The following is a 72,089-nucleotide window of genomic DNA, read 5'->3' on the forward strand; positions in this document are numbered from 1 at the left end:
CTTACAAGGTGTGCAACCAACCCAATGGCTCATCAGACTAGCGGATCAGAGCAGAATCAAGCCTTTGGGCATTCTCCCATATGTGAAGACTACGGTGGCTAGAAAAGATTATTGGTTAACCTATCTGGTGGTGAAGCCAAACTCTTGTGGTACATCCTATCCTCTGTTATTGGGCAAACCATGGCTTTTTGAAGCCCGAGCAAGGACGGATTGGTTCAAAGGAACCTTGACCTTGGGTAGAGGACCCAAGAAAGTGGTGCTGAAAATGTATGGTTCTCAAAAAGGACATGGATCCACCTCCTTGGAATTATCTTCTGACTCCCCTAATGAGGCTACAGATGGAACATCAGTAGACGAAGATGCTGTCAAACAGATCCTTCCCAAGAAAACAGTGGCACGTTCCTTAACAGTGGATACTGTAAGCCGACTTCGAAAAGATGCAAAGCCATTATCAATGGGTGAATACTTCCTACCTGAACTAGAAATGACTTCTGAAATCACTTCTGACAGTGAGATAGAAGCATGGATGTACTGCTCTCCCTATTACATGGCCATAGCAGAGACAGAGACAGAGACAGAAGAGGAAACAGAGAATCTGTTCTTATGTTACGGAGCTCCTACAGAGATAGAAGCAGAGACAAAAGCAGAAGCAGAAGTAGAGACTGAGACAGAAGAGGATGAATATGATATGGACGAAGAAGGTTATGAAAGTGAGCCAGAAGAATCTATCCCACCTGCAGAGGATACATTTGAAGAAGAAGTTCTAGAAGCATCAGAAGCAGACAAGCTCATGCTATGGGACAGAATGACGATGGTACCATTTGGTCTGGTAAATGGATCTTCTTATATGCAAAATCCTTATAAGACATGGGTTAAGAAGAACAAGCCATCTTTCAGCAGTGGCTCATGCCATCCTCACCCATCCTTGCCAAAGAAAGATGATGATGATGCATCGTGCCAATAAGCACCAGTCCCACAAACCCAACAGAAATCAGAGGGTCCTTGTTATGTGACGTTCCTAGATGTGTCATCAGAAGATGATTCTTCCAACCAAGAGGTAACTAATCTTGAAACCAAACCCGAAACGGCTCTAATCCCATTCCAACATCTCAAGGAGAAAATTAAGTCTCCACCAAAAGAAGAAGTTGGTTCTAGTGGGCCATCAGAAGAGGGCACCACTCCCTTGAAGGAGTCGGATCTGTACCTAGAAGTAGTCCACGGGACCTTCATCCGTGAAGTAGAAGGTGAAAGGCAGTTGACCTTTGTGGATGCAGAAGGCACTAAACGCCACTTGAAGGTGGATAGCAGTCTCCTAGAAGAGGAGTTGTCAACCTTGTACAACTTGTTGAAAGAAAATTTGGACGTGTTTACATGGTCTTACAAAGACCTAAAGGGGATTGATCCCACAATATGTCAGCATCACATTGACTTGGAGCCTGATGCCAAGACAATACGGCAACGATAGAGGCGAATGAACCCGAATTATTCCACATTGGTGAAAGCAGAGCTGTTGAAGCTTCTGGAAGCGGAGTTCATCTATCCAGTGGCAAATAGTGAATGGGTTTCACCCATCGTGGTTGTACCCAAGAAGAATGGAAAATTGCGAATATGTGTGGACTTCCACAAGCTCAATTCCAAGACGAAGAAGGATCACTTTCCTATCCCTTTCATAGACCAACTGTTGGACACAGTGGAAGAACATGAGCTTTATTCCCTTCTGGATGGATTCAGCGGATACAACCAAGTCCAAATCGCAGAAGAAGACCAGTCCAAAACAACCTTCACCACAGAATGGGGGACCTACGCTTACCGAGTGATGCCGTTTGGGCTCTACAATGCCCCTGCTACTTTCCAGCGAGTCATGATGACCACATTTCAAAATCATTTGCACGACTTCATTGAGGTATATTTGGATGACTTTTGTGTCTATAGTTTGATCCGTGAACACTTGGGACACCTGGAACAATGCTTTGACCGATGCCGGGAGTATGGGATTTTCCTCAACCCCGACAAATGCATCTTTGGGGTCTCTTCTAGAGTCTTGTTGGGCCACATTGTCTCTGCATAAGGGATATCAACAGACCATGCAAAGATCAAAAAGATCGCAGCTCTGATAGCACCCACCAACCTCAAACAGTTGAGGAGATTCCTAGGCCATGTGGGTTACTACAGAAGGTTCATAGCCCATTTTGCAGCAAAGGCAACCTCCTTGCACAAGCTTCTGAGGAAATATGCAGAGTTTACTTGGACAGAAGAATGTGACAAAGCCTTCCATACTCTGAAGCAGTGTCTAATTGAAGCACCCATTCTGCAACCTCCCGATTGGACGAAGGAGTTCCATGTACACACTGATGCATCAATTGAAGGATTAGGCTCAGTTTCTGCCAGAAGGGTTCTTCGAAGCTAGATCAACCGATCTATTATGCAAGCCAAAAAGTCACTGATAGGGAACCGAACTATACAGTGATAGAGCTGGAGTGCTTGGCAATGGTGTTTGCCCTAGAGAAGTTCCGCCATTACCTCCTATCTACCCACTTTAAATTTTATGTGGATCATGAGGCCCTGTCCTTCCTAATGAACAAAGCAGATGTGAAAGGACGAATGATGAGATGGCTCCTTCTATTTCAGGAATTCGACTTTGAGGTGATTACTAATCTTGGTCGTTCCCATGTTTTGGCTGATCATCTGTCGCGTATCCCACAGACTGCAGACGAGGAGCAAGATGATCCAGACCTCCTTGATGCTTCCCTATTCTTGGTAGAAACTGTAACTCCCTGGTATGCAGACATTGCCAATCTGCTGGCAACCCAGCAGTACCCTCCTAGCATTTCTAGTCGGGAAAGGAAGAAGCTTATGCTAGAATCAGCCCCCTACACCCTGCTAGGTGGTGCACTGTACAAGAAAGGCAAAGATAAAGTGCTCCAAAGATGTGTTGCAGGAGATGAGATTGGGATTGTTTTGAAGGCTTGCCATGACGAGCCATGTGGAGGTCACTTTGCAAGAGAAGCTACAACTAGGAAGGCTCTGCTAGCAGGTTACTGGTGGCCTACCATTCATAAGGATGCCTATGATTACTGTAAAAGATGTGATACTTGTCAGAGAATGGGGAAACCTACCAAGACAAGTGCCATGCCACTGCAACCTATCCTTCCCTTAAAGCCGTTTGAGAAGTGGGGCATTGACTTCGTAGGTCCAATCGATCCTCCTACCAAAAGGAAACAGAACCGATACATCCTCGTATGTACGGATTATGTTACAAAGTGGTGTGAAGCTAAAGCTCTAAAGCGAGATGATGGTAACAACGTGGCCCTGTTCATGTACGAGAATATCATCACCCATTTTGGCAGTCCCTTAGAGCTGGTAAGTGACAGAGGCACTCATTTCCTTAACAAAGTTATGGAAGAGTTGACAGAGTTGTATAAGATCTGCCATCGCAAATCCACTCCTTATTACCCCAGAGCCAACGGCCAAGTCGAAGTCACCAATCGCATCCTCTGCTCGATTTTGGCAAGAACAATTGCGGCACATCGTCGTGATTGGGATGATCAACTTACAGAGGCCCTCTGGGCGTACAAAACCTCTCATAAAGCCGCAACAGGACAGACACCATTCCAGCTGGTGTATGGTACAGAAGCTGTTTTTCCTGTTGAATCGGAACTACCCTCTTTGAGAGTGGCTATCAAAGAGCGTTTGGGGGACGATGATTCACTACAACACCGTCTCCTGCACTTGGAATGTTTGGATGAAACTCGTAGGATGGCTCTACAGTGCATGGAAGCCACGCAAGCTCGACGTAAGGCTTACCATGATAGCTTCATCAAGCACAAGGAGTTCAAAGAAGGTGATTTGGTCCTAGCCTATGATTCACGATTTGGCAAGTTTCCTGGCAAGCTCCAACAGCGATGGATGGACCCCTATAAGGTACTTGTCGTCAACCCTAATGGCTCTGTCCAAGTGCAGACCGTTGATGCCTCTGATGATCCCTTCCTGATTAATGGATATCGCCTGAAGAAGTACTTCCCTCCTTGGGGATCTTGACAATTACGGTCACTTGATCCTTTTCCTCGTTGGCACGGCACTGTACTTCTTATGCTGCTACTTCTGATAGCCGTTCTTCAATCACTCCTGATGAGATGGACGCAACCCTCTGTCCCCTCAACCCTACCTTCCAGCCTTGATCTCTTATCCTCTATTTTCCACCAGCGATAGTGGCGAGGTTGGTTCTGACAAATGGTCTTTCTACCATTCCCTTGCTTATTTCAAAAAAATAAAAATAAAAAATTATATCGGTCATGGGAGAAAAGGACTTAGGTCCCTGTCATGCTGACCTATTCTTCGAGAAAAGGTGGAAACACCCTCGGGAATAGGGGAAAACAAGAAAAAAAAAACAAGAAAAAAAAACAAGAAAAATCTGCTATGGGAGAAAAGGAAGCAATTTCCTGTCATAGCAGGCCTTGTTCCAAGAAACAGTGGCACACATCCTTGGGCGAGAAGCTGGCTGTGGAAAAGGTGGTAACACCCAGCAATCCAGAAAGTGGATTCATCACTTGAAATTTCCAGGATCCAGTTCCGAAGCTGCCTCCCTTGGTACACTGTGTCCTGGGTCTTTCTGCAGAGTGTTTAACTGTCCTCTAGCAGACGACATGTCCTATCTAACACAACGTACGCCTCTTCAACAACTGATGACGCGATCTTCATCGACAAAGAATCAAGTGACGTGAGCTTTCATCCTAACCGGATGGGGACGTGAGTATGGGTTGCCCTCTGTAACTATCCACAGAGAGTGAGACAGAGGGTTGGCCGAGTTACCAGTCTTTTCCGTTCAAATCAAATGAGAGGTGAGTAGTGTGAATGAAGTGTTGCACGCACGGGATGGGCCTCTCAATGCACAAAGCACAATTCGTTTCTGTGCATTGCACCATAAGGCTCTCTGGCCTTTCTTCTCGCACCGTATGCCAGCACAGGGCGGGATGCACAGTTGCACCATCAACTGCGCACAAGGCATACAACCTTTGCACAAGTGACTGTGAGGATTATATCAATCGGTTTCAGGAATAGACTACCCTCCTGTATCTATCAACAGAGCGTGAGACAGAGGGTGGGTTGAGTGTGACTGGAGTTTCTTCAATCAATTACCGAGAGGTGAGATTGAGGGACGTTACGACACTTGGAGTTAAATATATTCCCGTTTCCCTATGCACCCATGGGATGGGTCTCTATTGTCATCACAGGACACATCACCCTGTTCTATACACTGCACTGTAAGGCTCCCTTGCCTTCCTTTTCGCACTTATGCCAGACGGGTTGGACGCACTAATGCACCATCAACTGTGCACCTTGGCATACTCATTCTATACTATTCCCCTATTGATTTCTAAACCGGGTATGAGATATGGGTTTCAATCATTCTTCCTCGAGTGATATTAGTCATGGGGTGAGTGACAGTTCTTTCATTCCATTTGAGTGATTGTGAGTTTAGTGCAATATCCCTCATCATCGATAAATTTCCTGCGATTCCTTCAGCCAGCTACCTCCCTAGCTGCTTCCGCGTGGTCCCTGCCATGAAGGACGTGTGCTGTGAAGATGCCTTGGTACCTCCAACAGCCGACAACAACACAAGACGTGCCATTGACAATCAACCTTGATCCTCAACAACATGGGCCAAGTTTTTCTAACCCTGCAACTTCTGTTTCTCAGTGATGTTAATGTTTTAAGTGTGGGGACGTTAGTGGGTGGTCTGTGGCGTGGTCCTAGGTCCCTGTTGCTTGGTTAACCCTATCCATTAAGGTCTTAAGTGTGGGGACGCATCCCTACGCGTCTACATTGCATACCCTTCTGCATATGCCTCAACCTGTTTATGCATGTATGCCATGACTTGCTCTTACCCTAATGGGGTCCCTTCCCACCCAACCGTTCATGTTCCACCCACCCTTGGGGCTGTTCCCTTGCAGTTTTCCTTCATTCCCTGCTTTTGAGGTCCTGCCATGTGAATGCGCCCTACGTTCACCGAAGTCCAAATCCAACCTTATAATCCTGTTCCTCCCTTTGAACTGACTATTTTTCCTTTTTACCTACCCCTTTTCCGGTACAGGTTTTCGAGTTATTAATTTTTGAAGCATTTTGTGTAAATTAACCGGTTTTCCATGTGAACGCGCTTTTCATGCTTCAGAACCATGATCTGACATCATAGCCCTGCCAACCACTTTTTCCTTGATATTTTTTATCTTTACTCCATGTCATTTTGATGCACGGTTTGTCCAATATTAATTTTCTAGTTTTTTAAGACTTTTTCGTGCGTCTTTTTGACATTTTTCCATGTGAACCTGCCCTGTTTGCATCGACAGCCGTGTCCCGTGTGTCTTCCCCTACCTTTTTCCTTTTTCCTCCACCCTCTTTTGACTTCTGGATTTTTAATTATTAATTCTTCAATGAGTTTTCGGGTGTATTTTTTGTGTTTTTCGCATATGAACCCCTTCTACTTCAACCGGAACTGCAGTTTTACACGACAACCCTGTGCCGTTCCTTAGGGCGGACATTTTTCCTTCTTACTGCATGTCATTCCGGCGCACGGTTCGTCCGATATTAATTTCCGATCCCATTTTCAAGTTTGTTTTTTGGGTTTTTCCCACGTGAATGCGTCTTATCTCAGTCGGAACTATGTTCTGATGTGATAGGATTGTCGGGCACGTCTTTTTGCACATTTTTCCTTTTTGTTGCACCTCGTTCCGATACACGGATCTTTTGATATTAATTTTTAATTGCGCTTTTTGACCCATTTTTTGTGTTTTTTGCACGTGACCGCCCTTTACCCCTCTCGGAACCTCTGTCGCATATTTTTCCTGTCTTGCTCCTATCGTCTTGCCCACTTTTTGTTTTTACATCATTTTGTTTTGACGTCTGGATTGGGAGTTATTAATTTTTCTTTATTTTTATGTGTTTTTACGCGCTCCATCCCGCACGTGAACGCGCTCTTTTTCAATTTTACACGTCTTAACGCGCCCCGGTCGCGTCCGCGTGGCCCATATCACCCTCTCAGTGCTTTTTTGATCCCGTCACGGTAAAATTTTTTTACCCCGCCCCGCGCACGCGCACGGGACGGGGGGTACACCTCTCTTACCTGGCCCCCCCGTCCATTTTCTCCCCTGGGCACCCCGCCCATTCCCAACCCCTGGGCACCCCCCTCTGGACCCCGCCCATATCCCTTTCCACACCCCCCCCCCCCCCCCCCCGGTCCTTCTCTATCGCCCCCGACCCCTCCCCATCCCAACTGCCTCCCCTCACCTCTCTCCCTCTCCCACTCCCTGCGTTGCTGCCCCCCCCCCCCCCCCCCCCCTCCATCTCCATCTCCTTCCCCTCCATTTCCTCTTCTTCACCCTCCCTTCCTCCTCCTCTTCCTTCCCTTCTTCATCCTCTTCATCCTCTTCTCCTCCCTCATTCCTCTCCTCCACCACATCCGCCCCCTCCGCCTCCTGCGTCCTCTTCCACCAGTAGTCGCCGTCGACGCCTCTAGCAGCCGCCGTTGAAGCCTCCCGCAGCTGCCGTTGAAGCCGCCCGTGCCGCCGTCGTAGACGCTGACGTCTCCAGCTCTTCGCCACGCCAGCAGATGCCTCCAGCCCCTTGTCTTCAGCCCGCAGTCCCCGCCCTTTTCCGCCCCAGCCGCCACTCGTCGTCTTGCAACAGCCGCCGCCGCCGAAGCCGACGTCACTGCCGCCGTCCTTTCATCCACCACCTCCTCCTCCTCCTCCCCCTCCTTCTCCTCCCTAACTGCAATCAGAGGTTAGTTCAACTAACCTTACATTAGTTCAACTAACTTTCCATTAGTTAATCTAACCTTAACTTGGTTAATCTAACTTTAATTTGGTTAACCTAACTGGACTTAGGTTAACCCTAACCCTAACCTAACAGGACTTAGGTTAACCCTAACCCTAACCTAACTAGACTTAGGTTAACCCTAACCCTAAACTAACTAGACTTGGGTCTCCTAACCTAACTCTAGTTAGTTCACTAACCTACCTCAGGTTAGTCTCCACCCTCCTAACTAACCCTAAGTTAGTAAGCCTACCCTAGGTTAGTTAAATTTGCCTTAGCCTAACCTAACTAACCTAGACTAGCCCAGACTAACCTAACTTGAACTTACTTAGCCTAACTTAACTAACAGAGACAAACCTAGTTCCATTTGCTTAACTTGACTTGACTTAATCTGACTTACATGATTTACACAGACTACCAAGACTTTGCTGACTTACTTTGACCTCACTTACCAAACTAAGCTGATTTTTCTGATTTAACTGATTTAATTAATTTATAAATTAATTTCCACCCCCTAACATTTCGAAAAAATTTCTAAAAATTCCCTTCGCTTTTTGCAAATTTTTGGAAATTTGTCAACTGGAAATTTTCACCCCCAAAATTTTTTTAATTTAAATATTTCCCAATTTATCCCAAAATTACCAACAAATGTCAAAAATTCATTTAAAATTAGTAAAAAATACCCAAAAATTTTCTAAAACATTCTAAAAAATTCCACTCACCCCCCTTGACCTTTTTCCCTTCCTTTTTCCCTTTAAAATATTTTCATACATGGAACCCCTATTAACAAAAAAAACAAAGAAGAAGAAGAAGAAGAAAAAAAAAAACCAACTAACAAAAATTAACCATCAAAATCCCCATCTTATTTTCATACCCTAAATTGTGGATATTTCCTCCATGGCTGAATTTTCATTTTTTTCGCTTCATTACATATTCATGTGCTATATATCTTCATTTCATTATTATTATTATTATTAAAAAAAAACAAAAACAAACCCCAAAACAAAAACAAACCATAAATAATAACAAATTCAAATTAAAAAAAAAAACAAATAAACGAAACCACACTATAAAACCAAAACAAACACACCTAAAATATAACCCCACTCCCATCCAAAATAACAAATTAAAAATACATTCAAAATCAACACACCCACTAAGGTGTTGTCTTTGTTGTTTCGTCAGTGGTCTTTACTTTTCTTTTACTGGATTCACTCCTTTTGGGGAACTCTTCCGTGCGCATTTAGGCATTACATACACACCCCTTCCAGGTATTTATTTTATGTGCTTTATTTTTTTTATTTCCCCCTTAATCACAAATTAATTGTTAAAATGACCTATTTATTCACCCACAATTTCCACGCGCATTCGCGCTACACACACATATTTATTAAAAATGAACCCACCGTTCACTTAGCACGGGCTACGTTCGCTAAAGAGGCACTTTAATTTTTAATTAAAATGAACCAGCCGTCACAAGAGCACGCGTTGGTAAAAAAGCGCTCCACATCACCTTAATTTGTAATCAATGAACTTGCATTTAGAAACCCCGTCTGGGTATCGCAGTCCCGGATTCACATTAACGCACCGTTTTCACCTAATAATTGGTAATTAAATTTTTAAAAAAGAACCGTCATTTTCTTGCTAAGGTTTATCACTTAATAAAAATTCACCCATTCTTAATAATTTATTAAAATGAACCTTTCATTAAATTAATCCTCCCTCACTGCACTTAAATTCTCCTTTTTAACGAACCGTTTCGTAGGATGGGTATACGTAGTCATTAGAGTTATTTCCATGGTCTCCAAGATGTAGACTTGATATGTGTCGGATGTGGTGATGTTTTGGTTTACTGTCTTTGTTACGGTTAAGGGTACGGTGTGTAGTTTTTTCTTTTATTGCCTGATACGGGGTTTTGGGTGTTTGTCTGATGCATAGCATGAAACTTTCGGTTGCATATGTCTCAAGGTCATGTCGAATTTTTTCTAGGTTATGGTTTGCTTGGGGATAGTTGGTCGTGTCACGTTTTATTGTTTTGGTTGTTCTCTTATCCTTGGTTTTTTGTATGTTGCTTTATAGGCATTCTCCTTGATTGTCTGTGTTTGTGGTGTGTGTAACCATCTGAATGGCGCCTTCTCACGCTCCTCCCCCTATCCAGTATGTCCTATTAGTTAGTAGGGATTACTCTTCCCTACTCACTTTTGAGCCTCTCACGAAGGCGGGACTCGCTGCTTTTGTGGCTACTTCCTTTCCATTGCTTCCCGAGGATCCGTCGTTATGTGATGAGTTTCTGGCCTCCTACAGCAAGAAGACAAGACTAGTCCAGGGAATTTCTATGACTTTGACACCTCGAGGCTTAGGGAAGGCTCTATCTCTACCCTCCAAAGGTGAACCTTTTGTTACCACTCGTTAGCTTTTCTCTAATGAAGAGATTCTGAAGCTGTTGCAAAAGCAGACAAGGGAAATGCTGGATGTTAAGAAGGTGATCAACTCTTCGGGAGTTTCCTTTTCCATGATCACTAATCACGTATGGAAGATGGTCTGTCAGTTTCTCTAGGATAGGTTTATGCCTGCCAAAACGCCACCGAATATTTGTCCAAAGAGCTTTTCACAGCTTCCAGGATGGTGTTGAAAGGAGTTGCTATTGATTGGAGCACTTACCTCCTCACTAAAATGGATCAACATTTCATCAAAGTCACCAGGGGTAATATTACCAATGTCACATATGGATCATATTTGTCTGCCTTCTTAACCTATTCAGATTTACAGCAGAGTGTGCCTCCACCTCCTCCATCAGATCCAGTACCTCCTCCTCCACCTTCAGATGAGTCAGAACCTATTGTCATAGAGGATGATGATTCTCCACCTCCCCTGGTCATACAGCGCAAACGTTTGAAGCGGGTAGCGGATAAAGCTTCTTCAGTACTTCCTTCAGTGTCCATTCCTACTACCTCTGGTAGTGAACTCCCTGGGTATCTCAGTTGTAATAACCTATTCAGAGCACATCGAGAAGGATCATTGGACATATCAGTTCTCTCACTGAACAGTCTCGTCTCAGGAGATGCAATTCCTTTCCTCTGTAAAGACATTTAAAGTTCCATTGAGTTGTCAGTGACAGCCTTTGTTCAATAGCTGTACGCGTCTTTTTATGAAGAACTCATGCAGTCTAAGGACCAGTTGCATCAGGCAACATCCGAGTTAGCTTCTGCTAAGGATACCCTAGCAGATTTGTTTAAGCAGATGGAACAACAAACCCAATTGGTTGCCACCCAAAGTGATGATATCTCTTCTTTGAAGCTCTAATTACTAGAGGCTCAATCCCAGGTTACTAGCCTTTCAGAGGAGAAGGAGAGGATGTCCCGAGAAGCGCAGGAGTTCCAAACTCTATTAGACGACAAACTTTCAGCTTTACAGACTGCTAATGACACAGTGGCATCCCAAGTCTCCCAAATCAAGCAGTTGCAAGATCAACTAGCAAAGTCACGGTCTGTTCCTCCAAGCCCTAATGTTCCATTGATTCCTTCTCTTTCACAGCAAGACTTGGCTGCTCTTCACAGACAGGCTACCTTGTGTCCTCTATTCCAAGATAAAGTGGAAAGATTGCAGTCCCCAATGGACTTGTTATGGTCTACGTTTGAGCAGTTTCAGGAATATGTTCCACCAAACCATTCTTTCTTTGTCCACTACCACTTATAGAAGTTGGTCTTCTACATGAAGCTTTCCACGATGGATTTACCTCTTCTAGAGGATGGATGGAGTGGGGCTTGGTCTACTGAGTTGTTGACGGAGGTAGTAAGGATGGTGTTTGAAGATTCTGTCACGCCAGATACCATGTTGATGTCATACATGTATCTACGAGGAGACTTGTTAATTCCAGATGAGGTGGATATGGCATGGTATATGGGGGATGTGGTTCTACAAGCTGTTTTGTATGTCAACCATTTGGAGTTGCGCATAGCTGACATGTTCCAGCGTTACTCCTCCAAAGTGGCTGATTGTCATGATAATTCCTAGCATCCCATGATTGATTCTGTGGTTCTGAATCAACGACAAAACACAGCTCCTACCTCTGCCCAGAGTACTAATCAACTGAGGATGGATCTCTTAGCCTATCTTTCAAAACATAATCCGTTTGATTCTACCTTCTTTGATGCCTATCATAGACGATCTCTCTTAGGACCTTTTGTTCCTACCCTCCTATATTACCAACAAATGGCTCACCGATATGCTCTATATCTTTCCCTTTGTCAATCTAATTCCACCACTATTTTACCCCTTCTTTTCCAACCTTCATCCTTCCCTCAAATTCCCATTTTTACATACTGTTCCTTTATTGAGGATAGGGTATTTTCCCCTTCTCCACCTTGTCCTTCTCCATCCATTCATGTACCCTCCACATTTCCTATTTATCAGTTAACACCCTTCCTTAGTGATTTACTACAAATTTTTGTCACTCCTTCTTTAAACTTTTCTTCCTTTTATGATTTTGCATATCCCTCACTTCATCCACTTTTCCTTATTCCACTTCCTTCACCTAACACTTCTATATCTCAACCACCTCAGTTGGTTAGTGACTATGACGGGTTTGATACTCAGATTTCTAGAAGAAGGGGATGGAGTTCGAATGATTCCCTTACAGGACCTCAGATCAATTGGTCAGTAATTCCAGGAGAATGGACAGCTGCCAGTCAAGCTTATCAAAACTATGTTCATTTTGCTCAGCAGTATTCATAGTCTGCATATCCTTCAGTGCGATTAACTGCTCACTTTGCTTGGTACTTGGCGTATATGCATAGGCACTCTCATAATGATTCCAAGCCTATTCCAAAGTTGTGCATGAATGTCAATGTGAGCATGGATTCCTAGCCGCTGGATATATTGTATTTTCATGCCTTTTGTTTGCCTAGTAGATACCTGGTCCTGTTGGAAAGGATGTGCTATCTTCAATTTTTTCAAAATCCTCCCAAAACCTTTGTAGATGAATCCTTGTCTATGGATCGTTTCCGAAAGCATCAATCTTTCAAGAGGGATCATCTTCATTGATACCTTTCCAATGTAGGGTGGATGATTTTTAATGAAAATCTTTTTTTTTTTGGAGGAGTCATTCAGATGGTTGTGTTGTATTAGTGTTTGTGTTGTGAGTTCATTTATGTAAAACAAACGTGGTGGTTTCCTATTGGATTGGATTTTGTGTGCGAGCTACATTTTGGAGAATTGTAGTGTTGAGGTCGTGGTTGCAGAGTTGAAGCTGATGCTGATGAAGAATAAGAAAACTCTTATATCCTTTACAAATTTGTTGTGATTTTCTAGTTTGATAAGCGGTATTAATGTAAAACGGGTTTTCCTTTCTTTGTATTTTTATAGCAGATACAGGTTATAAGTTGGGGTCGTGGTGGATGGATTCTTTTTGAAGAGATATTGAAGATTAAAGTTGAGCTTTTTCCCTGAACTTCTATTCCTTTTTTTTCTGGGTCGCGAGGACGCTTCCTTATTAAGTGTGGGGATATGTTGAGTGTTGAAGTGACTTGTTTTTTGGCTGATTTTTGTTGTTTTTGAGACCTGAAAGGTTGATTTTATGAGATGATTGATTGGTTTGGAAGTGGTTTGAGAGTGTTTTGGATGATATTGATTGTGTTTTGGAAGTTCATGATGTTTATCAGTGGAGATATGTGGTTCTGTGATGTTCTGATAGGTTCTGATTGGTTCTGTATACCTTCTGTTTTGTTCTGTTTTGTTCTGATTGTCTTTTGTAAGGAGGGATGGAGTATGGATTGATGAAGATTGAGATATTCTAAAAGCTTATTGAATGGTTTGTGAGAGTTTGGAATGGTTTGAGTATGAGTTATGTGGTTTTGATGACCTTCTATAACCTTCTGTAGGTCTTCTGTAGAGCCTCTGTCTCTGTTCTGTTCTGTTCTGTACTGTAGTTGTTCTGGTACTATTCTGTGACTGTTCTGTATGCTTCTGTATGTGTTCTGATGGATGAGAGTATAGCTTGGGAAAGTTTTCTAGCCTTGGAAAGAGGTGAATACAAGTGCAAAAGAGCTGAAAGAAGAGGAAGAAGTAGCTGCTGAAGACTCAAGTAAAGACTAGAGTGAAGTGACAGTAGTGAGCTATGAAAGAACAGTGTAGTGGCTCTGGTGACTCTTCATATCAGACATACCTCTTGGGAGGGGTATCCACGACCTAAGAGGGATTATTGAGAGTGATTTTTGTGAGATTGTAGTGAGGATATGATGTATTATTGATAGAGAGAGAGAGAGAGAGAGTCAGAGATAGCCAATTCTACTCAACCAGAGTGATTGTATATGAGAGATTGAGAGAGAAGACTATGAAGATATTGAAGATGAATACTATGTGATGTATTTCCATTCAAAGATGGTGTATTCCTTTGCTTTCTTTGTTCTATTGATGGATTTTGTGAAGATGTTGAAGAATATGGTTGATTCTATCAAATCCGTGGGAGATCTACATGATGTTGTATGAAGATTTGTTGTGCCTGGTGTTCTTTTCTTCATTGTGATCATATGAAACATAATAAACAAGCTTGTTGATGTTACAAGATAGATTTTCTTGCAAGAGAATTCCCTTTTCCTTGGTGTTCCTCTTGGGGCTCCACACTGCATTGATCGAATGATTGTATGGACATGGCGGCTCTGTAAGTCACTCATCTTTGTTGTCCGTAGTTATCATGTTTAATTAGAAATGCATTATTGTATGGTGGATTGATGTGTAGTTGTTTCTTTTTTTGCTGAGTCTATTCAATGCTTCTTTGTGGAGGGACAAGCTTTCAGATGGTGATGATCTATAGCTCGCCCTTGGATCCCTAGAGCTCACACACCCTTCTTTTGTGGAGTCCATTGATTAGGGTTTGATTAGTTAACACAACTTGGCCATTGGCTTGTGGATACTAATGAGCCGACTTGCAATGCATAATGAAGAATGCAAAAGAGTAGGTGCTCCAAGACTTCATTAATGAAGTGCATTCCTCTATGGCAAATTCAGTGGGACAATCAAGTAGGGAAACATGAGAGAGAGAGAGAGAGAGAGAGAGAGAGAGAGAGTTTTATACTGATTCATTTTAGCATACAAAGTTTGGGGCTATTTATATGCAGTCCAAAGAGACTATGAATGATTTATTTCAACTGATAGGGTTGGGTACTCCCCATTTGCAGCAAAAGTTGGGTTTACAAGAGAAAAATGAGTGAATCCAAGGTTCAAACCAAGTACAAAACAGTTGACAAGAAAGTGAAAACAGTTGCAGGGTCGTTGCCTCCTAACAATGATGAGCAAATGGAGAGGGTTGCTAAAAGCAATCGAATTTGAGGAATCCAAAAAATATTTTTCAGCAAAGACATTAGCAAAATTGAAGATCGGGAATGGGGAGTTCACGCTTCTTTCAAAGAGACAATGCTTTGAGGAGAATATGCTGAGTACTGATGGAATGTTTAGAAAGATCAAAGCTATATAACACCATATTGGGGAATATGGGAATTTCCCATAAGTTTAGGACACGTGGTCAAATCTTTGGATTTGTCATAACTTGAATACTATTACTCCAAATCGAGTGCTCTATAGCTCAATAGATTCCATTTTCTAAGCGCTTTCCAATGATAGGTCACATCATATGGTTTTGAGAAACTTATAGGCATGTTGTTCGGGTGCCACCTTTTTAATATTCAAAAAATGGGAATTGGGAGATTCCCAAACTCACTAATATTGTGTTATATTGACAATGAATGCAAAAGAGACGCTCAAAGAGCATACTAATGATACCTTTACCAAGATAATTAATACTAAAATACTTGATAATGTAGATGAAATGGATAAAGTGCATGTAGATGGTATAGACTCAGGATGATACAGAAGAACTGGACATTTTGATTCAGGGTGTTAATATGCAAGATGTAGAAGTTAGAGAGGAGAGCAAAGAGACATTGTGACAATTTTGCTTGTACAAGACAGAGATACTTTCATAGGTGTTTTTCCCAAATTAATCACATAGAGATGCAATGGATTGCAAAGCTAGAGGGGGTGACGATACTCAACCTATGTTTCAGACATGGATGCTAAAACAAGGAGATGTATACATACTTATCTATGAATTTCAAGAGTTTCACCAACTTGAAAAAGGAATGATAGAATATTCAAGTGATAATGATGAATAAAGTTTTCAATCCTAGCGGACTCCATGTGTTGCTAAGTATGTATGATATATAGGTTTTTTAGACCAAAAGAAAATGTATGGGATGTATGCATGCCTTATTGGTCGATTATCCAACGACCATTTGATCTAGGAAGAGGGATATTGCTGTAGGTTACTGTAGTATTCATGTTGGAGAAAAATTGAAGATCTTAAAAATTTTTCTATGTCAGCAAGGATTTATGGTGGCCAAAACTTCTAGGATGGGCTTCTATACCTACGGAAGAGGCCTACCAAGTTTGGTTGTCATCCTACTTGGTATGCAAAAGTTACAGGGACAAGAAGGTCGATGTTTGGCCAAGATTGTGTACAATAAAAGACAGTTGCAAGCTGCGAAAAAGAATTTAGGGTCTGAATTCTGTGAAATTCAGTTATGAGCTCTTCACAAGAGTTGTAGATTAAAATCAAGGCTACAACTTTGCAGAAGAAAGCTTAGCAATCCAATTTACGTATCAAAAGATGTGGATAGTTTTCTACAAGGTGGTCCTGTAAGATAGTTTTTCAGGCACAAAGAGATTGAATCTAAATGATGTAAAGTATTGTATGCGACATATACTTTAACAGAGGTGGATAGGACTGACTTGAGGATACTCAGAGCAGGGAAAAGGTTCAAATTGTTTAAGACAAGAGATACAGAAGAGTATGCAGTGGAGGACTTGACAAAAGAAAGACAAAGATGACAGGGTAGATGAAGATGCACCCTTTTCCTTACCAGGTAGCCTCAAGGCCTGGTGCTATTTATCCTGGCCACAATAGTATGTTTTCATCCCTTTGATGCTTGGTGGTGCTCATTAAGCCCCATATACCTTCCTTACTACTCAATGAAGCACCTAGGGCTGTTGCTTGACAAAGGGGAAGCCTATTCCTTCCTATTTCTTACTACTAACAGTTGTGGTGCTGCCTGAGATTAGAGTACCATTGGGTGGCCTAGAGGCATGCATCATCCTCTCTCTTATCTAAGCCATGATTCTCTTCCTACAGGTGCACTACTAGAGAAAACTCCTATTTTGTAGGATTAGAGATGATGTCTATACAATTGAAACAAAAGGGTTCTATGGAAATAACCTATGTAAAGATACAGCCCAAAGTTCTTTGAAGAGGACAAACATAACCATTATTAAATCAGAAAAAGGTCTAGAATTGGCCACACTAAGAGTTCAAGGTCTGATACATGTACACAGCCTTAAAAAAATTAACAAATGTACAAGTTTGTCTAGCAACCAAAAAAATTCAGAAAATTCATAACACTGATTGATATGTAAACTCCTTCACTTGTTGTTGGCGCCAAAATCTGCAAGACTTGCCTAATGTTATTAGATAGAATTTGATGGGTACTGTAGGGAAAGAAGTTGTTAATGAAAACAACATATGTTAAGGTTACTAAAGGGGCTGATTGTGGATTACAACACAAAAAGGGACTGCAATTTGATGAGGCCAATAAATCAGTAGGCTATAGCTAAGGCAAACCACCCTCCTTCTACACCCTCTTTGCCCAACTAGCAAGTTCTCCAAAACCTAATAGGCCTAGATTAAGGATGTGTAGCGTCCAATGAACCAACCTCCTTTGGAAGACAGGGGTGTATTGAAGCAAACTTCAATCCATATTTGTATGTCTAATGTGATTGACCATAGTTTAATAATGTGGATCTTTGAACTTGGCATATTTCATGTGATATACAAGTGATTTAAAGTCAAAGGGGATGTCTTGCATGTATGTGTGTCTTCTTGGTCAACTATCCAATGGATGTTTGACTAAGTAGGAGACTATAATTGACATGCAGGGATGAACTGAAGATGTCTAAATTTTTTTTGATTAGGGGAAGATTAATGGTGACCGACACATCCAAAATAAGCTTTTATACCTTGGAAAGGGTCCTACAAAGTTTGGTTAACATCCGAGTTTGTATGTAAGAGATACAGAGTCGTGAAGGTCGATGTCTAGATAGGACTACATGTTGCAATGAATAAGTGTAGATTGCATAGAAAATTTTAGGGGTTGAAATATTCAGAATTTTTACATTTGTGGATCTACCCTTTGGGTTAGATAGAGTTGTTATACTAGTAGCAACTCAAGGCACAATGCATCAAGTTACGGGTTGTGGGAGTTATCACTGGTCCCTATTTTGGGATACAGGGACCATGGAAATGATCCCTAACTAAGAGGGCCTCATGGGGACTAGTATCCCCTTGACAAGGGTAGTGCCCTTGGCCTAAGATAAAGGGAATATTCCTTTGTGGACTAGGAAAGGTCCATAATATGGTTGGACATGCTAATCAAACTGCCTTCCTAGGCTACAAAAGGAAGATCCCTCTAAGATCCATTGTTAATCTATCTTTCACCCAATCAAAGTGCTTCTAATAATCTTTAAGATCTTTCTCTATCATCTATCTAGATCGCCATCTAAGCTTCACAGTGGAAGCTCATAGATAGACAAAGCCATCTTTGTATCAGTTCATTTAAAATTAAAGCAGTCTCTCTTCTTCTCATACTTGTTGTGTATTCTCTACTTTTTGCTCAGGTTCTGTTCACTATGCCATGTAATTTCTACATGGTATCCAAGCCCAGGGGGCTTTGAGAGTGAAGAGTAGGTGAGAGACAAGGGTTTCAACAGTGAAAAAGAAAAATTTCTCTATTGCATCAAGTAGCGATACTAGCACATCAGGTGGTGTTGTTGCTTTATGAGCAATTTAAACACTAAGGATTTGTCCACCAACCTTTAGAGTGAAAGAAAGTTAGATGGTACAAACTATACTTTGTGAATGTTTAAAATCACAACTATCCTTAATTATTATGAGCTTCTGGAGATGGTGGTAGGGACTAACACAAAACCACAACCAACCCCCGGCCCATAAAATTTGGGTGTTATGATTCCTCCAAATGTAGATCTTCTACAAGATAGAAATAAAGAAATTTAGATGTAATGTGTGCCTTAGTTACAAGCTATTCTGATAGTACTTTGACCTTGATTTAGTATACAACCAAGGCATTAGAGGCTTGAAATGTTAAGGAGTCAATATGAAATGTAAAATCAAACCAAAATTCAAAACTTAGATAATCAACTAATAGCAAAGAATTTTTCTAAAGGAGAGATAGCTAAAGCATTCATGAGATGGACTAAAAATCTACATGATAAGATGGTTGGCACTGGGATACAAAAGACTATTGAGAAGCTAGCTTAGAGGTGTCTTTAGATTTATCAACCAAAGTCTGATGGATTGGTAACTGTCGTAAACATCTAGGTAAGAGCCTGAGCTTTGACATTTGAGGAATTTGTTCACAATTAATGGTGAAGGAGTTTTAAAGGCTTAAATCCCGAGAAGGTAGCAACAATGGAGATGCTACATTCTCTATCAATGTGAAAGGAAAAGATGGTTCCTCTACCAATAGTCAAAAAAAGAAGAAGCGTGGTAAGAAATAGTTTCAATGAGAGTGTTTCTACGGCAAGAGGAAAGGACATGCAATTGCAAATTGTCATGTCAAGAAGGTAAATAAAAATAATGGCATCATAAAGACTAAAGGGAAGGAGTAATCCAATATGGCTGAAGAAAAGTTGGAGTTATTCATGGAGACAATGGAGGAATTGTGTTCCTCAATGCAAGAAATATCTAACAATGCCTTTACAAGAATCCACCACTATGATGGTTGGGAATGATGCAAAATTCCCTCCACTGAGGTTATTGCAAATGGTAAGCTCAAGAATCTTTCTAATGTATTATATGCTCTAGAGATTGAGAGATATCTACTATCAGTTGCTTCTATAACCAATCTTTGCCACCATGAGGTGAGGTTCACTAAGACAAGTAGAAATTATGGACAGTGTTGGCAAAGTTATTGGCAACGGAGAAAGAAACAACAACCTACTTGAGCTAAGTGCTCTTACATCCACCACTAATATGGGCACAACTAAACTTTGGCATGAGAGATTTAGTCACATTGGTTTTGTAGTGTTAAAATAAATGCATAAGCAAGGTATGGTTGCTCACCTACTTACAGTAACTAAAATGAAGGAACCATGTGAAGCTTGTATGATGGACAAGAAACAAAGAAAGGAATTTTCAAAACAAAGCAAGAACAGAGTTGATAAATGCTGACTTGTGTAGTTAAATGCCTACAAAAGCCTTGGGAAAATCTTCTTATTTTATGTTGATTAATGATGACTATAGTAGGAAGATGTGCATGTACTTCCTTCATGATAAGACTCATTCGTGATAAGACTCAAGCCTTTCATGAGTTTAAAAAAGAGATAAAAACTTATTGATAATGAAGTAGGGAAAAGTTTGAAGAAGTTTAGAACAAAAGGTGGTGGTGAGTTTAACTCAAAGAAGTTTGAATACTTTTACGAGAGCAAAGAGATTAAGAGTCAATTGAATGACACCTCATATACCTTAGCTGAATGGCATTGTTGAACACCAAAATCACACTATTGTGAAAATGACAAGATGCATGCTTAAGGGCAAAGGATCTCCTAATGAGGTTTGGGAAGAAGCTATTAATACTATAGTCTATATTCTCAATCAAAGTTATACAAAGACTCTTAAGGGCAAAAGTCCTCATGAGGAATATTCTAAAAAGAAACCATTTGTCTCACATTTTAGAACTTTTGGATGTAAATGTTATGCACATGTTCCAAAGGATAAGAGAAGCAAGTCAAATCCAAAAACCACAACATGTACCTTGTTGGGTTATAGTGATGAGAAAAAGGCTTACAAATTGTATGACCAAGAGGCAAAGAAGATCGTAGTGAGCCATGATGTGGTGTTCAAGGAGAGGTGTTCAAGGAGAGGCCACATATAGTGGAGGAGGAGAATATAAGTTCTTCCACTTTATTATCCAACAAAGAAGTAATCCATTATGAACCTATCCCGAGAGGCATCCCTACTCTTAAGGAGAATGAAGAATTATCTTTCAAGGATAAGGATAAAGTTCACCAACCTCTAATCACACCACGGGAAAAGCCATGGAAAATCCATTGCCACCATAAGTGAAGTAGCTCTATGATCACAATAATCCTATGTCTACTATGATTGAGAAAAAGGAAAATTGACCAAAGAGGTATCTAAAAATAGAGAAGTAACAAAGAAGTAATCCATTATGAACCTATCGCGAGAGGTGTCCCTACTCTTAAGGAGAATGAAGAATCATCTTTCGAGGATAAGGATAAAGTTCACCAACCTCTAATCACACCACGGGAAAAGCCATGGAAAATCCATTGCCACGATAAGTGAAGTAGCTCTATGATCACAATAATCCTATGTCTACTATAATTGAGAAAAAGGAAAATTGATCAAGGAGGTCTCTAAAAATAGAGAAGCAAAGAAAGGCCTCTCATCACATAGCCAATATGGCCTTGATGGGGCTAAGATTATGGGAGAATTAAAGGAGCCAACATACTTGGAAGAAGCACTTGCCAATCTAGTATGGAGAGAAGCTATGCAAGCTGAGTATGATAACATAATGAAGAATCAAACTTGGGAGCTAGTGGATTATCTAGAAAAGAGGAAGATTATTAGCCCACTAAATGGGTTTGGGAGGTAAAGTACAAGACTGTGGTAGCTTCGAAAAGTACAAAGCTAGATTATTTGCACTCAGATTCTCACAAGTTAAATTATTTGATTTTCAAGGATCATTTGCTCCAACTGCTAGAATGACCACTATTCACATATTACTTATAGTGGCTACTCATAAGTAGTAAATTCACTAAATGGATGTAAAATCAACATTCTTGAATGGTGACCTCAAGGAGGAGGTATACATGGCTCAACCACCAAGGTTTGAGGCCCTCCATTCTAAGAACAAAGTTTGTAAGATTGAGAAGGCATTGTATGGGTTGAAATAAGCCCCTAGATCTTGATACCGGTGGATAGATAGATTATTTTTAGGCTTGAATTTAAAAAGATGTGTCTTAGATACTAACTTGTATGTTTACAGAGATGGTGAAAGATTTGTAGTGATTGTCATATATGTGGACAACCTTCTTATTACAGGTGACCATGAAGATATGATCCATTAGACTCGAAAGGCTTTGAGCTCTAAGTTTGAGATGATAGACTTGGGCTTGTTGTACTATTGTTTGGGGATTCAAGTCTGCAAATCTTCATCTCTCAAAAGAAGTATATATGGAAAATCTTTAAAGTATTTAGCATGATTGAGTGTAAGGATATAGCTACACCTATGGAGATCAATGTGTGTTATTCACTGAGGATACATTAGCACTAGTAGACATTGAGAGGTACAAGAGGTTAGTTGGTAGCCTCATCTACTTATGTAATACCACGCCAGAAATCAGTTTTTCTATTGGGGTTTTGAGCGAGTTCTCAAAGAAACCTCGAGAATGTCATTGGAAAGCTAGGATACAGGTGCTCAAATACTTAAAGGGAACTCTTGACTATGGTATCACATATAGTTTGGGAAGTGCTCTTATAGGGAATTGTAACTCAGATTGGGCATGTGATAGTGATTTCAAAAAATCAATTTTTGGATATTGTTTATCTTTAGGTTTAAGAATCTTCTCTTGGATCAATAAGAAACAACCAACTATGGCATTGTCTTCTACTAAAACAAAGTACAAGGCAACTTGCTTTACTGCATGTAAAGAAATATGGTTAAAGATGATCCTATGGAATATGGGAGTATAGGATGGAGATCCAACAATGCTAAGATGTGACAATTAGAGAAGTTGCATCGCGGTTGCCAAAAATCAAAATTTTCATGCACGTACCAAATATATTGAGATCTAGTATCATTATATATATGACTTGATCAAGGATGGGAGGGTAGAGTGAGTCTATTATCCAATGGAGGAGAATGGAGCAAATATCTTCACCAAAGCTCTTACAAAGGATCACCTTCAAATTCATCTTTAGAGACTTGGCATTGGCTGAGAATGTAGTTCGACATTGAGGGGGGATGTTTGATATGCTCAATGCCCTACCCTCATAAGATTCCACCAATGATCCATGGTTCTCTAAGTTCTAAGGCCCCTATTATGAGAAGTCATATATGAGCCTGAACATTGGGTGGGTCCTCACTTGTATGTAAAATGAGGTCTATGTGATTGGATGGAAAAAAGGTAACCTTTGTGGATCTAGCATTTGGGTTAAATAGAGTAATTATGCTAGTAGCAACTGGAGGCATAATGTATTAAGTTGCATGGTGTGGGAGTTATTAGTGGCCCTTATTTGGGGATTTAGGGACTGTGGAAGTGGCCCCTCAGCAGGGGTCTCGTCGAGGCTAACCATCCCCTTGACAAGGGTTCGAGGGCAACACCCTTGGCTCTATGATAAAATGAATATTCCCTTAAATATTCCCTAATCGACTAGGGAAGGTTCATAATATTGTTGGAAATGTCAACCAAACTACCACCTTGGACTATCAAAGAAATATCCCTCTAAAGCTTTTGACTTATCATCTGTCTCGATCGCCATCTAAGCTTCATAGTGAAAGTGCATAGGTGCATAAAGCCATCTTTGTATTAGTTCATTTGAAATTAAAGCAGCCTCTATTTTTCTCATATTTGCTATGCATTCTCTACTTCTTGCTCAGGTTCTATCCACTATGTTGTGTAATTTCTACAATGGTCAATTTGGAAAGCAAGCAAGGTATACATTTTCACATGAAAAGCATGTATAGAAGAAGCCACTTGAATTGATATATTCTGATGTGTGGGATCCTACAAAGAGTGCAACTTTGAGTGGTTCTGAGTATTATGTTTCCTTCATTGATGATCTTACTCATAATGTAGGGTTTACATGAGAAAAGTAATGTGTTCACTCACTTTAAAATCTTTTAGGCTTTTTCTGTGAATGAGACATAGTTGCATGTTAAATACACAAGTTTGTATGGAGGGAAAAATATCTTTCCAATGAGTATATTTTTATTTTTTGTAGAAAAATTGTGTACAAAGACAATTTACATATAGATATATTCCATAGAAAAATGGAGTTATTAAGAGAAAACATAGGTATATTGCACAAATGGCTTATGCATTGATATCAATTTTTTTTTTTCATTATTATTAGGTTGAAGCAGTTTCTATTACTGTATACATTATGAATAGGACACCCACTGCTACTATACATGGTATAACACCCAAAGACAAGTTTGCATGTAAAAAGCCAAGTATGTCCCATCTAAAAGTATCTGGATATCACGTAGTAAACTAGATACCAAAGCAAAAAAATGTGTATTTATTGGATATTCTTTAGAAGAGATATAGATTGTATAACCTTGTTACACGCGAGTTGAGAGTTAGGATGGATGTGTAAAATGCAGTTGGGATTGACGAGCATGAGAGTGTGGTTGTGTAGAAAACAAGCCCACACTCATAGATATTGAGTGTACCCAAGAGTATCATAGTCATGGTTCTATTGATAGATGTTAGAGTGGCAGATTGAGGTCACATGTTACTCTCATGCTGATATATCATCTCATTTCTCTCATGTTAATGTTGATACAAATGGCTCTTAATAGAGCTTGAATTAGGAGTTTAGGATTCCATCTATTAAAATACCTAATGTTTCAAAGGTACAAGATCATGCTAGAGCTCTTGGTAGTGATCCACGTCTATGTAAGTCAAGTAGAGTGAGAAAGCCAACATAAGTATTGAGAAATGATAGTTATGTAGCTCATTACTATGCATACATGGCTAAGGCTGTGCAAGATGTGAAACCCACTCGTTTTGAGGATGCATTGGTGGGTAATGAGTATTGGAATCATATTATGGATGAAGAAATGGATGTACTTATGGATAATGACACGAGGAAGTTGGTATCTTTACCTAAAGGCAAGAAAGCTATTGGCTACAAATGTATTCACAAGGTCAACCATAAGTGAGATAGTTCTATTGTGAGCACTATAAGGCACGACTAGTTGCCAAAGCGTATGTAGAAACTCTGGTATTGATTATGAGAATAATTTTTCTCCAATGTCTACAATGGCCACTAGAAGGGCTATTGTAGTAGTGTTTGCATAAAACGGTTAGATCATGCAACAAATGAATGTTTACAATGTCTTCTTATAAGGGGAATTTGAAAAGGACCTATTAGGTTGCTTTGTAAGGGCTTGTGAGGGCTGAAGTAAGCACCCACTGCATGGCATGATAGGATTTCAGAATGCCTTGTGAACATTTTATTTTACAAAGCATTGATTGATCACTCACTCTATGTCTATGAGAGTGATGTAGGTATTGGGGTTATTACTACATATGTAGATTATTTGATCATTTTGGGTGATAGTGAGACAAAGATTTATCATGTGAAGGATCACTAGGCCATACCTAAATTACACAATTGGTTTGGAGAGCCACTCTATGCAACTTCCAAAAAAACAACATTTGGATACAATGCGACACACATTGCGCTATATCAAGTCCACATTAGACTATGAATTATTCTACAAAGCAAGTGTAGAGAGTGCACATTGCACTATGTCAAGACCATATTATTCTATGGTGCTAGTATACCATTGGATCTGCATGGTTACATAAATGCAAATTGGGCTTGTATTTTAGAGAGGAGATTTACTTGTGGTTTTATGTTTTCCTTTAGTAGTACTATTATTACTTGGAGTAGCAAGAAACAACTCTAGTACTAAAAATACATACTATAAAGGTGCTGCAATTGCAACATATGACAAAGCATGGCTACACAAGCTACTTGGTGATTTAGAGATGTAGATAGATAAGAAGGTTATCATTTACTATGATAACCTTAGTAGCATTTGATTGGCCAAGAACATAGTGTATCATGCACAAAACAAACACATAGAGATCCATTATCATTTCATTTCAGAGTGGATTATAGCAAAGATATTGACTTGGTTTATGTATGCACAAAGGATCAAGCTGGTGAAATTTTTACCAAGGCCTTGGGATCTTAGAAGCTTCAACGGTTTGGGACTATGCTCGAAGTCTATGGGCCCGTGTTCAGTTTGAGGGGGAGTGTTGAGATATTGACATGAGCCGATATGCACTACATATCTTAGTATGTGGTACAATATTACTCATTGGCATGTTGAAGATCGACATGAGGATATGCTAGTGATTCTATAGCTAGACTATAACCATGCTGTCGTGATGCTGTGCATCCAACACTACAAATCTGAGGGTAGAGTTTTTTGCTAGGAATTTAAAAATTTTAGTCAACATAATTAGGATTTAATTTCTGGTTGTGTGTGTCTTTTTGTTTTCATGATGCATGAGCACAAGTAGTCAGGCTAGGCACAATTCCTTTAGTGCTTTCATAAATTTTTGTGTAGAAGCATCGTTTGAACGATTGCATTACATGGCTTTAATTTGCAAACTAGATGAATGATTGGGCATGAAATTCTCTTCCAAAGCATTATTTTTTGTTAGGGCACAATGCATGGAAAAACAAGTTCATATGAAGGAATCTTTTTTAAGGACTCAAGGATTAAAGGAAAAGGTCGTAATGTTAATCCTTCGCTTTGGACTTTCCCCGTGTGACTTAATTCGAATGTTGCCAGTGCATATGATATGTCTCTTCATATGCAAAAGTGGTTTAACATTTAGCAGCCTACAAAAGCTAAAAGGGCATATTGAGCAAAAGGTGGTTATATTTTGTTGGCTTTTGCTGACAAAGAAAATATATTTTGCATGAGTGAGAAGGCATTTTCAGCAAACATGGAAGGAAAAATTATGGGGGTGCAATTCCTTGGACCATCAAAATTTGGAGTGCTAGATTTTCAGCATAATTAGAAAAATGTTGCACATTTACAAGGCCTGGCTACCTTTTCTAGCACTCAAACAATGCATACTAATCCACTTTCAAAGATTTTACTCAAAGCAACTAGTGATTATCAGGCTTTCACTTCAACAATCTCTGATTTTTAGTGGACACAGGGTTTCAAACACCCACCTAGAGTTTGGGGCAGCTTTACGGCCTATTCTAGTGGCACTCTCGTCATGTACCTGCTACTTTGAGGGGCTTATGGCAATGAGAGACTCTGTAGCATCCATGCAGAAGGCATGAGTTCATTTTGTGTATCCAACAACCCTAGTGAAAGATGCGTCTTGGGCTTTAGATCATGGAGATTCCAAGTGTGCCACACCACCATCTTGGAATCAAGGAATTTGTGTGCTTGAAGAGCTGAATTTTGATGATGTTATCATTTGCAGTCGAAAGAGGTCTGATCAACCTAAGCTTGCTACTGCTAAGGATTCTAAATAGGGTAGTTTTGTAACTGATCTTGGCCATTCGGAGTCTATTCAAGATCAGCTTAGGCAGAGGTGATTGTATTGGTCTAGATAGACATATGGATCGACTATGTTTATTGTAGTGATTGGATTGGTTGGGATTGAAGTGCAAGCTTATCTTCTTCAAGCTATACTACATGTGTTCTCGTCAATCCTCTTTATGTGATCGTCATGGCTACTTTCAAGTAGGCCAAGACATATACTTGGTCATCTATAATGGCATTAGTCAATCTGATGCATGCATTAATGACGAGGACAAGACGACGACTTCCTAAAATAAATTATAGTGATATGTCTATTGGAAATTTGGCACAACTATGATGACATTCAGAATGCTATGATGATATAATTGATAAGCAAGATGTCGAAAGCTATTTGATTATAGCTTTAAACATTTAAATTTTAGCCTTAAGAAAAAGCTAAGGCTTCAAAAGCCTTAGGCTTTTATAAAAAATCTAAAAGCACAACGTGTGAAGATGGAAGAATAAAAACTATATAATGGGCACACTATGAGAGCCTTAGAACCATCAAATCAAGGGAGAGAGGCTAGATGTTGAGCTTGAATCCCTCACCTCCTTGAAGATCTCACTTCAAATTCTAGAGAGTAGGTTTGAGGTGGAGCTTGTATCCCTTGCCTTATTTAATGATTGCCATCAAATTTTTGAGAGAAGGCTTGAGTTTGAGCTTTAAGCCCTCACCTACATCAAAGTTTCCATCGTCATGAGTCGCATGAAGATTGACTTGAGTTCCAGCTTGGTTGTGCTGCTTGCCTTCCTCGAAATACTTCCCATAAAATTTGATATCCCACCTACTAATCTTCTCTCTCAGGTTGAGAATTCATCATTGTATTTCCCATAACTCTTTTGATCTTTGGCAGGATGCTCTCAATGTGGTTTCTACACTAACAAAGAGGTGGAGATGGAAGGATCACTTGTAGAATGGCATGCAATCACCACCAACAATGTCTTTACCTACCTCCACTTCTCCTACTTCTCCTGTTACTCCATCCACTAGTTCTCCTATTTCTCAGCCTATGTCTATGCCTACTTCTTCGCCTATGCCTATTCCTACTGCGATCGTCAAACCATCTGCAAAACCAACTATCGAAGATATAGTGGAAGAAATTGCAAAGAACTTAAAAAGACCTACAAATCAAAATGACCAAAATGGAGCAGCAACCACTTAGTCTTGCTTCAATTTCAGCCCCAACTTCTTATACTTCTATAAATTCTTCCAAGAATAATCGTGTTCATCCTTGCATGTGGTGTGATAGTCCAAACCATGAGCGAAAGGAATGTCAGGATTTTGAAGAGGCAAAAAGGCTGAAGTTGGTAGTCTAAAAGTAAAAAATGACATGTTTTGGGGATACAGAACATCCAATAATCAAACCAAATTTTGGTAAGGGTGGTATGAAGAAATTGTTGGAGAAGTCTCTTTTGTGCTCTCCTTGTGTGATGCGAGAGGTGGCAAGAGAAGTTGTTGCCTATGGCCTTCTGTTAGAGCAGTTGTCGAATGAGGAATCTCCTTTATGGTCCTATGCATTGTACACAAATAAGAAGGGAAAAGCTTTATCATCCGAACTTTCAGCCATAAGATATGCAATCAAAAAAGGGACTAGATGGAATGATCGAGTTGATGTCTTTTCCATCTATGCTTCTATGGAGAAATCTCAAGGATTTGAAATGCTTATTGAAGAGAAGCGGAAAAGAGAAAATGATCAGCCTGAAGGATTGAAGAAGGTTACTAGGAGGAGTGATCTAGTTCTTCAGCCTTCTTCTTTAGGCACGGAGCAGAGTATGGTTGATGTTCAAAAGACAAAAGTAAAGGAAGATCAGAAAGCGCAAAAGATAAAGGATGCAAAGCGAAAAAAGCAACTTGGATTCAAGCTGCTTTCCGACATTGAGATGACTACGGACTAAAAAAAGATACTTGAGGATCGGATTCTTAATTGCAAAATTGAATTTACTCTTGTAGAAGTCTTGGGGATCACAAAAATAGAATTTCATGATGTTATCATCGACAACATTAAAAGAAAATGATAGGTTATTGAAGAGTTGACACGGGATATGATCCATCGAGAGTCTTTAGCGGGTGCTGAGGCTATGATTTATGGGTTGCAGATTCATGGGTTGCAGATTTAGGAGATTGATTCTCATGAGAATATTATCAAGGAGTCTACAAATCGAGCTTTATGTATGCATTCCAACAAGACTCTTCATCCTTTACTTCACCTTGTACAATATGCGAAGAGTGATGACGCCCCTAGATTGGTGCGTCGTAGCCATTTTCCTCGTAGTCACTAGGCTCATGCAATTGCGGAGACTGTAATCAAGCTTGGTGAGACAGAGACCCCTTGTGTTGCTCTTTTGGATCATGGCTCTGAAATTAATGTCATAGTGCATGGATTATATGATACTGGTAGATGGCTAGTTGATGTGGACCATGGTTGGTGCACAGGTGCGACCAACAACACTGCACGACATTTGTATGGTGCTTGTCTGAACTTGAAGCTTTCTATTGAAGATGTGGATGAGTCTTATCATTTCTTTGTGTAGAATTCTTATTCCTGTCCTATTATTTTGCGACAGCCATTTATTGCTAAGTCTCAGATGGAGATAAAGGTTCTGGACGATGGGTCTGCTTATGCATGGATCCGAACCAAGGATGGAAAGAGAGCTATCTAGTTCATGACCATTTGTATTAACCATCAGCAGAATAAGGATTCTTTGAGGGATTCCCCTCTTTCAGTAGGAGAGCCAGATTTTTGTTAGGTAGCACTATTTTGCGAGATGATGGTGATACAAGACACAGGAAGCTCTTGCCTCCAGCTGGTAGTGGCAGTTTTTCCTCATGTGTTTAGGGTGTATCCATTAAAAGTACTCCATGTTTTCAACATATTTTTGATATGCCTAGAGCTACCAGGCAGTTTGTGAAGAGAGAAGAGAAATAATTGAATCTTGCAGGTGTTTTACAGAAAGAAGACATGGTAGATGGTCTCTATGATGGGCTTTCATGCTTGAATACTATGCTTGAATAGCGATGTATTGAAAAATTTATGATTTCATGCCTGAAGAAATTTGGGTGTTGAAAATTCTTAGCAAAAAGTGTTCTCTGTTGAAATATTTCAACAGAAAGAGTTGGATGTTGTTGTTTATACGTAGCAAAATTTGTTTTTACTAGGGTATTTAAAACAAGGGCTGAAATTTCCAAGTTGTAGAAAAGAAGCCAAAGTACAAACAAAATATAAGACACTTAACAAGAAGGTTAGACCCGTTGTTGCAGGACCGCTACCTTTGGACAATGATGAGATTATAAGGAGAGCCATTATGTAACCTCCTTTACGAGATCCTGCAGGTATTGGACACAAGTTTTGAGCTGAGACACTAAAAGAGATGAAGATTGGGACTGAAGATTTTTTGCTTCCAAAAGAGGTTAGATGTTTTGATGAGATGCTATACAAACATGGGAAATCTTGTAATTTTTCCCCTCAGGAGATTGGATGTGTTGATCCTAGGGTTGTGATGCCTATGGTTATTTTTACCATTTCGCATGTTCCTTAGAATCTACAGTCTATTCCTATGCCTAGGGCTCATTTTCCCAAATTGGTGGATCTTTTGAATGAGCAGATGAGGATGGGAATTCTAGAACCATATTCAGCTTCATATTCTAATATATGGTTTAGAGTTCCTAAGAAGAATGGGACACTCAGATTTATACATGACTTATAGCCAGTGAACAGGGTCACTATTGGAAATGTTGGTGCATGACCTATAGTGGATGAGTTTCTAGAGGCTTTTTGTGGATGTGCTATCTATTCACTTGGTGATCTTTATTTTGGATATGACTAGTTCCAGCTTGCCCTTGAGAGCAGAGATTTGACTACGATGAAGAAACCTTTAGGCCTTGTCCGAATGTGTATGCTTGCGCAAGGAGCTACGAAATCGGTTGCTTATATGATGAATGGGATGAAAAAGGTCTTACAAGATTTTATTCCAGAGCTTACCATGCCTTTCATTCATGATCTGCCTATTAAGGGTTGTTTGGAGAAAGAGAAGGATGAGACTTTAGATGATCATGGATGTAGGTTCTTTGTGGCAGCACATATTAAAGATGTTCAGAGGATTCTTTGTAGGCTAGAGGAAGTGAATTTGACCTTGTCAGGATTGAAGTCTATTTATGGTGCAATAGAGGTTTTGATTGTTGGACATATATATGGATATTATGGTAGGAACCATTCCCCTGCCAAGGTTGATGCCATAGAGAAGATTGCGGAGACTTACTCTTCTACTTCAGAGGTTCATAGGTTTCTTAGAGCTTGTGTTTTATCTCATTTGGATTCCTCATTTTTCTCATATGATAGATGATCTCTACTAGCTCTTGAGGAAATGACAACATTTTTCTTGGGAGATGAGACATACTAAAGCTATGCAGAAGCTGAAGAGATTCTTGAGAGCTACTTCGACTCTTTGGAAAGCAGATTATGAGTGTGGGAGACCTATTGTTCTTGATGTTGATATTAGTCCTATCAGCATTGGATGGACTATTGGCCAAGACAACACAGATGGGAATATGCATGCTATTCAGTTTGGGGTGGAAGTCCTAAATGAGCAACAATGCAAGTATCCATAAATTAAGAGGGAGCTCTTGGGAGTTGTCATGACTCTCAAGAATGATACAAAGTACTTCATTGGTGATGTTGTGGTGGTCAAAACTGATTGTTTGCCTCTTCTAGGTATGATCACAAGTTGTTTCACTCCAAATATTCCTATGCCTAGGTGGATTGGGTACATAAAATCCATGAATCTTGAGTTCACGCACATAACAAGTAAAGATAACCTAGTAGCCGATATGCTTTCCTGAGCGAGGTATGATGACATGGATTTTTCTTGCATTGATGATGTTGATGATGGGGCTGATCTTTCACGCATGCATGTTGATCATATTTGGCATGTATCTGCTTTGGAAAGCTTTGATGAGTCTTTGTATATGGGAGAGTATTTATAGATTGGTCATTATTTGAGTAACATGTCTAGATAGGATGGGTGGACTAATGAGGACCTCAAAAAGATCAGGAGAAAAGATTACAGTTTCTTCTTGCAAAGTGGGCTACTTTGGAAGCATCCACGAAAGCGAGGAGAACAACCATTGAGATTTATATGTGATAGAGCTTCACAAGTGTGGATCATGAAAGAGTTTCATGAAAATCTTTGGGCTGGACATAGAGCTCTTTGGGCAAGCTATGAGAAGATTAAAGAGCACTACTGGTGGAGAGGCATGTACAGAGATATCTCACAGTTTGTTGAGACATGCACTGATTGTTAGTTGTTTCTTCAGTGAGGAATAGAGATGAGCTTCATCCTACTTACTCACTATGTACTCATTACAAGTGGATTCTTGATTTGATTACTATGCTTGTTGGATTATGGTAGATGCGTTACATTGTTTTGGCATGAGAAGATCTCACAAATCAAGTGGAAGGAAGAGCATTAAGGATGAAGTCTACTTCAATGGTTTGTAAGTTTCTGTTGGAGGATGTTATTCGCCAGTATGGATGCATTGGGAAAATTACTGCAAACAGAACTTAGTTGGATGCTAATGAGGCTATGGAGTTTTTCTCTTGCCTTGGCATTAAACTCACTTTGAATTTAGCATATAATCCAAAAGGCAATGGAAAGAGTGAAAGAGGACATCTGTGGATTGTGAAAGCCTTGGCCAAAGCATGTGGTGGATGGGTCAGAGAGTGGCCTAGGTTGTTGCCTTACGCGTTGTGGGTTGATTGCACTACTCACAATGTGACTATAGGATATATGCCAATTGAGTTGATGTATGGGAAGAAGCCACTCATGCCTATAGAGACTTGCACACTTACTTGGAGTGCTTTATCGTGGCAGCAAGAAGAGATGACTAGAGAGGATCTTTTGGCTCTTCGCATTTGTCAGTTGGAGAGGAGGCTTGCAGATAATGAGAGATTTGTTCAAAAGCTCAAAGAGACCACAATTTGAAACAAAGACCGATTTGATAGTAGACACAGATTGAGACAGAGAGTTTGAGGAGGGAGATTTTGTGTTGGTCTATCACATCAGTCTAGACAATCAGTATAGTGCTATTTGCTAAGTTTTGAGACGTTGGTTGGGCCCTTATTTGGTGCAGCATGTCCATGATAATGCTACGTATTCCTTGACAGAGCTTGATGGCATGGCTTTGTAGATTCCGATTGCATGAAAGAGATTCAAATTATTCAAGAGAAGAGATGATACAACCTATGCAATTGAGGAGTTGGATGATGCGATTTATGATGGACTTGAACCAGAAGATGTTATTGATGAGGATGTGGATTTTACATATGATTTTGTAGAAGATGAGGAGATCGCATTAACCATTGATCTTGACGGTGATGAGGATGGATAGTTGTGGCCCACCATTCAAAGGATGTGTAGGTTTGGAGGGGGTGGATGTCATGACGTTGCGCATCTAGCACTGCAAATCTGAGGGTTGAGTTTTTCGCCAAGAATTTGAAAACATCTGTCAACCTCATTAGGAACTTATTTCCCATTATGTGTGTCTTTTAGTTTGCAAGACACACGAGCACAAGTATCTAGGCTAGGCAGAATTCCTTCAATGCATTTATCAATTTTTGTGTGGAAGCATCATTTGAATGGTTGTATTACATGGTTTTAATTTGCAAACTGCATGAATGATTAAATAGGTTTGTGTGTCAAATGCACAAGTAGTTAGGATAGGCACAATTCATTGAAAAATAGGTTCATATGAAGGAAACCATTTTCAAGACTCAAGGATTAAAGGAAAAGGGTGTAATGTTGATCCTTCGCTTTGGACTTTCCCCATGTGACTTAATTCGAATGTTGCCAATGTAGATGATATGTCTCTTCATATGCCAAATTGGTTTAACATTTAGTAGCCTACAAAAGCTAAAAGGGCATATTGAGCAAAAGGTGGTTATATTTTGTCGGCTTCAGCTGACAAAGAAAAGATATTTTGCATGAGTGAGAAGGTATTTTAAGCAAACATGGAACGAAACATTAGGGGGGTGCAATTGTTTGGATCATTAGCATTTTGAGGCTTGGCTTCCTTTTCCAGTACTCAACCAATGCGTACTTGATGCCAAGAGGCATATTTCACGGTGGATTCCATGCCACGGTGGATTCCGTGAGGTTTTACGGTGGATTCCGTAAACTTAGATGACCGGGGCTCATACGCAAAGAGGATTCTTTGTGCGAGAAGTTGATGGGGACGCCTGTCCTTTTCGGGCGTTTCATTAATTTAGTGTGTACATGGGTGATTCCATAGCGGGTGATTCCGCAAAATGCATATTAAATTAATAAACGTTTATGAGTTTAGAGTGCGCACTCGTAATAAATTAAGGTTAGGATTTATTTCTAACCAGTTGATTTATTTATGTAGCTGAAGACTGCTAGGTATTCACTTTTGTCGGTTTAATTGTGTTATTTTACTAACGATTGTGAATGCTTCAGTTGATGTGTAGAGATAGCAGCAGTGGCGGAGGAAAGCATTGGAGTCTAGCGGGTTTTCGATCTTTGGACTATATTTTGATAGGCGCCACGCCTATATTTTGTTATGTCTATAGAGACATCGATTATTTATTATTATTTTGTATGCGCTTATGCGCCTGGATATGTTATTTCTATTTGGACATTGAGATTGGGCGTGCCAGACTCTATGGGCACCGTCCATTAGCTTTATTTTCCTATTTTTGGTAGAAAGCAACTCAAAAGCTAAAAGCTTGTCATATTTTTGTAATTGGGCTATTTTTGAGCATAAAGATTGGAAATATACATTAAATACATGCTTTGTGAAGCGCTCACACAAGGCATGGGGGAGATTGAACCCAATTTGTCTCTTGTCTCATGTCGTGCTTGTTTTTACATTGGTTTTTGTGCTAAAAAGTAGAGTGCTTTGTTCTTGGGGACCTTTGGGAATTCACTACGTGAGCTACCTGCGTCCGATCTGCGCACCAGTGGTATCAGAGCGGAGCAGAGATCAAGGGCTTCCAATCGCTACCAATCTTGGGCGAAGGCGGAGCTCCAGGAACAAACGACCTCTACAGTCAATCTCGTCGCGAACCATCGATACAGGCAGACTTCTGGCGATCAAGAACCCCTATTTCCACTGTCAGATCGCGAAGGACCACTCTCTGTCGGCGGAGGACCACTCATCAATTCTCTTCATCAAGTCGTGATAAAACAGTGAGAAATCTCTAATCTACTTCATTAAAAAGCTTAGTTTTAAGCTTAAGAAGCTTATTAGCTTCAAAACGTCAAATCGAGGCAAGAGGAGGAGCATCCCGAAAATCGCGCGAAGAAAAGAACGGCCCCCCCCCCACGATCAGAAAAACGGCGGCCTTCTTCTTATTATTAAGCTTTAAGCTTAACTAATTAAGCTTAAATCCTTCTATACTCTGCAAGTTCTACTGGGCAGACAAGACAGAGAAGTCTGTAAACTCTCGGTCACGCACTCCAGAAGACAAGTTCAGCAAGTCACTTGTAAACAAGTCCTGCAAGTTCTGCAAGTCGGCTAAGTTCAGCAAGTTCACAACCCTGCAAGTCTGTTAAGTCTGCAACTCTGCAAGTCAGACTAAATCAGAACTGACTAGTGCTTAAAACTCATAGAAGACTTGTTCGTTTGCAAAAACTCAGAACTGGAAAGTTGTTCGCAGCAAGCTGTTTTACCTATCTACAAGTTCGTTGAAGTACTTTCAGCAAACGGAGACAGAAATATTGCAGAATTTTTGAAAAAATTGAAGAAGAAAATACCCAAAAATATATAGCCTTGTAACCCCAAATTTGAGCTACGCTCATCCCGCTAACTGATTTTGAGTGAGAAAGGTTTGTTGAGTTTTACAGGATGACTACCCCACATATGGATGATCCTATGGCTGAAGACGACCTACCCGAACCTACCATGGAGCAAAAGCTGGATCTTATCATGCTGCAATTGGACGAAGAGCGAAGAGCTAGGCAAGCCTTGCAAGCGCAATTGACAAAGCTACAAGGAGCGTCCACTGACAAAGAAGAACCTCAAGCTGAAGATTTGATACGCCGTACCATCGACGCCACTCTTGAAGCACAAACCATTTGCAAGGAATCCAAGATAAGTAAACGAAGTTTCAAGTTTCGCACTTTCAATGGCATAAGAGAAGGAAAGACTGTTTTATCATTCATTAGCCAGTTTGATGACTATTTCCATGAGGAAACTTATCCTGAGAAAGATAAAATCAAGTGTGTTACTAATCATCTGATAGATAGAGCATCACTTTGGTGGACTGTCGTCCGCAAGAGCATAGAATGTCCTGCTACATGGGAAGATTTCAAGAAGAAGTTCATGCAAAATTTTCTTCCACCGCAATTTCATGAGAAGGCTAACAAGCAATGGGATTTACTCCAACAACGCGATCGTGAGCCTATTCCACAGTATACAGAGCGTTTTTGGAATGCACTTCTACAGCTACGCATGCTTGAAGACGTACCAGAGACGACCCATAAGCGGAAGTACATGTCTGGACTTCTTGGACATTACTACGCTGAGGTGAATATGTTCAAGCCTGCTACCCTTGAAGATGCCATCTCCTTAGCTCACGACACTGAAGATAAGTTACGTGGAAGAGATCGACGACCACAACCATTCCAAGCAAACGGTAATTATGGATCTAAACAATTCAATTCAAATTTCAGAAGGTTTAATCCAGGTCGTTTTTCATCACCATCTTTCCACAAGAATTGGCCTAAACCACCTGCATTACCATCCACTGTCAATCCAAATCCTAAGCCTATTCAACAAGCAAATCCAAATATACCCAGACTACCAGCCATTGCAAATAATGTGACCAAAGCCAAGCCCATCGTATGCTACAAGTGTCACCAGCCAGGCCATCTCGTAGCAAATTGTCATTCAAAGAAGCCATCAGCACACATCAACTACCTTGGAGCTATGGACGAAGACGGGCATGAGGATATGCCGGACTTCACTGAAGAAGAAGATGATCCTACTACTACTTCCGACACTTTACCAGGTATGCCTACTTTACATTCATTGTTGACTATGAAATGTATGGTGCATGGAAAAGAAAGAATTATATTGCATGATGACGGTAGTACGCATGACTTTATTTCAGCAAAATTGGTAAAGGAATTGAAATTGCATACAGTACCTACGCACTATCGCATAAAAGCTGCATTTTTAGGCACTAGGTACAATGGCACACAAGAAGTTCAAGATTTAGAAATTCAAATTGGTCCATATATTGAAAGAAGAAATTTCTTAGTTGTCCCATTACAGTCTAGTGATATTATTCTAGGAATGCCATGGAGACACCAACATAATCCCAATATAGATTATTCTACGCACACAATGAATATTAATTTTCAAGGAAAATCTATTACCTTATTTGGTATGCATGCATATCATATGTTTCCACTGCTTTCGCATACTCAAGCAAAACGTGCACTACGCAAGAATACTAAATCATATCTCATTTGGGTGAATGAATTGCACGCAAAAGAAAATCATATGCACCCTAAGCATAAGGAATTTCTTGCATATTTTAAGCATTGTTTTGCAGAAGACCTACCACCAGGTTTACCTCCATCACGTCCAGAAGACCATAAGATTGACCTAATACCTGGCACACAACCACCTTGCAAAGCCCCATATAGGCACAATCAAATAGAGCAAAAAGAAATCCAGACTCAAGTAGAAGAATTACTAAATAGAGGTTTAATTCGACCTAGCAGTTCTCCATTCGGTGCACCTGTGCTCTTAGTCAAGAAAAAGAATAATACTTATCGGATGTGTATTGACTACCGAGCATTAAACAAGATCACTGTAAAGAATAGGTATCCTATACCTAGAGTTGATGACCTTATGGACAAACTGCAAGGATCTTCTATATTTAGTAAAATTGACCTTAAGTCTGGATATCATCAGGTGAGGCTAGATAGATCCGACATATTTAAGACTGCATTCAGGACACAGTTTGGCCATTACGAATTCTTAGTTATGCCATTCGGATTAACTAATGCACCTGCCACTTTCAGTAGAATGATGAACCGTATTTTTCTAAAATATCAATATTGTGTGATTGTTTTCTTTGATGATATTTTAGTGTTCAGTCAAAGTGAAAAAGAGCATTATGAGCATTTATCATTAGTTTTTCAATTACTGAAAGAAAATCAATTGTTTGCAAATCCTGACAAGAGTGAATTCTTTAAGACAGAAATAGAATATCTAGGTCATATTGTATCAGAAGAAGGAATAAAAGTTGATCCTAAGAAAATTGACGCAATATTGCATTGGCCTATTCCTAAAAATGTACATGAATTACGCTCATTCCTTGGTCTTGCTAGTTTCTATAGGAAGTTTGTACGTAATTTCTCATTACTTGCTTTACCACTGACCAAACTTCTTAAGAAAGGCATTGTTTATCAATGGACTGAAAACCAGCAGAAATCCTTTGATTTACTCAAACGTGCATTGACCAATGCCCCTGTCCTACAATTGCCTGACTTTAATAGACCATTCTTTTTAGTTGTGACTGATGCTAGCGGATCAGGAATAGGAGCCGTGCTAATGCAAGACAACCATCCAATAGCATATTCTAGTTCTAAGCTGAAACCCTCTGAGCTCAAATATTCCACTTATGATAAGGAACTCTTAGCAGTTGTCCAAGCATTGAAACAATGGAAGCATTATTTAATGGGTTCAGAATTCACGATAAAGACTGACCAGCAAAGCATTAGACATCTACTTAGCCAACCCCAAATTTCTGACCGCCATATCAAATGGGCTTCATTCATTCAAAGTTTCCATCCTATCATTCAATACCAACCTGGAAAAGAAAATGTAGTTGCTGATGCATTAAGTAGAAGACCTGCAATTCATAACATTTCTATCATATCTTTTGATTCTTTGATTTCTATGAAAGACACATATCACCAGGATATTACTTTTCATTCTGATTGGCAAAAATTAGTTCAAAATAATTTCATTCCTGTTGATTCATTGTCATATAATGATGGATTCATGTTCTTTGAAAAGAGACTGTGTGTTACTATTCCATTCCGATCTTTTGTTTTAAATGAAATTCATTGTCCCCCATATCAAGGTCATAGAGGTATCATTTCTACATTACGCATGTTAACTGAAGATTTTTATTGGCCGCATATGGATGCAGATGTGTCTAATTTTGTTTCCGAATGTCTGATTTGTCAAAGAATAAAAAGACATCATGGTAAACAGTATGGGTTATTAATGCCTTTATCTATTCCATCTAAACCTTGGGAACATATATCTATGGATTTCATTACTGGCTTACCAAATACTAAATCTAACCATGACATGATTTGGACAATTGTAGATAGATTTAGTAAGCAATCATATTTCATTGCATGTAAGAAAACTTTAACAGCATCACAAGCAGCACAGTTATTTTTGAAAACTATTTTTACTAACCATGGATTGCCGAAAGTGATTATTTCAGATAGAGATTCTAGATTTTGTAATAATTTCTAGATTACACTGTTTGCAAATCTAGGCACAAAGATTGATTTCTCATCTGCATTTCATCCAGAAACAAATGGACAAACAGAAGCCACAAATAGCACTATTTTAGATCTTTTACGTGCATACACTATCTCTAAACCTCAAACATGGGATACTCATTTGCATTTATTACAGTTTGCTTACAATAATACACCGCACACATCTACAAAGAAAGCACCTTTTGAAGTTATTTATGGACATAGATTATCTACACCTGTTGCATCTTTGTCTAATAGAATACAAAGTGCCGATGATATTGCTGTTATGCATAACACTATTTTTTATGAGGTCAAGGATATCATTGCTAAAGCCCAACAATCATATACCAAACAAGCCAACAAGAAAAGACAAGCCATGAATTTCAAAGTTGATGATTATGTTTGGCTTAGAATAGAAAAGCGTAGACTGCAAAGTGTAGATAGACATCCAGTTGTTAAACTAGCCCCTAGATTCTACGGACCATTTAGAATCATTCATAAGATTAATGACAATGCATTCAAGTTAGAACTACCATCTCATTGGAAAATTCATAATACCTTTCATATTTGTTTATTGAGACCATTTAAAGGACAATTACCTATCCACCCTGTCTATGAAAACCCACCTTTACTAGAAGAAGAGACTGAAATACTTGAACCAGAAGGCATTATAGACACTGACTACATGACCACTAGAACTGGCCGAAGGTATTCTAGATATCTAGTAAAATTTAAGAACCATCCTATAGAGGAAGCACAATGGATGCACGCTAGAGACCTAAATGCTTTCCCCACTCTGTTAGCTCCACATTGAGCTAATAGCAATTGAGGTCAATTGCTATCCCACCCCGGGGGTATGATGCCAGGAGGCATATTTCACGGTGGATTCCGTGCCACGGTGGATTCCGTGAGGTTTTACGGTGGATTCCGTAAACTTAGATGACCGGGGCTCATACGCAAAGAGGATTCTTTGTGCGAGAAGTTGATGGGGACGCCTGTCCTTTTCGGGCGTTTCATTAATTTAGTGTGTACATGGGTGATTCCATAGCGGGTGATTCCGCAAAATGCATATTAAATTAATAAACGTTTATGAGTTTAGAGTGCGCACTCGTAATAAATTAAGGTTAGGATTTATTTCTAACCAGTTGATTTATTTATGTAGCTGAAGACTGCTAGGTATTCACTTTTGTCGGTTTAATTGTGTTATTTTACTAACGATTGTGAATGCTTCAGTTGATGTGTAGAGATAGCAGCAGTGGCGGAGGAAAGAATTGGAGTCTAGCGGGTTTTCGATCTTTGGACTATATTTTGATAGGCGCCACGCCTATATTTTGTTATGTCTATAGAGACATCGATTATTTATTATTATTTTGTATGCGCTTATGCGCCTGGATATGTTATTTCTATTTGGACATTGAGATTGGGCGTGCCAGACTCTATGGGCACCGTCCATTAGCTTTATTTTCCTATTTTTGGTAGAAAGCAACTCAAAAGCTAAAAGCTTGTCATATTTTTGTAATTGGGCTATTTTTGAGCATAAAGATTGGAAATATACATTAAATACATGCTTTGTGAAGCGCTCACACAAGGCATGGGGGAGATTGAACCCAATTTGTCTCTTGTCTCATGTCGTGCTTATTTTTACATTGGTTTTTGTGCTAAAAAGTAGAGTGCTTTGTTCTTGGGGACCTTTGGGAATTCGCTACGTGAGCTACCTGCGTCCGATCTGCGCACCAGTACTAATCCATTTTGAAAGATTTTTCTTAAAGAAGCTAGTGATTCAGGGGCTTTCACCTCAGCAATCTCTAATTTTCAGTGGACACAGGGTTTCAAACACCCACCTAAAGTATGGGGGGAGATTTTGCAACCTATTCCAGTGGCACTCACGTCATGTACCTGCTACTTTGAGGTGCTTACAGCAATGAGAGACTCTGTAGCATCCATGTAGAAGGCATGAGTTTTTTATGTGTATCCAACAACCCGAGTGAAAGATGCATCTTGGGCTTGATCAGATCATGGAGATTCTGAGTGTGCCACACCAACATCTTGGAATCAAGGAAGCTATGCACTTGAAGAGCCAAATTCTAATGATTTTATCAATTAGAGGCGAAAGAGGTCTAATCAAGCAGAGCTTACTGCTGCTAAGGATTCCAAATGGGGCAGTTTCATATCTAATCTTGGCCAATCAGAGTCTGCTGAAGATTTGCTTAGGCAAAGGCTATTGTCTTGGCCTAGATAGACATATGGACTGATTATGTTTATTCTAGTGATTGTATTGGTTGAGATTGAAGTGCAAGCTTCTATTCTTCAAGCTACACTATGTGTGTTCTCATCAATCTTCTTTATGTGGTCATCATGGCTGCTTCCAAGTATACCAAGCCGTATACTCGATCATCTCCAATGGCATCAGTCAATATGATGCATGCATTAATTATGAGGACGAGACGACGACTTCTTAAAATAAAGGATAGTGATATGTCTATTGGAATTTTGGTGCAACTATGATGACATTCAGACATTGTGATGAGGGAATTGATAAGAAAGATGATGAAAGCTAGCTTTAAACATTTAAATTTTAGCCTTGAGAAAAAGCCAAGGCTTTAAAAGCCTTAGGCTAAAAGCACAATGTGTGAAGATGGAAGAAGAAAAACCATATAATGGGGACACTATGAGAGCCTTAAGGCTATCAAATCAAGGGAGAGAGGCTAGAGGTTGAGCTTGAATCCCTCGCCTCCTTGACGATCTTGCTTCAAATTTGGGAGAGTAGGCTTTGAGGTGGAGCTTGTAATCCTCGTCTTCTTTGAAGATTGCCATTGAACTTCAAAGAGAAGGCTTGAGGTCGAGCTTTAAGCCCTCACCTACATCAAAGTTTCCATCATCGCAAGTCGCTATGAAGACTGGTATGAGTTTGAGCTTGGTGCTCCTCGCCTTCCACGAAATTGGATTAAGAAAATGTGGTTTTTTGCGTACTTGTTTGCGTGACTATTTGTTTTGTTGTTTCGTAATTGGATTTCTTGTGTTTGTCTAGCTTACTAGGATTTTCTTCTGTCATTTTGTTTGATTTGTTGAGTGTGAAACTTGATAGCCTTGGTCGAGCTTAGTATTTTTCTGGAAAGGATGAAGCTTGTGTTTTGCTAACAGCTAATGAACATTGTGGAACAAGGTTTGTATTCTTACTGAGACTCTTGCATATCACATGGACTATGGGTTCACGAGCACTTCACGTTGCACTTGTTGATGCACTGCACTTGGGGGTCATCTCCTGTTCTTATCAAATACTTTCATGCCATGGGATGGGATTAAGCACATTTTGCACCATCGTTGAGTACTAGCACGACATGAGGTCCGCTGCAGCTATATGCAGTGAATTTTAGATGCACGCGCACATGAGAGAGCACTTCTCATTGAGCATGCATATTTCTTACACGCACCATTTGGGATGTTCATCACAAAGTTAGAAACCTCTGGTTGAGAGTGTAAGGAGGTTGGGTGAGTTTAGAGGGTCGTGAACGACACCGTCAATTGTAAGATGGGTTGTTCTTATCCGGTCAACATTTTGAGGACTATCATTTTCTTGAGAGATTGTGAGAATTGGATGGGAGGAGTGGAGTATATCATATCTTTTTTATGAGAGTTGAGAGGTGAGGATAAGCAATTTTAAATTAATCAAGAAATTTTGTTTACATTTTGCAGGACGCATGATCACATGTAGATAGACTAGGCACAATTTCTTCAATGCATACATTAATTTTGTGTGTTGTATCGATTGATTGGTTGCATATCTTGGATCCAACATTACATATTTTTCCAAATCATGAATGATTAAGCACACAGTTTATTTCAAAAAACCATATTCTTGCTAGGGCACACTGCATAAAAAACAGGTTCATATCTAGAGAATATTTATTTTGAAGACTTAAGGATCAAAGGAAAAGATCGTACATTTTACATCGTCAGCGAGTATTCCTTGAAGAAAAAGAGGACATGTATGCTGAAAGTGTGTGCAATTACAAAGAAAAATAGGCCGAAATTGACATTGTTGTTGTTTTGAATGTGAGTTTTTTTTAATTTCTTGTGATTGTTGAAAATGGTTGATAATTTTTCTGAGTTCCATGGTAATCATACTGAAGATCTGAAAATATTTTTAGAAAAAATAGAGCTGTGTTGTTTGATAGAGAGAGTGACTAATCTTGAGGATAAACTCCAGAAATTTAGATATCAATTGCAGGGAGAAGCATGAAATTGGTTTCTTGACTTTGAGAGAATCTTGAAATTTAGGAGAAAAAATTTGGACTATGAGACCATTAAAAATGAATTTCTATCTTAGTTTAATAAAAGAGAAAGTCAATGTGAGATATGGGCCAAAATAGAAACTTGTGTTCAAAAAGATGATCAGTGTGTTGAGGATTTTGCTAGGGAGTTTGAAAGATTGTGGAATCGATGGAGTTTAGCATTGTTAGAAGGTGAGATAGTTCGAGTTATGTTGAAGATAATGTATTTTGTAAATGGGTTGAAATTAGAAGATTGGAGAGTGAAATTAGAGATAAAAAGCCCTAAGAATTTTGAGGAAACGGTGAAGATAGCTTAATATCAAGAGAGAAAGACCAAAAGAAAAAAAGAGCTAGGGTTTGATGAACCAAGGGAAAGGTTGAGTTCAAGGCGAGTTGAGAGAAAAGTTTTTGAGGAGAAGAGAGTTAGTTATGCCTATCTTGAGAGAGGTACACTATATTCTCTATTTAGGAGAGATAAGTTGACTTGTGAGAAATCAATTGAAGTCTGTGAGGAGAAACTCCCTAGGGTGGTTGAGGAGAAAAATACTTGTTTGACTGATTGGAGTGAAAAGTCTAGGAGTGTGAATTCGTACCCATTGACCACAAATACTTCTAGTCCAATGATTAGTGATTTAACTAAAGAGGAGGGATTGACTGATGATACTTTGGAGCTTGAGGACTATAGAGATGAGCTAGAGATGGATTTGAGTTGTAAAGAAGAAAATGAGAGACAAGATTGTTTTAAGGACCAAGAATTCTCATGTTCCTTGGGAGAGGATGAGAGTCAAGAAAGTTTTGATATTTCTGATGAGAGAAGGTGTGATGAAAGTTTTGATAGTCATGGCAGTGTTGCAAAGAGTAAAGACAATTTAGAGAGTGAGCTTGTTTTCCTAGGTGATAGTATAGATGGATCTGATTGCTTGAAAGATGAAGAGATAATAGAAGATGAATTTTTGAATTTATTAGAAGACCATGAGGGGGAGGGCTTAAAAACTAAAAGGTTTCAAGATGAAGTTGAGAATTGGAATTTATTGCCTAATGAGTTTGTTGAGATTTGTTGTGAGTTTGATGATCAAGAGAGTATGGAGGTTTTAGGTTCTAACTCATGTTGTGATTTTGGTGTTGGTGTTGTTGACTTTGATGAGTCTTGTGAGTTATTTGGTGATGTTTTGAGTAGCCCTGGAGAGGCTTTTGTTTGTGGTGTTGATGATGTTGTTTTGAGTAGACCTAACCATATGTTTCTTGATAATTGTGTGGATGATTGTTTGGTTGGTTTAGGCAACAACGTAGAAGAGAAAACTTCATCTGATAGTCTTTCAATTTTTTTGAGTTCTCCTAGGATTTGTGATGACTTTGATTGGGGTTTTGAGGATCTTGAGAGTGACGTTGATGCGGATGTAAGAGAGAATTTGAGTAAGGCTTTGAAAAGAATAGAAAATTTGAAGGAAGAGAGATTTAAAACCAAGGAAATAGAGTTGGAAGGTATTTGTGAGGAGGAAGTGAAGGATTTGGTAGTTGAGGAGTCTTTGATTGAGGTTATTGACCCGAAGTTGTTGCATTATGAAGATTTTATTTGTAATGATGATGTTTCTTGTGAGGTTGCTTGTAAGGATACTATGGAAGGTGTTTACCACTCTTTGTGTGTGAAAGACTCGATGGAGTCGAGTCCGAAGTTGACTCCTTTTGATGTTGTGTTTGATTTGGATATTGAGTTGGGAGATCCTTACGTAGTATCTTTAGGAGAAGTTGTAGATGAATCGATGGATGAATTTGAGATTGGCAAGTGTGGGTGCGATTTGAGGGGTTTGAAGATGTTCGATTATGGTTGGGATTTGAAGAATTTAGAGGATGATGTATTTTCCTCAGATGGTGAGGATTGTCTCAAGGAGATTTTGATGAGAATTTCATGGATGAGTTTTGTCTACTTGTAAAGGAGTTGTTTGAGAGAAATGTACCATTTGTGTTTGCTGAGAAGATTGTGGATAGATCATTGGATTTGATTTTTGATTGGCTCATAAATGTTACATTGTTTTATGAAAGCAACTGCTGCACATGAATGTTTGCAGACTAGGGGGAGGGCAAAATATGTCAAGCGTTTTTTTAAAAACTGAAAACCCCTAGTCAAATTGTAGTTAGGTTTGATTTCTTCTAGCATACTTGTTTGCGTGACTATTTGTTTTGTTGTTTCGTAATTGAATTTCTTGTGTTTGTCTAGCTTAGGATTTTATTCTGTCATTTTGTTTAACTTGTTGAGTGTGAAACTTGATAGCCTTGGTCGAACTTGGTATTTCTTTGGACAGGATGAAGCTTGCATTTTGCTAATAGCTACCAAAAATTGTGGAACAAGGTTTGTATTCTTATTGAGACTCTTGCACATCACAGGGACTATGGGTTCATGAGCACTTCACGTTGCACTTGTTGATGCACTGCACTGGGGGGTCGTCTCGTATTCTTATCAAATACTTCCATGCCATGGGATGGGATTAAGCACCTTTTGCACCATCGTTGAGCACTAGCATGGCATGAGGGTCCGTTGAAGCTATATGCAGTGAATTTTAGATACACACGCACATGAGAGAGTACGTGTTATTGAGCACGCATATTTCTTACATGCATCATTTGAGATGTTCATCACAAAGTTAGGAACCTGTGGTGGAGTGTGTAAGGAGGTTGGGTGAGTTTAGAGGGTCGTGAAGGATGTTGTCAATTGTGAGATGGGTTGTTCTTATCCGGTCAACATCTTGAGGACCATCATTTTCTTGAGAGATTGTGAGAATTGGATGCGAGAAGCAGAGTATATAATATTTTTTTTATGAGAGTTGAAAGGTGAGGATAAGGAATTTTAAATTAATAAAAAAATTTGTTTGCATTTTGCATGATGCACGATCACATGTAGATAGACGAGGCACAATTTCTTCAATACATACATTAATTTTGTGTGTAGTATCGATTGATTGGTTACATATCATGGATCCAACATTCCATATTTTTCCAAATCATGAATGATTGGGCATGTAGTTCATTTCAAAAAACTATATTCCTGTTAGGACACACTACATAAAAAACAAGTTCATATCCAGAGAATGTTTATTTTGAAGACTTAAGGATCAAAGGAAAAGATCATACATTTTACAATGTTAGCGAGTAATTCTTGAAGAAAAAGAGGACATGTATGCTTAAAGTGTGTGCAATTACAAAGAACAATAGGCCAAGGAAGGGAATAAGTCGTCCAACATAAAAGATGGAGAAAAATGATACAATTTACAAAAATCAATATTTTTGCTCAGTTTTGATGGATTTTTGTAATTCTATCCACGATAGCTTATCAACCAAATGTGTTCCGATCGTTTTAAGTACCCAAACAACTATATTCTGAGTTTAAATGACGAAGTTATGACCCAAACAACTTGTAAACATGCATAGGGCAGAAAAAACGAAAATACTGAAAAACAGTAGAAAAGCAAAAGCCAAGAGTTAAAAGAAAAAAGCCTAATGTGTGTGAGTGTGGATAAAAAAATATATAAGGAGATGAGAATGGAGAGTTAAGAGCCTTCCCCCTTAATTACAATTGTATTTTGTGAGAGAGGAGAGTGGAGGGTCGCATGCTAGAGTGAGCTCTTGTCATACCAATTTGGAAGTTGGAGATTTTGGGTGTCAAAGCGCCGAGCATCGGCTCAAGGTTGTTAAGGTACAAAAATATATCTCACTTGGTTTGTTTTCAAATTGTTGGTATTTTCGTTGTGTTGTGGTTATGTGATGCTCTACCCACATTTGGGTTTTTAATGGTTTTGAGCTTCAAGAGGCATTGTGTTTCGTCTTGTTTTTATATGTGACTTGTGGTGTATGATTGAATATTTGAATTTTTCAAGTTGCGTTGTGTATTTGACAAAGTCAATTACCCCAATCGGCACTCCTTAACATCTCGTCATCGGGTTGTAAGTGAGGCTTGCTCTCGATCACGGCTCGCGTAATAGCATTTTTCAAATTTAAATATATACACTCTTTTAGCCTTGCACATGGAGCCCATCCTTATAAAGCATTTGGATTGTTTGCTATAAACTCAGTAAAACTAGTATAAAATACATCATTCTTACACTAGGATGCAAGCTTCTTCCAAGCAGCACTTGTATATTAATGTGTTATATTAATGCCTATTAAAAACCTAATTCCTTAACTTCCTTTTCATCGATGCATGGATAATAATTTAATGTGTCTCTATTTCTCGAGGGACTAACACATATGATAAGCAATTGGAAAACCCTTTTCTATCTTTGCTTTTGACTCTAGCATAGGCCAATCCATCATCTAGCACCTTTGTCTCCATACATACAACTACGATATATGGTTGTTCCAAAATCGCTAAATATGAAGAAGTGTACTATACAAAAAAGTATTCTTCTCTTGTACATCACCATTATCTCCTCATGGCTTTCACATTTTTTTTGTCCAACAAGCATTTTTGTACCTTATAAATAAGTCCTCAATCATAGGACACATCATTAGATTACTTGGCTTCCGTTGGAAGTTGATTTTTCAATTGTTTTTTGCAACGGTAAACAACACTTCTTTGCGGATCACTTATCACAAATGATCAATGGTGAAAAGGCCATAAAAGTTAACAATCAACTCCCTAATGCTTATTTATTTTATATTAATTAGGAAGTTGAGCTCTTTAAGACTGATGTCACAACTTAGTGCAGTGAAAATATTATTCATATTCTTAAGCAAGGCCAACCAAAATAATTAATTGAGAAAGCTAGACTAATGGATCTCTTTCTTAAGACCCTAACTTACCAACTGATTTCTAGTCAATTGTATTACATAGGGTAGGATGGTCTCCTTTGGTAGTGTGTTTATGACCATGGAATTGAGAATTGTTATAAGATGCACATGGTGGTATTGCTAGAGGACTCTTTGACACAAATACCACAACAAGAAAAGTGCTTCAATCATAATTGTTGTGGCCCACTCTCTTTAAGGATGCAAGTAGATCTAAGCACTCTGACAAGTATCAAAGAACAGAGTTACCCAATTGAAATGATAAGATAAAACTTACACTAGTGATTGCATTGAAAAGTGGAGTATAGAATTTATGGGGCCCATTAGCCAAGCTACAAAATTCTCAAAGGCTAGATATATATCATCATAGCCATAAATTATATGACTAAATGGGCTAACTCTAGGGCAATTATTAAGGATGATGCACAAATCATTGTGTGGTTTCTTTAGAAGCAAGTCATCTACCTCATTGAAATTGTCAACAATGACCAAGGGATACATTGTCTTAATGAAGTGATTGAGCATTTGCTATCTATATTCTTGATTATCCACAGAGTAGGACCAATTCCCTTACGTGCCAAACTTAGATGGAAATACAAATATTGATCATGCACCCTCTCAAACAAAGTTTTCATGCCATCCCTCACTCTACAAGCTCTTCTACCATCTAATGTTGCTTGCTCGACTAGTCGAGGAAAGCTATCCATAATCTATTAAGTAAGAAGAAATAAACAAGAAAATAGTTAGGTCAATGAACTCATGACATTGTAGTCTAGATGTTCATTGGTGAGCAAGAATCCAACCACCTCCACTTGTTCCTCTGAGCCAAAGTGAGTCTACTGAGGATATGTAGCTTGCCCTTGGATCCCTGGAGCGCACACATCTTTATTTTTTGGTCGCTTGATCTATGTAGACATTTTCTATGTATTAGTAATATATTGTCATGATTGTACCAATCGCTTATTATGCGATCATGTATTTATTTCATATATCAGTGTTATGATTTCAGTATACTTTGTTTTTGTTTGCAAGCGCATTGTACATAGTGCAAAACTATTTTATATGGTTCTAATAAAGCACACATTGCTATATCACCAAAAAAAAATTCCTTGTTACCACCGCTATTAGCGTCGCAAATTTTACTGCTTGCGTCGTTATTGGCGTCATTATTTTCATCGCAAACTATCACTATCAACTTCGGTAGCCAATAGCGATGCTGATACCGCTTGTTCTATGGTATCACCAATAACGATGCTTTTCGCGATGACGGGGGTAAATTTTGTTATTTACATTTTCATCGCTTTTAACGTCGATATAAGGCCTATATCTTGTAGTGATCCTACAAAGATTGAAACCTTAATTGGTTGTAGGTATTATATGTATGTTTGTTTCATCGATGATCATACTTGAAAAGTATGGGCTTACTTTATGTGTGAGAAAAGTGAGGGGTTCACTCACTTTAAAAGCTTTAAGATATTGGTTGAGAAGGAGATAGGGTTGCATATTAAATGCGTAAGATCGGATGCATAGGGAGAATATTTCTCTAATGATATTTTTAAATTTTACGAGAAAAATGCTATACAAAGGTAGTATATATATAGATATACTCTATAGTAGACTTGATTTTCTGAGCAGAAAAACAACCATATTGTAGAGGTGGCTCATGTATTAATGTCAAAAAGAAGCTTGCCTCATTACTATTAGGCTAAAGTAGTTGTGACTACTATATATATTATGAAAGTACAACCACTACTATTATACATGGTATAATACTCAAAGAGAAGTATATAGGTAGAAAGCACAATCAGTCACATCTGAAAGTATTTGGATGTATTGCTTATCTGCATATTCTTAATTAGTTCCATAGTAATTTGGATACCAAAGCAATATATATATATATATATATATATATATATATATATATATGTTAGATATTCTCTTGAGTAGAAGGGATATAAATGTTATAATCTTGTTACAAGTAAGCTAAATATTCAAAAAGGAGTTAGTTACGGGAGTGTGGTGCTTCTTTTCAATGCAAAATGATTAGTAGATACGAGGTAATTGATTTTTTAATCAAGAACAAGGAAAATGAAATTTCAGAAGTTCCTTTTAAGATATTCTGAGTATTTTTTATATTCTAGCTTTTGGTCAGAAAACAAACTAACTAGTCAAATTTCGTGTTTTTTGGAGATGTATTTGGAGGTAAAATAGAAATATCTAAAATACGAAAAGTCTTGGGGATCCATACTCTTTGAGCTATTTTTCCCCATATCTATACTCTCTCATGGCTCTATTGTGACATCTTCTCTATGTTTATGCAACCTTCATTAAGAGAGTGAATTACTTACACCCTCCTTTCCCTTGGCACCTTTGTGTGCCTCTCTATGCATCTCCACTCTACCTCATGTAACAACCAAGTAAACTCCCCGTTTTTATTAATAGTAAAATAAATATGGAAAAGAAGGAGCTAAATATTGAGATAGAGATTGAATATACCCCATTATTCAAAAGAACCCAACGTTCTAGTGTCAACTCTCAAGTTTTGCAGAGTTACAGGCAAATGGGATTGAAACATATGGATTTGTGGGTTGATGGGGGAATCTACCCAATTGACCCCTTAAACAATAGACCTCCAACTTTCTCAGGAATTACAAATTTTGCTGAAGTATGTGTGTAAGGATGAAAATGGGTTACTCGGTTATACTAGGAGGCTTAATGATCAGGCATTCAAAGTATTTACAACTTGCTAAGCAACCATAAAAAATTGCCATGATGTGATTGTTGCACATCAACTTCATATACAACAGCTCATAGGACAAGTGGTACAGCTCAACGATGCTATAATTGAACAAAACAATCAAATTATTTCAATGCAGAACACTATCCATGACATTTGTATCTCATATGAGGAGGCAAAGGCACAATTGGATGACTTGAGAAAGATCAACAACAATAAGCTAACAGAGGAGCACAAACAAAAGAAGAAGCCAATCAATGAGTTAATTGTGAATAGCGGCCAGTGGAAGCGATGTATCAAAGCATGTAAGGTATCTCAGAATGAGAACCTAGGTGAGGGTGAGATTGGATTGTATATTATTAGATTGCTGAAGGAAAGTACATTGGAAAACACTCTGAGCAATCCTAAGTTTAAGATTGTGAAGGAAAAGGTGATTGAGTGCACATTAAAAGATGTGTCAAATGAGTTCTCAGTTGTGGATGCACAATCTATTTGTGATAGGGTCAGTATTAGCACAACAACTTACTCAAAGATATTCAATTAAAGGTGTGAAGTCTGGGTTTGATCCTGTGCTAAAGAGAAATAGAATCATGCCTCTTCCTCAATTTCAAAGTTAATAGAGGCCCGGTAACTTAATACAAAGGTTTTGGAGCTAACAAGAGATCCCATGCATGTTCAATGCGTGGAACACTAAAGGTTGGGACCAAAAATGCATATGAGGTGAAGTTCACCAAACTCAATAAGTACTATCTAGATTTGTACAAGGTGTAATCGGCAATGGTAATGTAATACAATATCCATGTTGAGGAATGTAATGGTAAATTACAGTTTGTTATAAAATTAGATGAAAGTGAGGTCGTCAAAGGAGTAAAGCTTGAACAACCTACGAAACTTTAGTGTTCAATCTGAGCACCATGTGTGGTGGCTCGCTGCATTTGAAGTTCCTAAGGAAACATTTAAGGTGCTGCAACTGTTCTTTATGTACACAAGCATTCCAAGCATCATTGATCCTTAGGAACATGGTGAGATGCTCTGGATTAAAGAGTATGGTCAATACTTGGTTGAAAGGTATCTTGCAGGAGCCTTGAAAACTTTAAAATGCATGTGTGGAATCCCCAATGGTGCAAATACAAAGAATCCACGCCTATATTGCTTAAGAGAGAGTGGAAGAAAAGGATAGAAAGAAGAACTCACAAAGGATAACAAGTGCTACATCGACGCACAATAGAGAAGATCCCACTTGGAAGCGCATCTTCAACATTCCATTGGATCATATTCACATTTTTTCATTACATGCTTTTGTCAAAATCATGGAAAAACTTGTATATGAATACATTTACTTTGCTTATAGGATGCAACCACAAAAAGAAGCCATTGCAACGTGTAGGAATGTGGAGCGAGTGCTATCAGAAATTGGGCTATACAAGCATCAGTGACGATTGAAAAATATGAGAAGAGATCAAAAAAATTTGGTAACTTGCCAAAAAAGCCTTGCTTTGGAGGAGCAAAGGCTAGGAAGTTTCTCTCAGCACTCATCAATGAGGAAGGGAATGTCATGGTTCATAGGCCATAGGACTACAATGGGTTGAAAAAGTTACATTTTGCAGTTCTTCATTGAAGTAATGGAGAAAAAACAAGATTAGCCAAAGCTAAGATTTGGATAAGTCTTAACAAATTGGCTCCCTTACTTCACAAGTTACATTTTTTAGTTCTTGATCGAAGTAATGAAGGAAAAACAAGATTGGCCAAAGCTAAGGTTTGGATAAGTCTTAACAAATTGGCTCCCTTACTTTACAAGATGGTGTTTAACAATGAAGACAAGCAAGAATTTATCAATGCTATGCATGGCTTCTACAAAAACATGGTGAAAGCATGGGGCAAAAGCTCTATCACACAATACATGGTGCATACTAAGTTAATATTTTAAAATTGTATGAATTGTATAAACTATTGAGCATAGTTTTACTCATGTGAGATATTTGTCTTTGTAGCATATCCATGAGGCACATGGACCATACTTTGCAAAAAAGAGAAGCATCAGAATTTGGTCCACACAAGGGATGGAAAATTCACATTGGATAGCGTGTGGTCCATACCAAAGAAAAACTGATCATGGTGGAGGGGTGAATGGTAGCAATCCAATGATCCAATTGCTATCTTGGTGGTATAGGATTATAGTAGCAGATGAAGCTAAACTCTTGCAAAAGAGAGCAAATGAAAGTGCTAATGAATTGACTACAGATATGATGGAATCACGTCGTGTCACTAAAAGAGTGCGTTATGAAGCCTCAAGTGCCAAAGAAAACCGTGCCAAGTGGCTAGAAACAAGGCTTCGACAAGGTAGAAAATGGGTTAAAAAAGAGCTAAGATAGTAAGATGAACAATGTGTTCAGTATGAATGCAATTCATAGTTTAAGAGAGAAAGAGAGAGTGTGCATCTATGTGAATGAGTCTTACAGTTTAGGGTTATATAAAAGAGGGTTTCACTTTCTATCTTATTCATTGAGTTCTCACATCTCTTGTGCAAGAAAGATGGCTAGGTCTAAGGTAGTTACAAATGAGCTTGTGCTTAGAGCCCCATATCATGTTCAACCCCTTGGAGTATCTATTAGCTCAGATGCACCCCCTTCTAAACCTAACCCACCTTCCTCAAGACGCCCTCACAAGGGTCCTCCTTAGCATCCCCACAAGAAATGCAAGTGGAAGACAAGTATAGTGGCCTTGAGAGAAATTAGGAGGTATCAACGCTCTTTTGATTTCATCATTCCGAAAAGGTGAGCTTCTCGAGACTTGTTCACTAGATTGTGCAAGACCTCTACTGGATAGAAAGCAGGAGGTGGTTTTTGACAGAAGGTTAGGATAGACTTGATCACTTCACAAAAGAATGTCTTCATGCTCTATAGTGTGTTGCAGAGGCCTTTTTAGTTGACCTGATGACTAATGCTCAACGTTGTGCAATACATGCGAAGTGCATCACTGTAACTTCCAAGGACTTGCAACTTGTAAGAAATCTTCAAGCACTGAAGGATGCATTCGTTCCAATGGAATGAACACAGTTTGTAATGTTATCTTTTTTGGAATAGTGTTATCCTCATGTATTGGACATATGACTATGTCCCAGTGCAAAACTATTGTATGTGCCCTTAAAATATGAATTAAAATTTTTAACTTGTTCTTCGCTCTCAACTTTGACTATGCATCTTCGCTGTATTTTCAATTCATACTTACAGTTTTTGTTAGCACAATCAATTTCAATGGGAAAAATATACAAAAATTTTCCATTTCTTGTTTCGGACTTCACTCCTGGTGCCTCTGTATAGTCTATGTGGTGTGAAGTTTCTAAGGGCTAGTAGTTGCGATGTTGATTTCTCGATTATCAATCCATCCATAATTTTGGTGTGGGATAATTTTTAAAATACTAAATTGTATCGGAATGCGAAGAAACTTCACACACGCACTCGTTAGGTGGCCAAGAGCCCAAATTATTATATTTTTTGAAAACAAAATGGATGCAGACCCCTAGTCCAAAGTTTGGCGTCTAGAGCCACTTTCCTGACCAAGAGTGTGCAGGCATGTTTTTTTCAACAAAAATAATTTGGGCTCTTGGCCAACTAACGAGTGCGCATGTGAAGTTTTGTCACATTTCAATGAAAGGTTATGGATTTGCGATCACACAATGGACAGTTCATATAAAGGTGCATTAACCCGGTTTTGGGGTTTAAATGGGTTAAAAGTTCATTCTTTTTCTCATTTACACATACTTTTTTTGCTTCCTCCATTTTCACATCCCTAACCTCTGTCTCTTCTCCATCTTGCCCTCCTCAGGACTGCATGGCACGCACCAAGCAAGCATGTTGTCGTTTTGGCCTCGCGAAGACCTCACACCAAGGCCCGCCACCTGGAGCACAAGGTGGAGCCTGCTTTAGTACAGCAATAGGTGCTCCCCATAGAGCACAAGGACCACCAAAGAAAAAGAGATGTAAACCGGGCAATGTTACCCTTTGAGAGATAAGGAGAATCCAATGGGGCTACAAGCTTCTCATCCTGAAAAGTTCTTTTCATAAGGTTGTTTGGAAAGTCATGCAAGGCTTGGAATTAAAAGGGATGGGAAGATTTTGGACGTGAGTGTGGGCTGGCCCACCAACAAGAAGGTGCACTGCTAAAGCTATGGAGGCCCTACAAAAAACTACAAAGGGATTTCTCATTGACTTGTTTGATGATACATACCTTGTGGCCATCCATGCAAAGCATGTCACAATCACAGATAAAGACATGAACTTTATTATTCGGCTTTGATACGGCAAGGGGACTCCACCATAGTTTACTAGATTAATGATGCAAGGTTTGTAATAAGTGTTATAACACCATAGCATCTTAAAAGGCCAAATTTTTTTGTATACTCTATCACATTGAAATATTTATTTATATATACATAATATCTCATGTGATGTGTACTGAATTCAAATAATTAAGTAAAGTTGTTTTGTTTTGTTTCTTGAAACACATGACTCTTAATTTTTGTTTAACATACGAACGCATCGAAAGTAGTAATATGTACGAATACAAGTTACATTATTGCTTATGCACAATCGCAAGTGCAGTACTACGTGTTGAATTATGTTAGTGTATACAGATGTGTTATTCATGTACCACACATTATCGTCACACTTACACAATCGCAAGTGCAGTACTATGCGTTGAATTATGTTAATGTATGTGAATGCATCATTCACGTATCACACATTATCATCATACTTATATGAACCACACATTTATTTAATAAATATTTATTTATAGGGACAAAGTAAAGTATCTTATATTCATCAAGAAAAATATATGTGATGGCTGCTAGTGTGGTAGATACAAAAAGTCGATAGCCAACAAGAACTCTCAATTGTTCCTTGGCTTTTTCATTGGTGGAGAGGATAGGCTAGCTTCCGATGAAAAAATAAGCTCCTTGTTTGTTTAAAAAATGATACGCTCCCCCTTCAGCGCTTTCTCCAGGAGAAGCGGATCTGACACTTTAGCAAAGTCACCTAATGTAGCAATCACACACATTGCTCCACTGCGTGTTTGGTCAAACAAGTAAAAAAGCTTTGACTGCTTGATTAGCACCACCTTCTCCAAGCTAAATGTCACAGGTATCACTCGAAAAGGTCCAAACTTGGTCAAAGCTTGAATTTTAATGATTATTTCTTGCCCTCTTGGTGAGAACTTCTTATGGAAGGCCAACAAATTTGCAACAAGGTTACCAATATACTCCTTCTCCGAGCTGAATCCTTCCATCGATCCGCATGCCACTCCTTGCCTTGATGCAAACTCATCTATATACAGTATGTCCTAAATGACAAAGTCAAATCAAACAATATATTTAGCGACTAACCTAGAGTTATCAGAAAGCACTAAAAGGAAACAAAGGAATAGCGACGGCGGATAGTGACGCAGAAATATGGGAGAGTGTATTCTCTCTCTTTTTTTTGGTGTAATTTATGTATATTGAGAGAGGGAGAGGAAATGAGAGAGAGCGAGAGGGAGAGGGAGGGAGAGAGAGAGAAAGAGAGGGAAAGAGAGGGAGAGGGAGGAAATGGGAGAGGGAGGGGGAGGAAATGAGAGAGGGAGAGGGAGGGAGAGAGAGAGAGAGAGAAAGAGAGGGAGACGGAGAGGGGGAGGAAATGGGAAAGGAAGAGGGAGGGAGAGGGAGAGGGAGAGGGAGGGAGAGAGAAAGAGAGTGGGAGGAAGAGGGAGGGAGAGAAAATGAGAGAGGGAGAGGGAGACATTAAACATAATAGGAGAATGAGGGAGAGGGAGAGGGAGAGGGAGAGGGAGGGAGATGAAAACATAATAGGGAAATGAGAGAGGGAGAGGGAGGGAGAAGAAATGAGAGAAGAAGAGGAAGAGAGAAAATTGAAATTAGAGAGGGAGAGGAGAGAGAAAAAATGAGAGAATGAGAGGAGAGAGAAGATGTTAAACATAATAGGAAAAAGAGAGAAAGAGAGGGTGTGAGTGAGGGTAAGGACGAGGGAGGGAGAGGAAGAGAGAAAAGGAAATGAGAGAGGGAGAGAAGAGAGAAAAAGAGAGAAAAAGAATTAAACCTAATGGGAAAAGAGAGAAAGAGAGGGTCAGGGTGAGGGAGGGAGAGAAAATGAGAGAGGGAGAGAAAGAGAGAAAGGGAAATGAGAGAGAGAGAGGAGAGAGAAAAAATGAGAGAGATAGGAGAGATAAAAAGAGAAAAAATCATTAAATCTAATAGAGAAAGAGAGAAAGAGAGGGTTAGGGTGAGGGAGGGAGAGGAAATGAGAGAGGGAGAGAAAGAGAGAAATGTAAATGAGAGAGGGAGAGGAGAGAGGGAGAGGAGAGAGAAAAAGAAATGAGAGGGAGGAGAGAGAAACAGAGAAAAATCATTAAACCTAATAGGGAAAGAGAGAAAGAGAGGGTCAGGGTGAGGGAGGGAGATGAAATGAGAGAGGAAAGAAAGAGAGAAAGGGAAATGAGAGAGGGAGAGGAGAGAGAAAAAGAAAAAAATCATTAAACCTAATAGAGAAAGAGAGAAAGAGAGGGTGAGGGTGAGAGAGGGAGAGAAAGAGAGAAAGGGAAATGAGAGATGGAGAGGAGAGAGAAAGAAATATGAGAGAGAGAGGAGAGAGAAAAATCATTAAACCTAATAGGGAAAGAGAGAAAGAGAGGGTCAGGGTGAGGGAGGGAGAGGAAATGAGAGAGGGAGAGAAATAGAGAAAAGTAAATAGGACCTCACAATAAGCTCATCCTAGGCTCATAGAGGTTAGGTCGATCCTCAACAAACCTAAGGGATATATGGCTAGAGAGCCCTAGTATACTTGTGCCTCCTAGCATAATGTTCTTCTTGCAAAGAGACCTCTCATACATGGGGCTTGTCCTAGCCTCCACCACACAAATATACAATGAAGGCAATCAGCCTATCAGTTTGAAAAACATTCATTTTTCATATCATAACCTAGAAATAACTTTGGATATTCCATAAACATCAATCTCTTATTAAAAAGACAAATACAGAAAACTAAAACAACATCATTCATATATATGCTTCGCAAAACTAAAATATCATCACCATAATATCTCTTAGGAAACTCATCTTCAACTATCAATTTTAATTAATAAATATAATATAAAATTTCTTCCTTAGAATAGTCTTAGGAACAAATTTATGCTCTAACAAGCATATATTTGAGCATAATAACTATTTTAAGGTTTATTTCATGAGTACTAGTAGTATATTCGTGGTCGTGGTCATGGTCATGGTCGTGGTCGTAGTCGTCGTGGTCATGGTCGTGGTCGTGGTCGTAATCATAGTCATGGTCATGGTCGTAGTAGTCATAGTCGTGCTTGTAGTCGTCGTGGTCGTAGTCGTAACGTAGAAAAAGAGAGAGAGATGAAAGGAGAGGATAACAATTTAAGAAAGAAAAAAAAAAGAGAGATAAAAGGAGAGGATACCAAAAATAAATTGTTTGTTGTAATGTAGACAAAATGGAAAACGATGAAGGTCGTGTTATTCAAGATCGTGAGGCGTATCTTAATTAGCATGTCCCATGTCCTTGCTCTCAATGCAAGTTGGCAATTAGATGAAAAATTGTCTATAGAACACGTACGATGATTTGGCGAGTTTCAATCTGAGATCATTGATTAGGCAATTGCGGATTTTCAGCAAACGATAAGAAAAGTTAATATCAATCATGCATTGTACTCGCAAGCTAATTGCATACCATATACAATAAGATTGGGTCAGGATGGAAATTTTTCTATCTAGGGAGGTGATGTCTCGTCCCAAGGAGGAGTGAACCCTTTGCGGCCAATTAGAAGAGTTCCTGGGCGTGCCATGGATGGAGTGCTTGAGCCAATCCACCACTTGCAAGGCAATCTATACCGTCAATGCCAGAGGAGACAGGCAACCTTCAGACCTACCTACAATCTTGGAGCCTGAGATGGAGGCAGTGATCGATGCATTGATTTCCATGGACGTCGAGACTTCTGATCCGCTTAGAGAGGAAGCATCCATACCATTATATGATGGATGCCGAGTATCTCACCTGAAGACACTGCTTGCACTCTTAAGTATGCAAGCAAAATACGGGTGGAGCGATATGAGTGTGACCACATTGTTCAGGTACCTTGTACATACGCTTCATTGATTTTTTTCGGTACTATTATTAAAAAAATTTGTGCTTTTTCAAGGTGTTTCTGATTTTTTTAAGGTTATTGAAATATCATATATTACCACCTGCAAATACCATGTCTGAGTCTCGTGATGATGCATGACATGTTTTACGAAAGCTTGGCATGGACTACAACAACATCCATGCATGTATCAATGATTGCATACTGTTTCGAGGAGAATACGAGACTATGGAGACATGTCCAAATTGTGGTGATCACAGATATCGACATGACTTACAAGGACAAACCATCCCTCAAAAAGTTCTCAGACGCTTTTCGCTTATCCCCTGCATAAACCACATGTTCCATACGTCTGGCATGGCGAGCTTGATAACGTGGCATGTGCAGAATAGGTCCACGGATGGAGTTCAATGAATATCAGCGGATTCACGTGCATGGAACCACATTGACTCTACCATTCCAAGCTTCAAGGAATCTTTGGCTCGGTCTTGCAATGGATGGCATGAAGCCATTCGGTCTGCGCTCAACTTCTTACAGTGTGTGGCCTATAGTCCTTGTCAACTACAATATTCCTCCATGGCTTTACAGGTCTGGTTACCTCAGGTTATCATGCATGTCCATTGTGTGGGCCACAATTAGACTCCTGACGGTCACGAACCATGAAGAAGATTGTATATCAAGGACATGCCGCTTTCTTTCCAGAGGATCATGAACTTAGGGAAGTTTTTCTTGGATAATCTCCAATACATATGAACGCCGTAAGCTAGTACAAGCTAAAAATGGTCCATCCAGAGTCACATCCAAACGAAATGTGGCGGTTCTCAGTTTTCTACGGGTTGCCATATTGGACCCACTTACAAGTCAACCACTTGTTGGATCCCATGCATATTTTCAAGAATGTGGGCAGCTTGCTATGGGACCACATCACAGGAAAGAGAGACACTATAGGGGCACAAATGGATTTGAAGGAGGTAATTAAGATGGATGTGTTTTAGCCGCAGTCGAGTGCTGATGGTTGCGTGCAGCTACCTCGCACTCCTTGGGTTTTGTCCACTAAAGAAGAGCGCATTGTGAAGCAAGTAGTCAAGTCTATCTGAACTCTGACAGGTATGATGCATCCTCTCAAGTGTGCATTCTCTAAAGACGACTAATTATCAGGGCTAAAATCCCATGACTAGCATAAGATATGTCAAGATTGTACTACGAATGGATTTTAATTGGCGTGCGCATTTTGCTATTTGGAGTGTAGCCATTATTCATAATGCTTTCTCATTTGTGGTAGTTTGTACTAGCGATCGCGATCGTAGGATGTCTTACTCCAGAAATACACGAGGCCATTTACAGGTTGTTGACTTTGGTGCAATGGATTTTACATGTGGAGATTAAGATGTCCTCTATTAAATCCTTGAAGTGGGGAGTAGTGGAGATGGTTTGTCTCTATGAGAAATACCTGCCTACCAGCATGCTCACGATACAAATCCACCTTTTTGTGCATCTTGTAGATGAAGTGGAGATTACTGGACCTGTCCATACGCGATGGATGTTCTTCTTGGAGCACTTCATGAAAACCCTGAAAGGCTTTGTGCGACAACAAGCTCGACCAGAAGGTAGCATGGCTGAAGGTTGGTTGGTGTCTGAGGCGCTAGTGCATATTTCACAATGGCTACCAACAGTGGATCCAGACAACGAAATTCTATGGTCGTTGAAGGAAGATGATAGACTGACTGGAGATGTGGTGGTTGGAAACGGGGGAGAAAAAAGAATGGATGTCTCAATGGAGGAGAAGGTGAATCACTTTTGTATGTTGCGCCGTGTGTCTATGGAGACATGGCTCGCCAAGTACTAGATCACTAGGTAAGATCGAGAGGAAGCACGAGTTGAGTTCCCACGTAGTACGCGTCATGGACTAATTTGATATCCCAAGGGCATGGAGGAGATGTCATGGTTCATGTCAATGCGATGGTTGCATGGAGCTTTGACCGCAGCGTCTCAGAAAGGAAAGAGGTCTCAATGGAGGAGTGGGAATTCTTGAGGGGATGTAGTCCAAAGGTGATGAGGGGTTTAGGATTTGTCGTATCTAAATTTTATATGTGATATCTAATTTGAGTGTTTCAATGTACAGTACTAAATATATAGTGCAGCATGGTCGCGCGGACGACATTTTCACGTGGAGCGTATTGAAAAAATGCGCTCCACAAGGGACTTTGGTATCATGGCAAGGTTCGAGCAAGAGAGCCGGCGACGAGCAATGGATCCAAACATGGTTGTGGATGAGATGGAGTATTTTGGGAACTTACAAAGCATTGTTATAGTGAATTACCATAGCTTCTCCATGATACTATTCGATGTGCAGTGGTTCAAAGTGGTACTTGGAGGAGCTGGAGAAACAGTTCGACGAGGTCCATCTGGATTTCTCGAAATAGATTCTGAAAAAAAATGGACGGATTTGCGCGACAACTTTGTGTTGCTGGCCCATTGTGAATAGGTGCATGGACTCATTTGTTTGTTAATTATATTATGACATGGTTTATGTCACAATGGTTTAAACTCTCTTGTACATGTTTGTGAACAGGTAATCTTCTATCCAAACCCACAACAACCTCAATGGTGGTATGTTATACCTTCAACTCCCCGAAGTGCGAGAGTATATTATCAAAGTGATGTTCCGAGCATAGATGAAGACAATATGCAAATAGAGGGGTTGATATTATAAGGGGTGGAGGCCACCGAAAGCTTGGAGTGAGCATCCGCTAACAATGATGGAAATACAAGAGTCCAAGAATTCTTTGAGAACGAGGTGGACTCATCCTTTTGTGGTGACATGTCTATCGACCTTCCAGTGTATGGGGACTTGTGTCAGGAGATTGACATGGGACCATAGGATACTTCATACTTGGAGCATCCACTTACTCAATTCGTTGACCAATCCCTTATAAGGATATATAAGATATGCATTTTACGTGAGATTTTTTTAAAAGGATTTATATTATTGTGCTTTGTATGATTTAAATTGATTATTCTAACATCATTTTTTGTTTGTGCAAGTGACATTTTTAGGATGAGTCGAGGGATGAGCGATGAGGAGTTAAAGGATATCTTCACACGCATGTCTCAAGACCAGATTGCGAGATTTAGAGATATGGCAGACCAGGAGTTGTCTCCGTCTTCGTCAGGGTGCTCTACTAGATCTACTTCAATGTGATCAAATGCTTCAGCTTCGAGCAGATGAGCTCGATGCTCTAGACTTGGGCTAGAGGGAGGGAGTGCTTCAGGGTCAAGGGGATGTTGCAGAGATACGGAGGCAGTGAGCCCGCGGTCGATACAGATACAGGTGTGACTCCTCGCTCTCGTGGAGGTTCCAGGGAGCATAGCTCATGCTTAGGTGGATGGTGTGGAGGCACGGACGCGGTGTCTCCGTCTCCTCATTCAGCTGGAATTGCATCACCTCCACGATTTCTCACACCTGTGGAGACGTCTACTCTAGTTACTCTGACTTTTGCTCAGTCGTCAGCAGGTGGCACCCCTATGGGTACCACTCAGAGAGATATTACCGCGGTCGATACACTGGATGCACATGGGTCTCCTGGATATGCCTAGGAGCGTGGACGTAGATGGGAGAGGACCCATCTTAGGCAGACCCCAGGGGGATAAGCATATCTAGTTGATGATAGGTCAGGAGCCATCATCATGAATGATGAGGGGAGGAGGGTGATGGCTTGCATGAGAGAGTTGTGCCAACAAGATTTTCAGCACAACGTCTTAGATGATAGGTCAAGAGCCATCATCATGAATGATGAGGGGAGGAGGGTGATGGCTCGCATGAGAGTTGTGCCAACAAGTTTTTTGGCACAACGTCTTAGATCATTGGAAGAACATACCAGAGGGGAGCAAGGACCACATAGTAGCATCCTTACATGAGAAGTTTCCGATTCCAGCCTCAGTAGATAGATTTTCTATGGGCTGGATGATGGATTGTATGCGTGCATATATGTCGCACAGACGATCCACGCACGCAAGGCAATCAAAAGTGGGGCTGCAAAGCCCGAGTGTTTAGATGCGGACGACTAGCGCCGACTGAGGGAGGAGGCTATAGATTCTCTAGGACATTGGAGTCAGCAGCACTGCAAGGCCGCAAGGGCATGATTCGAGGCTGGAGTGGTCCATCATCTTAGAAGTGTCGGCCACAGGACATATTTGGAGGACTTTGTAAGTTTTTCTTTTGTTTTGCGTGTTTATTTTTTTGCAATACCCTTTGTATTGACAATCGTGTTTCTAACAGTTAGCATTTTGTTTTCTTTGCAGCACTCCATTACAAATCGTGATCCAACTGGCCTTGAGACTCGATATGTAGAGAGGCATGATCTCACTTCATTGATCGACTGATTGTATAGACGCGGCGGCCCTATAAATCACTCATCTTTCTTATCCATAGTTATCATGTTTAATTAGAATGCATTATTGTATGGTGGACTGATGTGTTGTTGTTTCTTTTTTTTTTCAGAGTCCGTTCGATGCTCCTTTGCGGCGAGACGAGCTTTCGGAGGGCGAGGATATGTAGCTCGCCCTTGGATCCCTAGAGCTCACACACCTTTATTTTTTAGTCACCTAATCTGTGTAGACATTTTCTATGTATTAGTGATATCTTGTCATGATTGTACCAATCGCTTATTATGCGATCATGTATTTATTTCATGTATCAGTGTTATGATTTCAGTATACTTTTTTTTTGTTTGTGAGCGCATGGTACGCAGTGTAGAAACTATTTTGTATGGCTCAAATAAAGCACATAGTGCTATATATGGCAGGACAGCTTATTGCCCTGCCACAATTTTTTTTTCCTTGTTACCATCGCTATTAGTGTCGTAAATTTACTGCTCGCGTTATTATTGGTGTCGTTATTTTCATCGCAAACCATCGCTATTAGTGTCGCTATTGGCGTTGGTATCTGATACCGACGCGGATAGAGACGCTGATACTGACTTTTCTATGGCGTCGCCAATAACGACGCTTTTTGCGACGATGGGGGCAAATTTTGTTATTTGTATTTTCGTCGCTTTTAACGTCAGTGTAAGGCCTATATCTTGTAGTGAAGCAACGCAAGACGGTAGGGTGCGTGGGGTCCCTCGAAGTCCACCGGTGAAATCTTGGAAAAAAATGATGCCTGAAACTGCCTTATCCGAAGTCTGGTGTTTGGGGCCACTTTCTATGCCAGACTTTAGATAGGGCAGCTGCAGGCATCATTTTTGGCCAAGATTTCACAGTGGACTCCTGGGGATCCGACGCACCCTATCGTCAAGTTTCATCGCATAAAAATATATGGTTGTTAGAAATTTCACATTCTCCAGATCATCTTGTATCTTCATTTCCTCATGTGTCATGGATGCATCTCTTTGGGCAAAGGGATCTACAAACTCCTTGGTAGGAAGCTAGGGCCTTGATCTGAACAAATCATGCTGTAGTGCTTCAAATTCAGCATCTGACACACGGTAATCTTTTTCAATTGAGGTAATATGCTCCTATGCTACTATGATGGAACTCACAATATCTAAGCTTGTGCCATCATATCTTCCAATGTTTGCCATTGTCGGATGCACATCCATGTAATCATAATCGATCAGGTCTTCCATCAAATCCCTGACTAGGATGGAAAACAACTCTTCTTCCTTTATTTCCAAGTATTACACCACATCTGATAGAAGAAAGTACTGTACACCATCTACTTCAATGGGCGTCAAGGAGGCAAGGTTGGGTTTGTCAACTTGTGGTTGTTCTGAAAAAGATAGCACCATGAGAGCCAACCCTTGCTCTGCCACCACCCAATGTTCCTCTTCAACACTTATGAGTTCTTCAATTGGTTCTTCTCCCATGTATGTGATAGCAACAACTTGTGGAGTTGTATCTTCATTGCTCTCCTCCTCTAGGGGTGTATCCAATGCAAGGATGTAAATTGCCAACGTGCAATCACACTCCACGAGATCTAAAGGTGATGTACCTAGTGCACTTTCCATGGGAACAATGTATACTCTGTTCGAAGGATCCACATGGGCGAGACACCTATTCATCACTTTTTGGTGATTCTTTTGTGCCTAAAATACCATGAGTTGTTCCAGAGGCATCCAAGTCATGTCATATCCCTTGATGAAGTATGTGCAGGTAGCAATGGTACTCATAAAGTCTTCCAGAACCTGAAGGGGGGGATCTAGCGATGAGATCATGCTTTCAAGGTTGAAGTTCTTAGAGAAAACTTGGAATATCTTGTTACCTTGGTTGGCAAAGACAGTCTCGTGGATCCACTCATCAAAATGTGTGCGAGCATCCATTGTACTAGGTAGGAGGGATGTGGTGGATATAAAGAGATGAAGAGAGAAAGTGTGAAATGAAATAATGAAACAAGAACTTAACTAGTTCTAACTTAAAAACCTTAAGTTTCAAACCATTAAGGGTTATTCGCATGCGATATTTAGTTATGGCTTTACTTACATCTTTGTAAAGTTTACATGCATAAGCAAATGTGTTGATATGGAAAGTGTATAATAAGTGTATGATTTTGCATAAATACCATAATTTTTAAATATTGCAAGTTTGCAAGTGACAATATTCTATTGACTAAAAAAATCCAAAAATTTATAGGTGTTGGATATTACAACTTATGGTGTTGGGATTTTTAAGGAGACTCTACAGTTTCTAAAATATGTGGAGCCATATACTTTCCGCTGGTAGCACTAATCTCAGCTCGACTTCGAATTTTCCTGCCATCTAGTTTATAATAAAAGCTAACAGGTGGATTCCGCATTAACATTGTAATTTCCTGGTGCATTATACTCAAGGGCCAATCATCCTCCATTTGCATGCATATGCAAATGTGTTGATATGGAAAGTGTATAATAACTGTATGATTTTGCATAAATACCGTACTTTTTAAATATTGCAAGTTTGCAAGTGACAATATTCTATTGACCAAAAAAATCTGAAAATTTATAGGTGTTGGATATTACAACTTGTGATGTTGGGATTTTTAGGGAGACTCTACAATTTCCAAAATTTGTGGAGCCATATACTTTTTGCTGGTAATAGTATCCTCAGCTCAGCTTCGAATTTTCCTACCATCTAGTTAAAATAAAAGCCAACACGTGGATTCTGCATTAACATTGTAATTTCTTGGTGCATTATACTCAAGGGCCAATCATCCTCCATTTGCAACACTTAGGGCTCGCCGCCCCTCACAAATGATAGTAAGATCCACAGTTGTACTTTCACCCATGTCTTGATTGAGGCACAACCATTTACCCTTGAGCATCCTCCATCTACGATACTTGAACACTATGCATAAAGTCTGTCGTGTGACAAAATATATGTGATTGGAAAGGAAAGTTAGCCGATTCATCCCAAAGCAAGATAATAGTCAACTAAGAGAGAAAAAATTTACCTGAAAGCCATGTCCCTTATTGTGACTCGGCACTCCACTGTGTCAAGACTATGAGTTATTTTTTATGTCCAAGTTTTACCTAGAATCCTTATTACATAATCCTCTGATGCATTTTTTATGACATATGTGATTTTGGTACGTCTCAAACCCTTAAATTCCTTGAACATGTATGCAAAATTTGCAATCATTATGAATCAATGTAGATGTACATTCTTTAAGCCGGTGCTTGGCTTCATAGAATTCAATGTCTGCTGAAATTTTTGTGCTACACATGTGCAAAATGTCGCTACTATATAATGGCCATTCTATGCATATTCTATACACAAGGACCATTGAGATTCGATATGTGCATAGACTCAAGGGTTCCATATTCTCGACTCCCCTTGGGCAATATGTACCTCGAGTCATAGAAAAAAACAAGGTCCTCTGCGAGTTGCTTAGGTATACGCCCCTCAAAGAGCAATCTACCAATTTTGAGGTGGTAACACTTAAAAGAACTAGTAAAACTCTCAACATTTTGCCACTCACAGCAATCCAAAGGGTATATTTTTGTAAATATGAGACAAGTTGTTACATAGGTATCATAAAAATTCTCATTCTCAATAAATTGCAAATACTTACTGTTTGCAATGTTTCGTTGAAAGGGCATAGTGGACGCAATATGTATTTGTTTTTGCATGAATACATGTTGTACAAACACCTCTGTTACAAGGTGAGAATCAACATTTCTTTGTTTGAGAGCCAAAATTTTACCCTTCTAGTGCTTTGATACATCTACAATTGCAGATGCTTTCACCCTGAAAGCTCCCTTCATAATTGGAAACATATGTACCCAAGACGAGCAACGATACGTATCATTGATCCAATTCCCTTCTTCATCTTTTCTATTACGTACTTCTATCGAGAGAATGTTTGTTCTTCTCTGAGGCATTATAACCTATGCATTAGATGTAAAGAAGTATGTATTAACCCCTAAATAATAAGCATTTTAAGTTTGTCTAGTAATCACCAATATGCCATACAAATCAACATGGCATTAAGAGATGTTTGCACTTTTGTAAACTGATATAAACATCGATATCGAAACGCATGTGGATACATACATCAACAAAAGTATAGATTCAATTTCAAGGCATCACTTTAATCATACTATTTACATGAAATATAATGAAAAGAATAGCATAAGAATACTCAGAGTATTTCACCAAAATAAATTTTATTATAATGAAGAGGAGTTTGATTTGACTCAATACATTGTATGAAATGTGGGTATTATAGAGTAATTGTTACAAGGATAGCAGCCACATGACATGCAAATCTTAATAGGCACATTGGATTGACACCTGATATATTCTAAGACTCAACACATTGTGTGTTATATGGATGATATGATACAAGAGTTTCATGGATCATTGCCAATTGGCATGGAGATCCAAATGGACACATAGGACCAATAAAGCAGAGGATTTTTGATCCATATCATCTAGTACAAAGAAATCACTCACCACATCAAAATAGTCGATCCGAAATTATAAGCTTCACCTAAACCTTGTACAATACCTGCATGTACAAAAAAACACTTGCATGAATCCCTTTTAACAAAAATACTTGTATGAATCTCTTTTAGCAAAAAATATCTAGATAACCGCATCAACAGAAGCAATAACACCATATTGGGGAATATGGGAATTTTCCATAAGTTTGGGACATGTGGTCAAATCTCTGGATTTGTCATAACTTGAATACTATAACTGCAAATCAAGCGCTCTATAGCTCAATAGATTCCATTTTTCAAGTGCTTTCCAATTATAGATTGCATCATATGGTTTTGAGAAACTTATGGGCATGTTATCCGGGTGTCACCTTTTTAGAATTCAAAAAATGGAAATTAGGAGATTCCCAAACTCACTAATATTGTATTCAATACAAAACAAGACCAATTTTCCTATAAGCTAATCTGTTGAAGATAAGATTGAATCATTGCTAATCAAAACCCATTGCAAATGATGGACATAAGAAAACACCAATCCCATCAAACATAAAAGTCACTAATTAAATGAATAAATATTGGAACCACAAAATATGAAAAATTTACCTATAAATTGAGCTATAGAATCTTTGCTCTACCTTGTGTTAAGTGCTGTAACAACAATTGATCCTTAAGTTAGAACTAGCATCAAACCCTATTGTAAAGATAGTAGAAAAGGGATAATGTAGAGAGGAAGAAAGAGAGAGTGTGTGAGTATGCGGGAGAGAGAAAGAAATGAGCACCTATCCAATCTTGCCCAAATTGATCTCTGCAAAAGACAATAGCAAGAGTTAGTATTTACATGAAGGTATACTGAAAAAACAGTAAAAAAGAGGAAACATAGAGAGAGAAAGAGAGAGGGAGAGAGAGATTAGCACTTATGCAATGTCACCCAAAATGATCTCTGCAATAAAACAATAACAAGGGTTAGAACTAACATTATGTTGTATTGAAAAGATATCAGCAAGAAAAAAACCAAATAGAGAGAGAGATTAACACCTTTGGCTCTTGCTCCAAATAAACTCTGCAAGAAAACAACAATTAGAACCAACATCAAATTCTATTGAAAACACAACATAAAAGAGAAACAACACATAGAGAGGGGGGGAGAGAGAGAGAGAGAGAGAGATGAGCATGTCTGTGTCCTACCCCAAACAACCTCTGCAATAAAACAACAATAACACTAAGAAACAACATCAAACCCTATTGAAAAAATGCAGAGGTAAGCAGAACACTAAAAACCCTAATTACTCTCAGCAGGGAGCTTCAATGGAGATGAAAATTCATGAGTATAGAGAAGAGAGAGAAAGTGGTATGTTGATCAACTTTTGGTTCAAACTGATTTCATGAGAGGGAAAACCCCGAAATTGAAAATTCTCCAAAAAAGGGGGGAAATACGAGGTGAGAGAAACCCTTATTTTGTGTACTATTAATTCTCCCTTTTTTTAATCCCCCACTACCCCTTTTCTTAATAGCAAACCCAAGGTTTAGAGAGAGAATATTCACCCTCCATGGATGTCAACATCTAGCCTTTCTATTGGACAATCCAAAAGGCCCACATCATAAACTATATTATTTTTAAGGGCCCATTTGTGAGTTCATTTTTTTCCTAATGCTCCTGGCTATATACCAAATGAAAAGCGATGAAACCTATACTCGTCTTAATTATTCCGTATAACCCCATAAAGCTTGTTACAAGTACTTATCCCAATCATTTGGGTGGTCTTCCACTAGTTTAAAGAGGATCTTTCGCAAAGTACAAAATAGTTGCAAAGAAGGTTAAGCTTGTGGCTTCGCATTTACTGCCTGAAAGTGATGGGTTGGCTAAAAAAGTAACTCAATAGCCTAGTTTACAGGATCCACATGGAGTAAGACATAAATTTACAGCTGAAACTTTACAAAAGCTAAAAATTGGTGATACAAGCTTCTTCTTGCATGCAGAAAGAGCTTATTTTTTGTAGATGTTGGCAAGGCATGGGAAAGTCTTTGTGTTTTAGCCAAATAAAATTGGATGTGTTGATCCGCCAACCATAGTTGCACCTATGGTTATCTTTATAGTACCTCATGTGCCATGGAATTTAAAGCCTATTCCAATGCCTTGGACATATTTGCCTAAGCTCTTGGAGCTTTTGAACGAGAAGATTAAAATGCGGATTTTGGAGCCTTCTTCAGCTCCATATTCTAATCTATGGTTTACTGTTCCAAAGAAGAATGGTTCTTTGAGGTTTATACATGATTTACAACAAGTTAATAAAGTCACCATAAGGAATATTGGATCAGGCCGCCTGATAGTGGATGATTTTATAGAAGCATTTGCAGGCAAGGCAATTTCCTCAATGGGTGATTTATATTCAGGATATGATCAATTCCAACTTGCATTAGAAAGCCAAGATATCACTACCATGAAGAGACTACTTGAATTGGTTGAGATGTGTATGCTTCCATAGGGAACAGCCAATTCAGTGGTGCATATGATGAATGCTGTGCATAAAGTTTTAAGGGAGTATATCCCTCAATTGATCTTACCCTTTCTTGATGATGTACCAATAAAAGGGTGTAATATCCATGAAAATAATGAAGAGCTAAATGAGCAAGGAGATGGAAGGTTTGTGGCAGATCATACTGTTGATTGTGACAATATTTTGAGCCATCTTGAAGAAGTGCACTTGACTCTATTAGGAGAAAAGTCAGTTTTTGGAGTGGAGGAAGTATTACTTGTTGGGCACATGTGTGGACCATATGGAAGAAAGCCCTCACCAGTAAAGTTTGATGCCATAAGCAGGATGTGGGAGACATGTTCAAATGTGTTCAAGATAAGAAGATTTTTGGGTGCATGTGTGCTTTACTTGACATGGATTTCACATTTTTCTCATGTGATTGAAATTTTATATGAGCTCTTGAGAAAAGGGTAAAAGTTTTGGTGGGGTAAACAACATACAAAGGTAGTTCAAAAGTTAAAGAGCTTATTTATTTCACCCCCAACACTAAAGAGAGCAAATTATGAGAATGGGCAGCCTATTATTCTCACCGTGGATACACGCCCAATTGGCACAGAGAGAGAAAACTCATTCTCCCTCTCTCATTTTCTCTCCCTCCCCCTCTCCCTCTCCCTCTTTCTCTCTGTCTCCCTCCCTCTCCCTCTCCCTCTCTTTCTCTCTCATTTTCTCTCCCTCTCTCAATACACATGAATTATACCTCATTTCCTCTCCCTCTCTCAATACACATGAATTATACCAAAAAAAAGTAAAAGAGAGAGAGAAAAATCCCTCTCCCTCTCTCATTTTCTATCCCTCCCCCTCTTCCTCTTCCTCTCTTTCTCTCTCCCTCCCTCTCCCTCTCCCTCCCTCTCCCATTTCCTCCCTCTCTCATTTCCTCTCCCTTCCTCTCCCTCTCCCTCTCTCTCTCTCAATACACATGAATT

The 72,089-nt window shown here is 39.4% G+C and overlaps 1 non-coding gene and 1 pseudogene across 1 annotated transcript; both read left to right on the top strand.

Moving 5' to 3' along the window:
* The first annotated feature begins 13,193 nt into the window (after window positions 1-13,193).
* LOC148017417 (small nucleolar RNA SNORD36) lies at window positions 13,194-13,262 on the top strand. Its single transcript, XR_015688006.1, has one exon. It is a non-coding gene; the product is annotated as a small nucleolar RNA SNORD36 (small nucleolar RNA).
* A 16,405-nt stretch (window positions 13,263-29,667) lies between these two features.
* Window positions 29,668-42,018, top strand: LOC148017418 (AUGMIN subunit 2-like; annotated as a pseudogene).
* Window positions 42,019-72,089: the final 30,071 nt, after the last annotated feature.

This window comes from Lygodium microphyllum, chromosome 22 (assembly GCF_053477565.2).
Source record: "Lygodium microphyllum isolate KBCC chromosome 22, Lygodium_microphyllum_v1.1.10, whole genome shotgun sequence".
Taxonomy (NCBI): Eukaryota; Viridiplantae; Streptophyta; class Polypodiopsida; order Schizaeales; family Lygodiaceae; genus Lygodium; species Lygodium microphyllum.